The sequence below is a fragment of the Myotis yumanensis genome, unplaced genomic scaffold (genome assembly GCF_028538775.1).
Source record: "Myotis yumanensis isolate MYYU_CA2020_CCGP unplaced genomic scaffold, mMyoYum1.0.hap1 SCAF_15, whole genome shotgun sequence".
NCBI classification, from domain to species: Eukaryota; Metazoa; Chordata; class Mammalia; order Chiroptera; family Vespertilionidae; genus Myotis; species Myotis yumanensis.
In genome coordinates, this window is record NW_027223766.1 from 12,431,097 (window position 1) to 12,503,185 (window position 72,089).

At 42.1% G+C, this 72,089-nt stretch overlaps 1 protein-coding gene across 2 annotated transcripts; it reads left to right on the plus strand.

The window, feature by feature from the left end:
• The first annotated feature begins 32,042 nt into the window (after nt 1-32,042).
• Nucleotides 32,043-47,477, plus strand: PEX2 (peroxisomal biogenesis factor 2). 2 transcript variants are annotated; one of them, XM_070392223.1, is made up of 3 exons: nt 32,045-32,304; nt 44,480-44,580; nt 46,200-47,477. In XM_070392223.1, exon 3 carries the CDS (start codon nt 46,217-46,219, stop codon nt 47,132-47,134), a length of 918 nt encoding a protein of 305 aa, XP_070248324.1. In that variant the 5' UTR covers nt 32,045-32,304; nt 44,480-44,580; nt 46,200-46,216; the 3' UTR covers nt 47,135-47,477. The 2 variants fall into 2 exon arrangements, with proteins under 2 accessions (XP_070248325.1, XP_070248324.1); XM_070392224.1 differs by lacking the exon at nt 44,480-44,580 and having other exon boundaries at nt 32,043-32,304.
• The last annotated feature ends 24,612 nt before the right edge of the window (nt 47,478-72,089 follow it).

Sequence of the window (72,089 nt, forward strand, 5' to 3'; positions counted from 1 at the left end):
CGCACGGGACCATGCTCATGTTAGCCTAATTTATGATGGCTATAAATTTTAAACAACTTAATGTTAACTGATAATTAAATAAATTGTACTGAATTAAATAAATTATACTATATAGTAAAGCCGGCAGCCATTAAAATTAATGATGTAAAACTATTCTTATTTACACCAAATGATGAGAATGCCCATGATCAAATGCACATCAATAGGCATAAACCAAAGACACACGTTTGGACTCACGGTTAAATATGGGTGCTGATGTTTATGCTTTTCCTTACACATTGGTAATTGTGTTAAAAGGGCATGTTATTTTGAATAAATAATTATTAAATTAACTTTATGAACTATTTTAAAATTACACGACAATTTGTCTTATGGGAAGAAGATCTAGGAAGATAGAGTAAAGGGAAAAGCTTTCTTTGAGGCAGTAAAAGCTCAGCACACAAGACCAACATACAGAAATCAATTCCATTCATAACAGCACAGGTGCACAAGGCAGACCAGGTAGTCCCTGCCCTCAGGGAGTTTCTGCACAGGTGGTTGACATCTTTCAAATAGTCTAGATAGTGTTGCAATGCACTTCTTTTGCATGCAATGCCGTATACTTAAGCAAGCATTCTGTTAGATGGTTTTCCAGAAGTGACGTCTTACAGGGCTTCAAGTTTTAAAATTGCCACCAATACAGCTAACTTCCCTGTGAAAATATTTTGCCAGAAACACTCCTGCTCACAGCCTGAGAGCATTCATATTTTTAACAATAGAAAACCTAGCATACCGCTCCACTTAAATCTAATGATTCTTACACAGTTCACATTTTGGAGTAAAATTGGTATCAACTGGGACGATATGTCTTCTTAATTAAAAGAGGCAAATTAAAAAGTAAAACTCAACTACAACTCTTGTTCAAAGAAGATAGTCCAAGAAGTAAAGATCTTTCTTGTTGAAAGCTAGAAATAATTGTATTTGCTTCTGAATTTTCCAGTAACCATTCCATATGTATAAAATGAGAAGGGTTGAGTCATATTTCTTTTCAAAACTGAATCAAGTTTAAAAAAAGTAAATCAGATCTTTAAAAGAAAACCGCCCACCAAAAAGGAAATTGCCTTCCCTCCCTTGAAAATACAGCAGTATGTTACCTCATTAAAATGCCAATATGTAAGGTATATGTGCTCGGTAAAGAAGAAATAAAAGCTCTTGTCAACCCTGAGGTTAGCGGGCTTTGTAAAGTGACGTAGTCTAAGGGTAGAGGAATATTTAGTGCCCTGAAAGGTAAAAAGAAGGCCATCAAAAATAAAACCTCCCTGTTAAGCATGAATCAAATTCCCAATTTAACATACACATTTACAATCACGCAAGCTTCAGAATGTGCAAGGGAAAAAATCAAAGTCGACTACAGAAAAATCTGTAAACACTTACTGAAACATCGAGTATACGACACATAATATTACTTAAGTCCCCCAAGATTTGGTTTAATATATTTTTCTATATTAGTGCTTGTAAATATAGGGGAAAGTAATGCGTTTTTATATTGCCTTTGGAATTATTCCCAATTACTGCACAGCGATTTTTTGTGTTCTGCAAACTATCCTAAATAAAAGTACCCTGCAATTATGATTCTCACAAGATCTTTTTGAGATATGAAAAAAAAAGTTGAAAAAATTTTGTGTAGATTGTCCACATTGTAACAAACCAAAAAGCAGACTTGTCCCCCACCATCCAGTCCCTCTAAGATAAGGCCCAGGGAGACAGGGTCAAGGGGAAATGACTTCCTAGCCCAGGCTTATGTGGCTCCTTGGAACTGTCATCAATATACTTTGAGATTCATAGACTTTTCATTCTCTCTCTCTCTCTCTCTCTCTCTCTCTCTCTCTCTCTCAATGTTTAGTGGGTTTTTCAGAGATTATTACCCCATTAGATAGCTCCAGTGCAATTTCCATGAAGCAAACAATAACTCTCCTCCTTCCAGCAACTTAAACTTTAAATCTTAGTCCCTGGGACTTCTGGTGGTCTCTTCTCCACCTGCTGACTTCACCCCCATGGATGGTCTTTGTAGACAAAATCCTTTTCAAGGTCTCCCTTGAATATCACTCTCCCATACGTCTACTTGTGTGTGTGTTATGTGCTATTGAATCAGCTCAGACTCCTGGCGCCTCTATGAATGAGTGACAGCCACAATGTCCTGTCCCCAGCGGCCCTGTTCAGCTCCTGTAGACTCAGCCTATGGCTTCTTTATGGGCTCAATCCATCTTAGATTTAGACTTCCTCTTTTCCTGCTGCCTTCTCTTTTCTCAACATTGTTGTCTTTTCCAAAGAATCCAACCTTCTCATGATGTGCCTGAAGTAGGACAGCTTCAGTTTTGTTGTTTTTCCCTTCAGGATGATTTCAGGCTTAATTTGCTCTAGGACTCACCCATTCATCTCCTTGGAGGTTCAGGGTATCTGTAGAGCTCTCCTCCAACACTGCATTCAAATAAATCAAATGTTTTTCTATCTTCACTGTCCAACTTCCACATCAGTGTATAGTAATTGGGAAGATAGGGTGTGGATGGTCTTAGACTTGGTCTCTACTGGCACATCTTTGCTCTTGGTGATCTTTCCTAATTCTTCCATAGCTGCCCTTCTGAGCCTCAGACTTCTCATGAGTTCTTGGTTGCAGTCTCCATTTGAATGCTGAGAGAACCAAGCTAAACACAATCTTTAACAATTTCAGTGTCTTCACTATCTATGGTAAGGTTTTGTATTTCTTGTGTAGTCATGATGTCATGATTTTTATCTTCTTGATGTTCAAATGCAGTCCTGCTTTGGCACTTTCTTCTTTCACTTGCATCAAAAGTTGATCTGAATCACTGCTAGTTTCTGCCCATAAGATGGAGTCATCTGCGTCTCTTAAGTTATTGATATTTCTTCCACCAATTTCCATCCTCCTTCCTCTGGGTATAGTAATCTGTGTGCAGAATATATCATATGGAAACTTGGGTCTACTTGACTCAAGGGAAAAACATACACATAGTTTCTCCAACTATGAAAGTACAGTTTGCTTACAAGGCTATGTTTCTTCCCTTTGTCTTTGCTGCAAAGTAGGTGTTCTACCTACAGTCTCCTGCCTTTAGAATTCTCCTGTCAGGGACCAGACACTAGTTCCTTAAACCTCAGAGATGCAAGTAAACACTGAACTCTACTCACTGGATACAGGCTACGATATATGGCATTTCATCAATGTTAAAAGGAAATGATGTTATTCGAGGACCTGCCATACTATGTGGTCAAAGTGCAAAAGCCATCATCAAGGAGGCCGACTGTGGAGGTGAGATGCAATCAGATGGTCTTGAGGCTTGGTTGTAGGCATTTCCACTGAGAAGCAAGAGTGGATTTTTAATGTTTCCAGGCAGCAATGTGGTGCCATAGACTCCAGAAGAGATGAATGTCCAAGAAAGAGAGGGTGTTTAACAGTGCTAAAGATGTAAGGCAATTAAGGAATAGCCTATTGATGATATTTCTAAGCAAAATCATTACATATAGAAAGATGCTTCCAAATTTTTTCAAGTTTGTTCCATTAATTACCTTAATGTTTATATCATGGTGCAATTTTTGCTATTTACAAAACTTTGTGATCCTCATCCAAGTTCTGTTCAAACAATCAAAAATGTAGGATTAGTGAAGTGGAAATTAATGATAACTGGCTCAAGTAGAAGCATAGCATAACTTCATGGAGTCTTAATGAACAATTTCAATATTTAGACAGTTACTAAAACTGGTATTTTAAAGGTAGAAATGCATCTGTTAACATAATAACTTTCAATTTTTTGGAAATTTTAATATATATCTTAATAAATAGTTGTCAGAATATATCAACTATGGGATTAAATCTGCTATCAAGTACCATCAACATAAAATTGAATGACATGTTTCCTAATTGTTTTTATAATTCCATAAACTGTCAAATATTACAGAATAGATGAAGGAAAATATTGCTTTTCACTTCTCTCTGCCCAGGGACAGTAAATAATATTAAGGAGTAGGACAGTGTGGACAGATGATCTGATTAATTCACAGTTGTGATATGTATGAATGGCCACAGAAAATCCTTGCTATTATATTATTTCTTACAATTTTCATATTATTTTTTTTGTATTCAATATAAATTCATTTGAGTTACTTGACCTCTTTACTTTAGAATATTTGTATGTAAAAAGGTGATTCTTTATGCATGGTTGTCATCTAAGAATAACTACTTTATAATGTTTAGAAGAATATGGCTTTAAGTAGTAATATAGCCCAAGACTTAAGAGAAAGCTAGTTAAAATTAGGTGAACTTTTATCAAATACCATTAAATAATATCATCATAAGGAGAATTCTAAATATAATAAAATAATAACCACCCCTGACCAAGTTAATAGACCAGTTACTTAAACAATTAATTATCATAAAAGAGGAAAATTCAGACAATGCTCTCTGTGTTATATGTGAGGGGAGATTAACCGTGTAGAGAATTAATTTTAGATATATGACAAACTAAATGTTCATGTATACAGGAGAATGTATATTTATTGAGAATGAGTGAATAATGTCGGAGAACATATTCACATCTTAAAAACAGATATTGAAATCAGTAATAAAATGTATTTCACTTAGTGCCCAGAGTTATGAGGAGCCCAGGTATTAGGTTAAACATTATTGTGAGTGTGTTTGTGGGGTGTTCCTAGATTAGATTAACATTAGAAACAGTAGACTGCATTAAACAGATTGCTCTCCCCAACATGGGTGGGCCCCATCCAATCCATCAAAGGCCTGAATAGAATAAAAGGCTGAGCAAGAAAGAAGTTGTTCTCCTGCCTAAGAGTCTTCCAGGTTGGTCTTCTGCCTTCAGACTCAGACTTGGGCTGAAACTTACACCACTCACTACTCCTCCTGGTTCTCAGGGCCCTCACACTCAAACTGGAATTATGCTATCAGCTCCCCTGGGTTTTCAGCCTGCTGATGGTAGATCCTGGGGCTTCTTGGCTTTCATAAGCAGATGAGCCAACTCCTTATAAAAATCTAGATAGATAGATGATAGATAGATAGATAGATAGATAGATAGATAGAACTAGATATGCATTTCCTATTGGTTCTGTTTCTCGGGAGAGCCCAAACTAGGAAACGAAGTAATACTATTTTTCCTTCATATTTTTAAAGTAATTCTTTTAAAGAAATTTTAGGGGAAAATCTTTTTGATTAGCATATAGTTGAAGCAAATATTGCAGACGTTGTCTCAATTCCTGAAGTCATTTCATTAAGATGGAAACTAACGTGCAACTGAGAATGACATCGTGCTAATATCATATAACTTGGAGTCAAAATTCTGCTGACCTGAATTCCAGTCCTGACTGCTTCATTATTAACTTCCTGAGCTTCGATTCCTGCTTCTGTAAATTAATGAGTTGGACCAAGTGGATGTTTTTCAAGTCTCTCTTAGCAACACAACTCATTCTTCAAATGAAAATTCATGTGGGAAAGCAATATATTTTACATGCCCACAAACAAATAAAACAGAGAGAGTGTCCATCCAATAATCAAACACCATAGGAGGCAAATTGAAAGGCACTGAACCAGCTGGTGCCACCTCATCCTACCGTCGGGGAATCCTTACACTGGTAATTTTTTATTAATCATAATAGCAACATTTATTGACATTTGGGCTGCACACTTTATATACCTTATTTCATTTCTTCATCCAACGCTTGATGGAAAATGAGGTCAAGTTCATTAATTTGCCCAGTGGCCATACAATTAGTAAACGATAGAGCCAGAATTCAACCAGGACAATTGGATGCCAAAGTCCATACTGATTTTCAGCAGTGTTTCCATTTGTTAAATGGCTACTAGGAATGAGGCACTGTGCTTAATTAATACTCACAATTATCCTGTAAGTTGAATATTATTATCCTCCTTTTGCAGATGTGGAAACTAAGACTTAAATAAGTTAGATAACCTATGCATGGTCACACTTTCTAAAGTTATTTATGTCTCCCTTTTCTTTGACACCAAGAAGCTATTCCCCAGCAATTTTTAATTTTTCAAGCTCACCTGCATTCTGTCATTGTTAGTAATAAACACGTGCTATCCCCAGAGGTTGGATGTGCATTGTGAAAATTCAGTCATGCATGTGTGTGAGCACGTGTGTGGGTGCGCACATGTGACTATGCTTCATTACTTTGTAACAGCATTTATACATTGCTCAAGAATTTCAAGAGAACCACTACCATTACTCTGAGCCTATAAATTAATTCCACTAAGAACACAAAACGATCACCTAACAAATAGAAACATTTAATATGAATTTTCATTTTTTACAATTAATAGATGTTTAACCTTTACTCCGCATTTTCTATAAATATTGCAAGAATAATCCCCATCTTCAATATTCTAAACATTGACTATTAACATTCTAAATCCATGTGCAATGAATAGCCTGAATAAATATATTCAAACATCTAAGAGTAAACAAGCATGTCAGACTATCAAAGAAATTACTTTTAGGATTTATAAATCAAAGAACACTTTGCTTCGGATTTTTCCTAACTTAGAAGGCTCTGGGTTCTCACGAATACAGCATAAAGGGAAAGTGATTTTAAAAAGATATTGGGCCTCGTGTATTAAAAAGAAAGTGCTGGATTTCATCCAGAAGCAAACTGGTAATTGTGTTAAAATGTGCATGCTGAAATCTCTCCCCGAGCTGCCTCTTGAAGTTGACCAGGTCATGCTCGCGTCTGCCAAAATTCCAAAATTGGCACTTCTTCTTAAGTCAGTGTTTAGGGATTGGCCAGCTGGAAAACTGCCTGAGGAGTTCCAATAATTTGAAAATCATCAACATAAATTTCTCCCTAAAAAGAATGCTTCTTCTGGGGAAACTGAACCACTATTCTAGAAGGCTGTTGACACATAGATACTTTACCGACAGCACATCCAGGAACTGGACTGCATTTATGCTTACAGGCCCAAAACTGACACCCACTTGGAAAGAATGAAAATGAGCACAGCCCCATCTCCTAGCAAATAAGGAGTCTTAGTTAAAAAAAAAAAATTCATAACGATGTTTGATACAGGGCTTATTTTGGCATAAGTGTACCCTATCTGTGCTAGAATCTTTTACCAATGGTTCTTAAAGTAGCTTTGGATAGAAAATCACATCGATTTCTGGTAGGATTGAGAGTAGAATGGAGAAATGCACTAGTTTTGCCTAACGAAGTTGTCATTAACTCAGACAAAGACTTTTACCAAAAATAACCTGACCAAAGTACACTGTACAGGAAATTAAACACTAAACCGGTAACATCTTTACAAAACCCACTGAGGGTAGCCAAAATTCTTACCACTAAACTAGTGGAGCATCCTATCTCTAAAATCAAATTATGTATGCTATTTATGAGACAAAATTTGGGTGGACCCTTTGATCAGCTTAATTCCTCCTATCAGAGAATTCTTTTTTATTGATTGATTTTAGAGAGAGAAAATAAGGAGAGAGAAAAAAACACATTGATTTGTTATCCAACTTATTTATGCATTCAATGGTTGATTCTCTTTTTATTAAATTTATTGAGGTGACGTTGGTTAACAAAATTATACAGGTTTCAGGTGCATCACTAGACAACACATCATCCGCATACCATGTTGTGTGTTCACCAAGACAAGTCAAGTCTCCGTCTCTCACCACTGGTTGATTGTCTGTGCCCTGACCTGGGATCAAACCCACAACCTTGACATATGGGGACAACGCTCTAACAAGCTGAGCTACCTGGCCAGAGCCCTAGCAGAGAAATCTTAACACAAAGACAGGCTCTTTTTAAATTTTTTGTTCTGTGATCTTTCAACCCCCAGGAATTCATATTTCTGAAGAGGATGATAATCATCAAAATTTTCTAAAACACTTCCGTGGAAGACACAGTGAGCCAAAGTGATGACATCAACTGAGGAGACAAAACTCTTCTGAGAATTACCATTCCTATTCACTCACACACTACATCTTAAGAAATACTAAGAAATGGATTTTCACTTAATGCTTTGGTATGCCTTGCTTGTCATCCACCCCAACCAGAAGTGCCATTTTTTTTCAATGAAGGAAACAGTGAGGAATGTCAACAGCACACCCATTTAATAAATTACAGCACAAGTGTATGAAAAGTTTTTACAAACCTAGAAAAATAATAAAATAGTGCTTTCTGATGGCATCATATTTTCACATAAATCACGACAATTATTCTTATATCAGTTCTGAGTGACTAGGAAGGAATTGTTAGTCCAAATTTATAAAGGAGGAAATAGGAAGCATTGTTTAAATGTTATTATGGAGGGGTGAGCTACGTGGATGAAGTCACCAAGAATGATGACAATGACAGTGTTGGAAAGGAAGAAAGCAGGGCAGGTACTGAAGCCATCAGTGACTTGGGGACAGTGGCCAGAACGAGCGGCCACACATTAAGATCTGTGGCTAATTTTGAGAACTACATTTATACTAAAGGTCTACCTCGTGTTAAAATGTCTATTTCTGTTAAAAAGCTGACAGACTGAGCTGTCATTCGGCCTGATGGCCAAACATATAACTTGATTTAGAGCACAAAAATCCTTTGTATATGAATTTGGACTTATTTCAGCTGTTGAAAACATTTTGCTTTTGACTTCATGGTGCAAAATGCATTTCAAAATGAACCAAAAAAATAAGTAAACACGCTCATCAGGCAAACATTTATTGGGTGTTCTTTAACTTCCTCTCATCATACTGGAATCATCCAAGGTGTTGCCTTCTCAAGGATACCCTGATGCCTAGCTAGAGTCACACCTGCCCCCTTCCATCTCTAGCTCATCAGCCTGTTTAATGTCATTCACAGCTATCTGAAATCATCTTATCTACTTGTTTATATGTTTACTAGAGGCCTGGTGCATGGAGTTCATGCACTGGTGGGGGTGTGGCCTGTGGGGATCTGCCCACTGTGGGAGTACCGCTCATCCCGGTCAGCCAAACAGCTATGGACTCGCCCTCTGAGCTGCTGCTCCCCGCTGTGGGAGTGCCCCTCATCCTGGTCAGCCGAGCGATGCTCCCACTGTGGGAGCGCACTGACCAACAGGAGGCAGCTCCTGTGTTGAGTGTATGCCCCCTGGTGGTCAGTGTGTGTCATTGCGACTGGTTGACTGGTCATTCTGGTCATTCCACTGTTCAGTTGCTGGGCTTTTATTATATAGGATTTTCTATGCCTTGCTTGTCATCCACCCCAACCAGAAACTCTTGGAAAGCAGGGAGTGTGCCATTTTTATCAATGCCACCATCCCCAGTGCCTTGAACAGTATATGAGTGCAGTAAGGGCTCAATTTATATTTGAGGAGAGAAGAAAGATCTCCCAACTTTTGCATAATATGTTGTAATTTTGCATATGTCATTGCAACTGATTCTCAGAAAAAAATAGTATGAAGTGACTGTGCTTAGAATATATTTTTAGGAAACATCCTCCTATATCCCCAAGCTGCAAGTTTAGACAACATAACATCAGTGTTCACAGACTGGAACAATTGTTGAAAGACACCCACCCGTGTTCTCAAGATGTCTTCAATGCCAGACACTCACCAGATTGAGCTCCATCTGCTGTGTTCACTCGACGTTCCAGATGTAGGAGCAAGCACCGAGCCCAGATAGCTCTCAGTGAAGTTTTGTTTCCTAAACAGTAGGAAGCACTGCGAACTACTAGAAATCCACCCTCTGAACTCCTCTGGTTAGCCCAGCTGGGATCAGAGCTCAGGCTTGTTTCTATACACCCTCAAGCTAAAAGCAATCCATTTCTCTCTGCAAGATAGTATTAGTCAGTCTACAAGGGGAAAATCTATACTTGAAAAAGCATTGATTTTTTAACCCCTTAGTTAATTTGTATTATTAGTTTTTATTTAAGACAGATACAGTGATACACATTATATACAGGGTGTGCCCAAAACTGTACACACACTTTAACAGCTGATAGCTCAATTTTGAAAATGAAATGTATTTTAATAAACACTGCCTTTATAATTATTCCAAGTGTGTGTATACATTTTTGGGGGACACCCTATACTTTTGAATGTGCTGCTTTTTTTGTTTTGTTTTGTTTTTGTCTATAAGTGTTACCAGATTGCTCTCTTTTATCAAAGTATATTTCTTTTTCTTCCAGTGTGCACAGCTAGATTTTATTTTTTAGCTCCACAAACAGGTGAGACTATATCTTTGAGATCTGCCCTGGGGTGATGCATGTTTATGGGCAAATAAAAGTCAGGAGCCTGATCCATGAATGGCCACAAAGGGGCACATCCAACAAGCCCTCCCCCTGACTGCAATGTAAATAACATATAAATTTATATCATATTAAGCCAGTGAAATCTTAGGCATATTCTGTTACTCAGTTAACATTATTTTCCATCATATTATTAAAGGTGGAAATTTGAAGAATACAAAACTATATTGCCTATTCCCACATTTATTATTCTAGGTGAACTTCAGAATTATTTTGTTGGACTGAAATTGGAATTACAATGAATATATAAGTTAAATAGAATAATTTATCATAGTTATAATACTCTGTGTGTTATCCAGAATAAGGTATATGTACCCATTTATTCCAATCTCATTTTTTAATTTAGGAACTATATATTTCTTGCTACCTTTATTCTGAGATATTTGATTTATTATTAGTTTGTTTTATTATATGCAATTATATTTGGAATAGTTTTACCAAACCATTTTTTTGCTTATAGTTTTATCAAAGCCATTTTACATATTTTGTGACCAGTCATATTATTAGATATTTCTATTCTTTCTAAAAGTACTTTTTCCTATTGATTGTCTTGGATTTAAAATATATTATCATATCATCTGTAAATAGTAATAAAATTGCCGCTTTTTCCCCAATGTTTATCATTATTATTCAATCCTTTGTGTAATTTAATTACATACAACATTTCCAGAAAACTATTAAATGGTAATGGGACAACAAGGCATACCTGCCTTATTCCTGATTTCAGTGGGGATGCCTGGAGTATTTCATTACCAAGAATAATGCTAACAGCCCTACCTGGTTTGGCTCAGTGGATAGAGCGTCAGCCTGCGGACTAAACGCTCAGTGGATAGAGCATCAGCTTGTGGACTAAAGGGTCCTGGGTTGGATTCTGGTCAAGGGCATGTACCTTGGTTACAGGCTTGATCCCCAGTAGGGGGCATGCAGGAGGCCACTGATAGATGTTTCTCTCTCATTGATGTTTCTAACTCTTTATCCCTCTCCCTTCTTCTCTGTAAAAATCAAAATATATTTTTAAAAAAGAATAATGCTAACTGGTTTGAGAAATGTATGTAATTTCATTGAAAGAAGTATTCTCTTCCTATTTTATAAAGAACTTCTCTTGCTTGACCTGTAGTCAATTGAACCAGGAGACTTCATATTGTTAAACATTCTCACATTCCTGAAATAAACCCACTTGGTCGTGACATTCTTTGAATGTCATGCTGGATTTTATTTTCTGGATTTTATTTACTGTTTTGCATTAATATTCATCAGTGAGATGACTTATTATTTTCTTTTTTGTGGTGTCTTTGTCAGAAGGGGTTTTTATAAAGAATTGAAATTCTTTCTTTATTTCCTGTGCGTGAGACAATTAAATTGAGTTGGAATTACCTGTTCTTTGAAGGTTTAAAAACATTTATCCATGAAATTATTTGGTGCTTTTACGGGCAAGGCTCTCACTTAACATAATAAATTCCTTCCATGATCGTTGTTTTATTTAGTATAGCTATACCTTTTGAGTCAATTTTGGTTACTTTCTGTTTCTTAGAATATTTACATTGAATTTTTAAGTTTCCTATGTAGTGAATAATATTGGTCTGAAAAAGTAGAAATTCGGGGTGTTGTTTTTTTCAAGCAAATCTTAAAGGGGATATTCCCAAAAGTATGCTTTGTGGATGTGAAAAGGATAAAATAAACATTTATCAGACTGTAGGACTTCTGTGAGTGGTGTGGTATGTGTTTTCCTAGTTATTCTTTTTCTATATGATCATGAATTTGTATATCTCCATGTTTTTCTCTACAATTTTCACAGAACTTAAGTTCTAGTGGTTAGCTAAGTTCTATTTATGTATTTGGGCTAAAAGCTTGACTATATATTTTCAGGAGGGGGTCATAGGTAATGTTTGTGTCAAGAATATTATTTAAAGTTTATAAAATTACATGTTAAATTTATTCAAGATATTCACATCTCTGTGCACTGATTTTAAACATAAATTTCAGAAAGTGGAAAATTTATTCTCTTGGTGCTGGGATATTCTTTTCTTTGTATGACAATTTTCTTTCATATAAAATGGTAATCTCGTTTTTTACAGCAAGCTGAAAAAATTGATCATCTGGAGCATTTATAAAGCACCAAAACAGTGCCAATAGAGATATTGTTATTTTCTTAAATAGTATTTGTTGAAAATACCTATTTACCCATCTCTTTCTATTCACACACACACACACACAAACACACACACAAACTTATTTTTGAAAATGAATTCAAATACACCAATAGTGAGGGTTAAGACCACTAATAACTTTGTTCTCACACTTGACGGTACTTCTGAGCAGCCAGATGAAGAGGCAGGGGAAGCAGATGACAGTTGCATATGCCTTACTTTTCGGAAAATAAAAATGTCAATTTCATCCAATAAATATTTATTGACAGCCTATGACACGTTAGGCACTGTACCAATGCTAAGCACAATAAGTAGCCATGGAAGGGAGCCTGATATAAAAACCAAATAAGGGGGAACGGTATGGTGTGTGCCCAGCTGTAACGGACACGGAACACTGTGGGACACCCAGTGAGTGAATAACATGTAATCTAGGGGGTAATCGTGAACGTTTTTATAGAGACTTTCCCAGAAAAACTTTAAAAGTCAATATATCTTTGTACGACAGGTACTTCAAGTAGAAAGAGACACCAGCAAAGGAACGAAAACTGGTAACAGCAGGGCACGTTCAGGGAACATCCAGTACTTCCCGTGCTGGTGGAGTGTCTAGTTTGGGTAGATGGATAGATAGTGAAGGTCACGGCCCCCAGAGAGTCACAGATAATAGAACAGAATTGGTTTATTGACAGTGTCTCCTGGGAAAGAAAATACACCGAAATCATAGGCAGCAGGGAAAGGAGGCTAATAGGTAAAAGAGATTTCCAGACCTGGAGTTCTCAATGAGTGAGTTAGGGAACTAAGAGACAGCAGTGAAAATGAGATATCATAACATAGTCTCTCAGAGGTAGAAGAATTCAAAATGCTTCCCAACATAAAGAATTCCTATGGTGTGGTGATGACCATGATAAAAGAGAAAGGAAGGTAGCCGTAAATGAGGAGCTCAAGGAATTGACAGTCTATGATCTGGTAGGGAACCCCCAATGGGTAAAAGCCATAACTTACTGATGCTTCTTTTAATTTTTAAAATACTGCAAATTTTTTTACTAGTAAAATTCTTTAACTTTTTCTCAAAAGCTTTTGAGTGAAATTGGTGCTAGAGGACAGTGTGCCTTATTTATCTTAGGGGTGTGTGTGTGTGTGTGTGTGTGAGAGTGTGTGTGAGTGTGTGTGTGTATGTGTGAGTGTGTGTGTGTATGTGTGAGAATGTGTGTGTGTGTGTGTGAGTGTGTGTGTGTATGTGTGAGTGTGTGTGTGTATGTGTGAGAATGTGTGTGTGTGAGAGTGTGTGTGAGTGTGTGTATGTGTGAGTATGTGTGTGTGCGCGAGTGTGTGCATATGTGTGAAAATGTGAGTGTGTGTGTGACTGTGAGAGTGTGTGAGTGTGTTTGTGTGAGTGTGAGAGTATGTCTGTGTGTATTTGTGTATGTGTGTGTGAGTGTGAGTGTGTGTATATGTGTATGTATTAGCAATTCTCAGTGTGCTCAAGCCTGAAATATATGAGGTATGAATGGAAGGAAGCAGCTTGGTCTCTGCAATCAGACAACTGCAAGAGTTTTTTACTCACCAGACATGTGTTTAGATCCTAGGTTTAATAAATCAGTAAGAAGCAGAGCTGGGACTAAAACCCATACTATCTGACAAAGCCTCCACTTTTATATTATACTAGAGGCCCAGTGAATGAAATTCATACACTGCGGGGGTGTCCCTCAGCCCAGCCTGCACCCTCCCCAATCTGGGACCCCTTGGGGAATGTCCAACTGCCTGACAGTTGGACATCCTTCTCACAATCCGGAATGCTGGCTCCCAACTGCTCGCCTGCCTACCTGCCTGATTGCCCCTAACCACTTCTGCCTGCCAGCCTGATCTATGCCTAACTGCTCCCCTGCCTGCCTGATCATTCCCAACTTCCCTCCCCTGCAGGCCCAATCCCCCGCAACTGCCCTCCCCTGCAGGCCCGGTCCCCCACAACTGCCCTCCCCTGACAGCCCGGTCACCCCAACTGTCCTCCCCTGCAGGCCTGGTCCCCCCTAACTGCCCTCCCCTGCTGGTCTGGTCACCCACAACTGCCCTCCCCTGATGGCCATCGTGTGCCCACATGGGGGCAGCCATCTTATACGAGGGTGTGACAGTAAATTTGCATATTACCTCTTTATTATATAGGACTAGGGATCCAGTGCACAAATTTGTGCACCTTGCAAGAAACTGTGGGCTGCGAGGCTGCGGTGGGCACAGAGGTGGGTCTCAGGCCATCCTCTGCGGCCCTGCCCGGCCCCTCCCACCACCACCACTCCCACACGCTGATGGTGCCAGCCCCACTCGCACCTGCTGACAGCATGGAGTGATTGGGACCAGCACCAGCAGCAGGTGCAAGCAGGGCCAGCGCTGTCAGCGCTGTCCGCTGATGGCATCGAGCGATCGGGACTGGTGCTGGGCACCGTTAGCAGGTGTGAGTGGGGCCGGCGCTGGGAGCAGGTGCGACCACCAGGCAGGATCGTGGTGCATGGGAGCAAAGAATTGTCAGTAACCACCAGAGGCTTGTCTGATGACAGCAACTGATGCCCCGCCTTGGTCTGGCGCCCCCGCTCACCTGCTCCACCATCCTGCCATGGCCGATGCCCACCATGTTCTGTGTTCTGCTGCCTGCTGCCCATGCCTACCATGTTCTATGCATGCCCCCTGGTGGTCTGCATGCATAACGACCAGTTGTTTGGTTTGGTTGTTCCGCCATTCGGTCTATTTGCATATTAGCCTTTTATTATATAGGATGGGGCTAATTACTTAATCTTTTAAATAATATCTACCTCAGGGAAGTAGAATGAAATATGAACAGTAAAGACTAGAAGTGGCTGAGTGTTAACTCGGGTCAGAGGTCTGTTTGTTTATGATGTGTGTATGCACTTACGTACATCTGTAGTCATGTATTTGCTAACTCATTCTAAAAAGAACTTCATGAGTATGTAGTGCAGTGCATTGAACTACAAGGACTATTTTTGATAATGCATAGGCACAAAAATAATTACATGCAAAAGGATAACCATTCAAAAACTTTTAGTTTTGTTTACTCAAGAGAATGTAGCACTTTCTATGGACGTAGCAATGGTCTAAGCAAGTTACCCATTACTTCACTAATCATTAATATTTGTTGTAATATAATAAACATTAACTTTATCAAATAATTGAATGACTATGAACAAAAGGGGCTCCTGAACTTTTTTTATTAGAATTTTTCTGCTGTTTGCCTGGAGTTGTACAGTGACAACAGGGATGAAGAGACAATGTATAAAGTTGGATTTGATCATTTTTAGTGGGTATGTCTGCATCATGTGGGGGGAGGTTTATGGACAAGGGAGTATGCTCTGCTGATTAAAAACTATTCAATGTTTGTAATAGATCTAATATAGCAAACAATATCCTAGTTAATATCTTTAACCTTTTACCCCATTCCAAAAGTGTAAAATCAGGTTATATCTATATCAGTTTTGAGAGAGAAAACTAAAACCATTGGTATCCTCATATCAAGCCTTGCTTCTCAATGGCATGACAACAAATTTTCTCTTTCTTATCCAGTTTAAATCAAAGACTAGTTTCTTAATTCCAGCTAGTTGGGCAACCTTTGAAAAATCATGTCTCTCTGAATTGGAGCCTTCTTACATATAAAATGATTTGAAATGAACTTGATCCGTAGGTCATTGTCTGTTCTAATGTTCCATGACTCTATGACCTATGATATAATTAAATTAAAATGACTATGTCACACCATATTCTAGTTTTGCTCAAATATTACCCCTTCTGTAAGCATTTCCCTGATTCTAACCTTGTGTTAGAACAAAGACACAGAGTCCAGAAGGCAGACATAACCAGGGGCATTCTTCAGAGGCTAGTTCTTGATGTGGCACTCTTCTTATGAGAAGATGAACTGTAGATACGTTACCTAAATAAAAGTCATTCATTCCCTATGGAAACAACCCAAGTATGCGTCTTTATGTTAATTACTAAATAGTTTATGGTAGAATTTGTAATCTAGACTTTAAACCATAACAAAGTCTACACCAATTATATTTGATTCAGAAAAGTTTATTAAACACTTATCCCAATGAAAAAAGTAATTTGCATATCATCAAAAACCGGGTCTCTTTGGGTCTCCTGCTTAGCACTTTGCTCTGCACATTAAACACTCCATAAATGTTTGTTAAATTAAACTAAATTAAAGGAGTTGCTTTTACTGCTGCTCACATGCCCTTCCATGATTAATGAATCATCACTAAGTGAGAAATTACTGAGTGTGCTTTGCTCATCAGGAAAAAAAAAAGTATTGCTCTATTTTAAAGAGGAACAGAAGTTTACAGCAGGGGAAGAAGAAAGGTCAATTCAGGGGTTAGCAAGAGAGAAGCTTGCAATCGAGCTCCTACCATGTGGATAAAGTCAGAACAATGGCCACAGTCACTACCTGGGAGCCGGGAGACACCCGAGCTTTGCACTAATCAAGACTCCGCTGGTCCCTTCTCCACACACTAGGAAGGAACCGAGGAATGGCGTCTGCCCGGGACAGGTCCAGAGCAGAGACAACCCCAAACTTCAGGGTTTCACTCTGCCTGTTTCTCAACCCTCTGCCCATATTTTTCTCCTTTCCCATAATCAAAACACCGGACCTCACAGGGAAGGCTGGACAGTCAAACTAGGCCAGTGATGGCGAACCTATGACACGCGTGTCAGGGGTGACACACAAACTCATTTTTTTGGTTGATTTTTCTTTGTTAAATGGCATTTAAATATATAAAATAAATATCAAAAATATAAGTCTTTGTTTTACTATGGTTGCAAATATCAAAAAATTTCTATATGTGACACGGCACCAGAGTTTTTCAAAATGCTGACACGCCGAGCTCAAAAGGTTTGCCATCACTGAACTAGGCTGACCTGAATGGAAAGAGGAGGCCACTAGGATTGAGTCCCAAAGTAGGGAAAAGGGTAATTCTGAATCCACATGTGGCATGTAAGGGAATTGTGGCAAAGAGAGAAGTTGAAGCAGTCAGAGGGTGGATGGCAGGAAGACCCCAGCCTGCCCAGCAGGCGTGGCTCAGCGGTTGAGCTTTGACCTATGAACCAGGAGGCTGTGGTTCAATTCTCAGTCAGGGCACAAGCTAGGGGTTGCAGGCTCGACCCCCAGTAGGGGTCGTGCAGGAGGCAGTTAATCAATGATTCTCTCACATCATTGATGTTTCTATCTCTCTCTCCCTCTCCTTCCTCTCTGAAATAAATAATACATATATATTAAAGTAAGATGCCAGCCTGGACAGTGTCTGCTGCAGGTGGAATATAATTCTAATTGGGAAGCAGCTACAGGCAATAAGAAGTCCGAGTAAGCAAACAGGAAAGGAGGCAAACACATCCAGGAGTCTGGAATTAGGTCAAATTGGGTAAGATTCAGGGGAAAGAAGACATGGAAAATTTAAGCAGGAGAAAGGGAAAGGTCGCAGTTTGTATCAAAGGCTTGATGGCACCACTTACTGCGACTGGGGCACCAGCAAGGGTCCTCACACATGAATGACGCGGTGCTGAGTCAGCACCTGACGTCCATATTTCTCAAGTCTGAACACAACTGGGCTTGGGCCTGGACCTGTAGGAAAATGCCAGACATAATGTAAGAGAGAGGAACATTCAACCAGCGCCATTCCCTCTTTATGTTCTTCAGTTCTTTTATTGGGGCCAAGAGGGGAAGAAGAGAAACACGCGCGCACACACGCCTGAAGCACCCACTATACCTTCTGCAATGCATAGCCAGTCCCATCAACATCTGACCGCTTGGACTTTTAGAGAGCATTTCTAGTACTTGTTTTGCTGTTACCAATAGCACTGTGCTCTTATGAAATATGATGTGCTGTGAGTAGATAATAAATACAGAATTAGTGGCATTGGGAAATAAAGAGGAGAGTTAATGAAAGAGAGAAAGAAGCAAGAGAACCTGGATTTCCAAATCCTGGCAAAGCGGCTCTGGGGCCTCTCGGAACCCTGACGAAGCGCCACGGGTTGGACGAAGTCCACTGATCCTTCTCATGAGCCCAGCGATGGTGCTGGGTGTATTGACTGGAGACGAGGAGCTTTGGTCTTCATTCTGAATAACCTGATGTCCAAGATGCAAAGAAAGTAAAAGAGCTGGGCGGAAATTTATGGCAATGTTTCTTTTATCACTTTATTCCAAAATTACTCTCTCACTAATATCCTCCTAGCCTTCTTCCTTTGGGGATCTGATAAGATGCAGGCCTCAATCATTTCCTCCAGAGGATTGTCCTTACCTGGAATCAGGGACCAACGAACATGAGTGGTGGCACATTCTGGTCAAGGGATGGATGGGGGTGGGATATAGTTTTCCGATTTGACGCTAACTAACAAGGGCATTACAATATAATGGCATTTAAGTATATTTCCAAAAAAGAAACAGCAAGAATAATGATTTACTGAAACAAATTCCTCCTACCCTTGTCAATTAAGTATAGTCTCACAAGTTTCTCCTTTGGTACAAAGTTATATTCACCCACAGCAACCTTCACGTAGTCACGGACTTCTATTGGAAAGATAAAAAATCCATGTGAACTAATTTTCTTCAATTATACTGGGGTTGACTTATTCTTTAGAGTAAGATACAGTCATCATAACAATTCTAAGGGTTATAATCTTCATTCTTGGCTGATTAGGATATGACATTGTCACAAGGACTTGGTTTGGTTAAAATTATTATGACGTATATTAATTTTATGACTTAACTCTAAAAATGATGCAGATATCTTAAATCCACAATTCAAAAAAAATACAGACTTAATATGGGATGAAAGAAAACTTGTTAAATTTTACATCAAAATTACTGCTAAAAAGAAACGATGAACACATTTAATGTAGGACACTGTAACAATTAGTGTTTAATCCTGCCAACAGGTTGTTCTCTCCATTTATGATTTTGGCTTTTACAATGTAATCATTAAGCCAGTCATAGCTAATCAGGGCATAAAATAAAGTCAAAATGTTTTACCAGCCTTATAAACAATTGGTGCTGCTTGATTTTCCCCTAGTTGAAAGCAGTAAGACAGCCTGTTAGGTGGCTGAATAGAGAATACGCTAGAATTGCACCATATGCTGTTTCAAAGAAACATCTGACTTAGCTAAGAACATGCTTTTGATTTATTAGTTGACTTCTGTGCAGACATATGTGATTTCTTGATTCTTTTATTCGTGTCACACTTTTGATGCAATCAACCCTCATGTTCTCTTCTCCTTTCTTCAATTCCTGGGAGAAAATACAATCAATCACTGAGGAAAGGCAGTAGGGGAACAACCCTTTTTCTAACACAATTTTCCTTTTTTATCCTGCTGTTTTAGAAAATATGTGTTTGAAAGAGAAGATAAATGAGGTGACTCAGTGGCGCTCTTCCTCGGTGCACATTTTCAAATTGGCGTGGCCTTGATTTGTCAATTTTGATATTGGAAACTCATAGAAAATGACACGATTCCTCTTACTTTTATACTAATTTGTTCCTTAAACAATAGTTATAGTCTGTCATATCTTCCAGTAACTAGAATTCTAAAATAAAAGTGGGGTCTGAAAGGCAATCGGTATATGCTTCGATGCAACTGGCAAGCCCTATCCGAAAGCTAATGAAAACACATGCATTTTATCCTGAATTAAAACTTATTGAATACATACTACATCGGTGGTTCTCAAACTTGGCTGCTCATTAGAATCACCTGGGAATCTTTTTAAAATCCTGATTTCTGGGCCTCATCCTCCGGAAATTCTGTTTCTTTGTTATGGGGATGAGGCCCAGAAATCAGGATTTTAAAAAGATTCCCAGGTGATCCTAATGTGCAGCCAAGGTTGAGAACCACTGTATTACAGGCTGAGGAATGCTACCCATCTTACCAGTTATCACAGGTCATGTCCCCAACAAGACCGAACTCAAATATTGGCCTTAGCCTCCTCGTGCAATTAAAATAACTGAGTCTCGGGACCTGCCTCACTGTCCTCGGTCACACAGCTGGTAAGTTACAGAGCCGTGATTCAGACAAGGGCCGCCTGACTCTATGGCTGGAGACTGTTCTCTCTCTCATCAACCAGCTCTGGCCCATCCTCTCAGCCTCTGGCAGGGCACAATCTCAGGGTGGGTTTCCTGCCCTTACATAACACAGCCACTCCAACATGCCCACTCGTCTCAAGTGTTTTTTTCCTTCACTACCACCTGCCAGGCCCACTCGGGCTTTCCCACTTCTGCGGGGCGGCCGCTGTTCCTCTGGGCTACCTAGGAGCCACCACGGTGGCACCGTGCCCTACGTCTCAGGTCTTGACCAGGGTGGTGATCTTCATTTCCGAAGAAAGTGCCCCCAAGTTCATCAATTCTTGCTCATTCAGACTGACATCCTGACGCCTGACCCACCGCTCTTAAAAAGCCAGTCCCTAGCCCTAGCTGGTTTGGCTCAGTGGATAGAGTGTTGATCTGTGAACTGAAGGGTCCTGAGTTCGATTCGGGCACATGCCCGGGTTGAGGGCTCCGTCCCCAGTAGGGAGCATACAGGAGGCAGCCAATCAATGATTCTCTCTCAACATTGATGTTTCTATCTCTCTCTCCCTCTCCCTTCCTCTCTGAAACCAATAATATGTATATTGTATATATATGTATGAAGCCAGTCCCTAGATCCTGGCCTGGCAGCCAGGAGAGGCGATGAGGGCGGAATCTGAACAGGGGTCCCAGCTGCTTCTGCAGCATCTTCCAGCGCAGCCGAAGCTGCTGGCCCCTTCTCCGGAAGGGAGGGTGGCCCCCTCTGCATGTCTGGAGGATCCAGAGGGGCTGTAGGGTCCGCATCCTCAGGGACATCCAGGGAGCCCTGTCCCACTTCTCCAGGTCCCTGGTTGTCCCAACTAGGACTCCAACCTTCTCGCAGCATCTGCCTCGGCAGCAGCTCTCAGAGACAGTGAGCTCTTCTCTCTGCCATTTGCCTCCGCCTGCCCTTTGAATGCGCCACCCCAGCTCTCTGGCTCCACGCTTGGCATTAAGCACTTGTGAGTGGCAGGCAATGGTTCACCACCCTCCGCAGGGCTTCCTCTCAACGCCGCGGCAGCCAGTCAGCTGCAGTCTTGTAGGTGTGCCCTGCGGTCATCCCCTGTGACCACACCAGCCTCGCAGGCCAATCCCTTGTATCTGTAGTGCAATGCTTTAGATCAGCGGTTCTCAACCTGTGGGTCGCAACCCCTTTGGGGGTCGAACGACCCTTTCACGGGGGTCGCCTAAGACCATCGGAAAACACATATATAATTACATATTGTTTTTGTGATTAATCACTATGCTTTAATATGTTCAATTTGTAACAATGAAAATACATCCTGCATATCAGATGTTTACATGACGATTCATAACAGTAGCAAAATTACAGTTATGAAGTAGCAACGAAAATAATTTTATGGTTGGGGGTCACCACAACGTGAGGAACTGTATAAAAGGGTCGCGGCATGAGGAAGGTTGAGAACCACTGCTTTAGATGTTTGGGGTTGACTGAAAAAAACAATTCCCAGCCAGTCCAGTTTCCATCTCATCTAATGGCCCAAAGCAGGGCCTGCTTCACCGACACGTAACCTGTGCAGGGCCTTGCATTCAAAAGGGCTCTGCTATGGCCATGATAAAATCCTCTGTGACTTCAAAATTGAACTTGGAAGTGAAATCACAAGGGTCAGAGGAGATACAAGCAAAATGCATGCCACCCTGCTCTGTTCTCTACCCCTCAGTTCACATTCAGTATCTGTGATGTCCACAAGCGCAGGGGACCCACAATGCGTGAAAATTTAGAGAACCTCCAAGGCATGGTCAGGGTGTCGCATCTATAACGGAGTAAACAAAGACACCCAGAGCCCTAAGAGCTGTGCTTTCAGCCTGAACTCACATAAGTGAACTACTCTACATTGAAAATGATGACATAGAAGAAAGAAACAGGACAAGCTACCTTCCCTTTTCATTTCAGTTCTTCCTTACTTGCTAGCAAGCCAGAGCTAGAGGTGTTGGTAGAATACGTGTGTGTCAAGGAGTGAAATAAATACAGTTGAGTTCGTTTTGTGCAGCGTTCTCCATTGCTCTGGAAGAATATTTCTGTTTAGGTACAAGCTACCAAAAAAGTATCATGCAATTTGAGTGATTACACATACAGGCTAAACGCCCTCATATTTGCATTTTAAAATACATTGCACAAAACAAAGATGAATGGTAAAACTCATGCCAATAATTTAAACTTTTAATGTTTCTTTACTTAGAGCATTAAATGACAAGTTAAAAACACCATGACAAAAGAGACTGTGAAGAAAAGGAATCAACTTTACGGTTCAGTACCTTTCATATTTTTATATATATATATATATATATATATATATTTTAACAAGAAGCCCAACATCTTCATTTTGGACTGAGCTCTGCAAGTTATGTGACCAACTCAGGCCTGAAGCTAGTTATGTGACTTCTTCCCACCTCACTCACTTATTGTTGAGTGATTGAGGGAAAACAGGTTTGGGTTCCAGGCCTCAAAGGGAGGGGAGCTGAGGTGTAGGAGGAAGTATATTATGGGAACTCAGAGTGCAGGTACCGCAGCCAGGGTGGCTGAGTGCAAATTCTGACCTCTGTGGTCTGGGGCAGTTTACTTAATTTCTCTGGACCTCGTTTCCTTCATCTGTGAAATGGGAGTGGAGTTGTTGTGAACATTCAGTGAGCTACTATCTGTAAAGCACTGAGACTTGTGTCTGGCATGTAGTTGGTACCATATACATATTAGCCATCACTACTTGTTGACAAAAGAGAGGGAAATAGTCTAGCCTTAATCAGAAATATGGGCCACCTATACTTTATAAATTAGCACTATTTTAAAAAATTCTATGTGACAACACTTAGAAATACTAGCCTTAAATAAACACTCCATAACATACATGGATATGGTTTAAGATTCTGATGTATGAGTAGGACTCCATCATGATTACCCCCAAAATGAGCATTTTCTGGTCGTGTGAAGCCTCTCGTTAACGTGCCAAAACCTGTTTCAGGTAACCAGTCCGCAGAGAGCCGGACTTCAAGATCATTACAGTGTGTTTGAACTACAATTGCTTGGGAAGAAGGAGAAATTTATAAAATTTTATTTCCTAAATCATATGCTTTGGTAGTTCACTAAGCACGTAGAAAACGGTAACTCAGAACAAAACCAGCTAAAACAATCTTGCCTCAGTGTGTCCTAGTGACTCACCCACGTTTTGACATTCAGCACACACAGGTCTACATCCTATTGATGTAACACAACTTGGAAGCTTCAATACTACAGAGACGATTGCCTGAACTTAGAGCTGGGAAGTAACCTTTGGAACTAGAAAGGCCTACGTTCTCATTTCTCTAAACAGCCATGAAACACTTCCATGTCCCAGATCCCTTTGGAAGTTCGTGAATATAAGAAGGTAATTAAAAATACCCCTGACATGTTTGTCTTTAAAGAGAGCTTTGCACACCGGGAAAAGAAAGATTTCAACCTTCTACATGAAATAACCTTTCATTTAACCAAGTACTCACAAGATTATATTATTAGCAAACCAAAGCGTATGCTTTCCATTTTAGGTTAATTCCCTTCACCTGCAAAATGTGCCGGGCATTTTGACTCTGTCCCCGCTGTTCTATGTTTATTTCTGTGGGCTCCGCTCCTCTCCTAGCACACCAGCTGGTAAAGGCAGAGCGCTTTCTCATGAGGTTTAAATCCTTCCAAAGGGACAATATAGGGTGAGGGGAGCAGTAAAAACTCCTCGCCTCGATTGTCATCGGATTCCTGTGTTCTTCTAACAAGGATCGTTTTTAAATGCTAGCATTTGAAAGGAGTAAACATAGAAATCAGCGATTTTATCATGTCTTTCTGTAATAGTGACTAAAAGGAACACTTGGAAGTGATAAAATCTCTAACACAATCTCTAATATCATAAAACAAAGCACTTAGAGATGGGATACAATAGCAAACCTAACCTTTCTCGGGGCTGTTTTTGTTCCTGGGAAGTTTTGGACGCGGGGGGACTACACCCGTGCCCTCTCAGTCTGGGCAGTGTCTGAGCCTCGCTCAGCAGCATTCCCCTCGGGCATTTCTTCCCTTGCTGTCTGGGCCTAACCCAAAGGACCGCATGTGGCAGCTTACTCTCAGGACTGTGTCACTTTAGAAAGAGAACATACTCCACGTACATGGAGCCCGGCCGCTCCGTTTTCACATGAGGTGCTGAGGTCCGCGGGCGTTTTCACTCGCCCAAAGGGCCCTCAGTGTATATGGTGGACACAAGCAACCGTGTCTCCTTCACTCAGAGCCCAGATCTTGTAACTCCACAGCATCGCCTCTATCCAACTGTCAGGGGATTTCTATGACCCAGAGAAAATCAGGAGATATGTGTACCTGTGAGAACCCTCTAAAACGAGTCACAGGAGGGACAATGCACTAACTCAGAAACTCGAGAAGAATCAGAGCTCACGGATGCTTTCCAGACTGTTTAGTAATCACGTGAAAGCCGGGTGCACTTACATGAATCTTTACTCCTCTTCCCACATTCTAAGGGATACATCAACATTACTGCAGACCAGTCCGGACTCTGATGCATTGAGTGAACAGCTCTTGTCTGCAACACCTTCTCATGGTTCCCAAGTTCCAAAGGCTTCTGTCTGAAGAGAGCTCCTCCCTCTGAGAACCACTGCAGGCCTCCAGGGCTGGGCGTTGTGGGCTGGGGAGGAAGGGAGGCCCTGGATGCTGAGGTTGCTAAGGTTAACGGTGTCAGGTTAAATTATTGCCGCATATTGCTCCTCTTTTCCTCATTGACTTCCTGTTATGGAAGTAACATGTACAACAACTTAAATCCACGCAGAAAAGGGAGGTATTTTATAAAAAAGTGACTTGGAGCTTATTCCTCCGGGGCTGTCACGGAATCTGGCTGCCCGAGAGGTGCAGGGAGTGTCCTGTCCTCAGTTATGAGATCAAAAACAGCAAGAAGAGGAGTCAAGTTGGGACTAGACTAAGAATTTAGGACTTAGCACCCTAGCCTGTTTGGCTTGGTGAATAGAGTATCGGCCCATGGAATGAAGAGTCCTGAGTTCAATTCCGGTCAAGGGCACGTACCTCAGTTGCAGGCTTGATCCCAGGCCCTGGTTCGGGCATGTGCAGGAGGCAATCGATTGATGTGTCTTTCTCACATGGATCTCTCTCTCTCTCTCTCTCTCTCTCTCCTTCCCTTCCACTCTCTTTAAAAATCAATGGATGGATGAGGGTTAACAACATCAACAACAAAAAGAATTTAGGACTTAGCTTCTCTTACAGATATAATGATGTTATTGCAGAAAACTTGCTCACATAGAAAGAGGGATTCATAAAATACTTGGAGACAGCATTTAAGTAGAACTGGATTAAAACTGATCTTTAAAAAATTGGCCTTTAGAATCCCAACCCGCTAAACAAAAAGGGATCTTAGAAGAATGTCAAACAGATGAGCGATTAAGAAACTGAGGCTAAGAGACCTTCCAAAGCATACCCACCCTCAGCGACAAAGCAGTCAGGCCTCTGCGTGTAGGTCATGGTTGCCATCGCTTGCTTGATTCAGTTGAGAAACAGAGGTTCAGTCCCTACATTTAAGCATCAAAAGGTAAACTCTTTGGCTCTGTGGACTTAGGGAGGGGGGATGGAGACATGTCGAGGACAGGGAGGGACCATGGGAAAAGAGGTTAGGGACTCTCCTTTGTCATTATTCAGTGAGCTCGCCATTCCTCCATGGCCACTGCTTCTGGCCAGGCGTGAGCTGTGGAAAGAAACATTTTTCCTGGATTCATCTTTTCCCTGGGAAGGAAACCTGATCTGGCTTAAAAGAAAAAGTTCTTTTCCAAGTCATGATGCATTGTCTAAATTGAAAGCTCACGCCATAAACAAATTTGAATGGTGCAGACGTCTTACAAAATTAAATTTTCATCTAGTGATTTTGAATGATGGTTTGAGAAAAAGAATAATATTTTAAGCCCTGCTTCATAGGACTCCTTTCCATAGTGTTTTGAAGGCCCATTCCCAGGGAACAAAAAACACCATCCTAATGATTTTTTCTTTATTTCTACAGGCTCTGTTTTTAGTGAAATACTGACTGTGCTTTGAATGTAATCACTACTAGTGTTGTTTTTAGAAGGAAATAGAAAGGCCTGCAAATTTTGATATTCATGTACTTTTACTGAATATAAACTGAACACTTTTTTTTTAAATTTTTATTGTGGAAAGCATTATCTATGACCCCATTTTTCCCCCATTGACCTCTTCTAGCCTACCCCCACCCCCACCCCAGGCCTTCACCACCCTATTGTCTGTGTCCATGAGTTATGCATACAAGTTTTGGGGAGATTTCTTCCCACCCATCCACCCACCCCCAGCTTCCCACTGAGATGTGACAGTCTTGAACACATTTTGAATGTGTTAAGAAACTAAGCCATGCCCTCCCTGGTTTGGCTCAGTGGATAGAGTGTTGGCCTACGGACTGAAGGGTCCCAGGTTTGATTCCAGTCAAGGGCACATGCCCAGGTTGCTGGCTCAATCCCCAGTGTGGGGCATGCAGGAGGCAGCCAATCAATGGTTCTCTCTCATCATTATGTTTCTATCTCTCTCTCTCCCTTCCTCTCTGAAATCAATAAAAATATCTTTTTTTAAAAGAAGTAACTGAACCACACAAAGTGTTCTGTGAGCCTATTTTTCTTTTGAACTTCACTGGAACTAAATTTCTGATTTTCATACAATCCATACAATCAGACCCCATGTTTCAAGTTCACCAGGATATTATCTCTATAATAGTTCCATTGTAGAGTTTAAACTAAGATGTAGTTGATTTAAATGATTAGTCAAAAAAAACTCAAGAATCAATTTTTTACTAAAAAAAATATTCCTGATTTTTTTTTACATCCTATAAACCAGGCTCCAAACTACTTTTCCAGTGTTATCTTCCACGATTCCTCATCCCGCCCCAGCTCCAGCCCCTGCGAGGAGGCGTCTCCTCACCTGGCTCATGCTTCCCCACCCTTTTTGCTCAGCTGGCATAGTTGTCCTCTAATAGCCAAATATCTAATCCTGCCCAGCATTCAGCAGTCAGATTGGACGCCTTCCGGGCACCCTCCTGGCACGCCTTCCCCGTACCTCTAATCAGGGTCAATCTCACCTGCTGTGAACTCTTAGAATCCTTCCCCTTTTTCCTGATGCACTCATTGATTTAACAACTATGTAATATGCTGCCCAGCCGGTGTGGCTCAGTGGTTGAGTGTCAACCTATGAACCAGGAGGTTAAGGTTTGATTCCTGGTCACGGCACATGCCCAGGGTTGCAGGCTCAATCCCCAGTGTGGGGTGTGCAGGAGGCAGCCAATCAATGATTCTCTCTCATAATTGATGTTTCTATCTCTCTCTCCCTCTCCCTTCCTCTCTGAAGTCAATAAAAATATATATTTTTTAAAAAAAGAACTATCTGCCAAAACCGGTTTGGCTCAGTGGATAGAGTGTCGGCCTGTGGACTGAAGGGTTCCAGGTTCAATTCCGGTCAAGGGCATGTACCTGGGTTGCGGGCACTTCCCCAGTAGGAGATGTGCAAGAGGCAGCTGATCGGTGTTTCTCTCCCATCGATGTTTCTAGCTCTGTATCTCTCTCCTTACCTCTCTGTAAAAAATCAATAAAATATATTAAAAATAAATAAATAAATAAAATAAAAAAAGAACTATGTAATATGCTAAAATAACTTCTTAAAGTCAGCAATTTTAAATGATGTTAGGGGCATAAATCAATGTCTCCTTTACAGATCTATTATTAAATTCCTAAGAGCCTAAAAGTCGCTGAAGGGCTATTATAAGTAAGATGCTATTATAATTTTTTCATCTTTTTCACAAAGGTACAGAAATATTCCAATTTAAAGATTTTATTCTTTAGGTTTTCATAATTAATGCATGCATTAAATAGACTTTGATTTTTTTACTAATGTTTTTTAAGCCCAGAGCCAAATCCTAATGACTCTTTCTTAACATGTCGGCAGGAATATATAAATTCTAGGTTTAAAACAATTAACGTGTTGAATTTACAGGGGCACAGCACTTAATCAAAGGGAAAATATACTATGCCTTGGCCATTATCTACTTTTTCACTGTCTCCGAGTTGATACTCATTAGCTCTGAGCAAGGGCCATCCATGTCTGTATAGTTCACCTTTATTTCAACACTGTTTAGCAATACTCCTGGCCCCTTGCTGCTTTTGTTAAATAAATCAGTGAAAATAAATATAAAGCAAGTACAAAAAGACAGGAAACAAATCTTCCCTGAAACCTTGCCTTACTGGGTCATTGGAAATCTAAAATGATATAATGTATTTAGAGATTAAATGATAAAAAACAGAATTTATTTTAAACATTTTCAACAAAAATTGTAATGTTCTACATGTTTCTTTTATTATTATTATTATTATTGACTAGAGATTCGGTGCACGAATTCAAGCACAAGTGGGGTCCCTTGGCCTGGCCAGCGATTGGGGCCGATTGGGGGGGCTGGCCAGCCGGGGTGACAGGCCATGGCAGGTTGGCCAGCCAGATGGGAGGAGGGACTGTGGGAGGTTGGCCGGTCAGCTGTGGGAGGTTGGCTGTTGGAGTGAACTGACCACCAGGGGGCAGCTCCTGTGTTGAGTGTCTGCCCCTGGTGGTCAGTACGTGTCATAGCCACCGGTCGACTGGTCGTTCGGTCGCTCAGGCTTTTATCTCTCTCTATAAAACCCGAGTATACAAATAGACCGAACGGCGGAATAACCAAACAACCGGTGCTATGATGTGTGCTGACCACCAGGGGCACACGTGGAACATGGCGGGCATTGGCAGCAGACGGCAGAGCGTGGAACATGGTGGGCGTCGGCCACGGCAGGATGATGGAGTAGGTGAGTGGGGGCGCCAGACCAAGGCGGGGCGCCAGTCGCTGTCATCAGGGCGAGCCTCTGGTGGTTACTGAAAATTCTTTGCTCCTGCGCACCGCGGTCCCGCCCAGTACTCACACCTACTGCCAGTCCCAATTGCTTGGTGCCGTCAGATGGTGCGAGTGGCGGCTGCTGGCCCTGATCACCCCTGAGGGCTTTTCCACCGCCCCAGGCTCCTAAGGGGCGATCAGGGCAGCAGCCATCGCTCACACCCACCGCTGGTGCTGGTCCCAATCGCTCCACACCATCAGCAGGTGCGAGTGGGGCCGGCACTGTCAGCTGGCTTGGTATCTTTACTTTTATCAATAGGTATTGTCATGTTCATGTGACATGTATAAGGCTCCATGAACTAGAACTTGCTTTCTGAAAATCACCGTCTTTTGGAGGCCTTTTCCCCCCTTTCATAAAAATTAAGTGAAGCCCAGTACACCTATAGGCCCACCAGAGAAGTGTGAACGGGCTGCCTTCCTTCATGACTGTTAAGTGAGACTGGTCTTCTTACCCTAGAACAGTGATGGCGAACCTATGACACGCGTGTCAGAGGTGACACGCAAACTCATTTTTTTGGTTGATTTTTCTTTGTTACATGGCATTTAAATATATAAAATAAATATCAAAAATATAATTTGCTATGGTTGCAAATATCAAAAAATTCCTATATGTGATACGGCACCAGAGTTAAGTTAGGGTTTTTCAAAATGCTGACACGCCGAGCTCAAAAGGTTCGCCATCACTGCCCTAGAAGGTGAGAGATTAGTCAGGAGCTGCATAAGGATGTCCTGGTCAATGACAGACCAAATATAAGACAGTGGTCCCATAAGATTATGAGCTAAACTTCCCTTTGGCCTAGTGATGGGGTAGTGCAACACATTACCCCGTGTTTGTGGTGCTGCTGCTGGAAAAAACCTACGGTGCTGCCAGTGGTATAAAAACACAGCACACACAATTATGTACAGTACACAGGGCTAGATAATGATCAACAACTCTGATACTGGTTTATGTATTTACTATACTTTCTACCATTATTTCAGAGTGGGCTCTTTCTACTTATCAGAAACTGCTGAAAAGCTGTAGCCGTTTTATGTTGGCAGCAGCCCCATGCATGTGTGCTTTTTAAAAGTTGATGCACTGATTGATTTGTGCCTGTGAGAGAGAGACATCAATTTGTTGCTCCGCCTGCATTGCATCCTTGCCTCTTGGGGCTGATTTAATTTGTGTGGTTTTGTACAGTCACCTGCTGTACAGGCTTGTAGCCTGGGATCCACAGGCTACACCATGGAGCCTGGGTGTGCAGTAGGCTGTTCCACCCAGGTTTGCGTACATGCGCTCTATGGTGGTCACACAATGATGAAATCGTCGAACAGTGCATTTCTCAGAATGTGTCCCCATATGTAAGGCGTGCGGGACCGTACTAGAAGGCAACCCAGAAGCTCTGAGAGTAGATCTCCCTCCCCTGTGGAGCAGCCCTAGCCGACAGAAACGTACTGTGATTTTAAACTTTCCATAGCATTCTCGTTTCAGCGTGCAATCAATATAAAATGAAATCGTGAACGCTCTTTCCTGTTCATACTACGTCTTAGAAACCCAGTGCACATTTTGCTCTTAGATCAGACCTGGACCTGGACCTGGACTGGCCACATTTCCGGCGGCCACTGGCTACTACCAGGGCCAACGCCAGAGAAAAGCCCGCCCTGCGCCTCAGTGACCTGCACAACTGTCCACCTGCCCCTTACCGACCTGGTTTGTACCCGCGGTTCACCTGGTGGGAAGGCCTTTCACTAATTCAAGAAACCGTCCTCCTGCTGCAGGCCCAGTTCTCCCAAGATCTCCTTACTGTGCGGAAGACAAAATCGCAGGCATGAGTGACCTTAAAGTGTACACCGTAAAGAGAGACCTCGGACAGTATTAGAGCTCAGTAACACACGTTCGTCCATCATGCATCTGGCCCACGTTTCATATCGAGTAACGACTCGGTTCCACGATTGAAAAAAACAAAAAACAAAAGCATTTATTGTGACACGGGTTGTTCAGTATAAGCTCTCTAACCTTCCCTGGGGCCCTGCCTGTTTCCCAGGGGAGGGCTGATCGCGTTTCCAGGAGCTCAGGGGTGATGGAGACCCACCCTGCAGGCTGTCTCAGAGCCCAGCTGGCGTGAGCGCCCCCGGCCCACCCGCGGGGCATCAGCCACGCGCTGCCTGAGCCCCAGGGGTCAGCCAGCCCCGCCCCCCTCCCGCCTAAGCACTGCGCACCCCGCCCGCAGGCGTCCGTCCCTCCCCGAGCCCCTCCCCACCAGGCTATCCCGCAGGGGCCCTTCACCCAGGGCGAGCCAGCGAGGAGCCCGGGGGTGCACAGGCGCCCCGCCGCCACCCCGCGGCGCTTGTCCAGTGGCCGCCGGGGAGAAACCCTGTCCGCCTCCGCCCCGTGACCCCGGGACCTCTCGACGCGCGGTCCCGACCCCGGGCTGACCCGTTCGCGACTCTCCTGCCAATCAAATACGGTTTTCCTCCGAACGGCCAGCCGACCAATCACCGCGCGCGGTGCACTCTTCGGTTCCTCCGCCCTTCGGCTTTTCGGCCCTTCGGCTCTTTAGCTCTTCAGCTCTTCGGCTCTTCGGCTCTTCGGCCCTTCGCCTCTTCGCCCCTTCGGCTCGTCGGAGTTCGTCGTTGCTGGGCCTTCCCTGGCCTTCCGCCTGCGCCAAAGCGTAGTTCTCGTTGGTTTAAGTTCCCTTTTTTTTTCCCCCCCAGACACTTCCGGGTCCTACGTCGCCCCGGAAGCCCGCGAGTTCCGGAAGCCTGGGTACCCAGGTTCGGCTAGGAAAAGCCAAGCTTCCTAGAGAACGTTTCAGAGAGAGTCCCGCGGAGCGGGGCGTGTCGCCGACTCCCAAGGTCAGTGTCCGCCGAGGGGCCGCAGTGCAGCCCGAGGTCAGCGGGCAGCCGAGGGCGTCAGCTTCCCCGCCTTGTCCCGGCCGCCCTTGGCCGGAGTCCCCAGGTCACTGGCTTCCCGGAGGAGGCAAATCAGAGAGTGATTTGGGGAAAGGCAAGAAGCAAACCTAAATCCGAGAATGAGGGTGAGGATCGCACCCTTAGGAGGGAAAGGACCGCCAGCCCGAGCTCGGCGCGTCCCGCAGGGACTTCGGACGAACTTCCGAGTCTCTGCCCGCGCTCGGCGGCGCTGCGCGGTCCTGCGTCTGAGCCGGGCGGGTTGTGGGTCAGGCAGCGCCCACGCCGCACTTCTTAGCTCGACGGTTCGTGCAAAGTGTTGCATTGGGTCCCGATAAAGAAAAAAAAAGAGTGTGCTGAAGTTTCCAACCTTTGTGAAAGCCGATGCACTTAAAAGCAGTTTTAATTTTCTTGTGGAGGAAGAGTTCCTGGGAATGTTCCAATAGAATTACTTGCGATGAGTTTGTTCTACTTAATATTTATTTCTGATAAGAAGTAATGAGCATCGTTAGCATTTTTCCATCTGGGGCCTGAAGTTAAAAGTTATTGTTTGTTCATTTCTTTAGGTTCCATTTTCCAAAAATACAACATTTTGTGAATGAAAGTGTTTTTTGTTTGTTGGTTGTTGTTTTTTTGCAGAATAAACTAATTGTTGAACGTTCAGGTCTAACGTGCCCTAGTTAGTATTCCATGATGGCCTTTTTTACCTTATGTTTTTTTACCTTAATTTAAATCCAGCTCGGCCAGCATGGCTCAGTGGTTGAGCATCGACCTGTGGACCAGGCCATCGGGGTTCGATTCCTGGTCAGGGCACATGGCCGGGGTTACGGCCTCCATCCCCAATGTGGGGCATGCAGGAGGCAGCTGATCGATAATTCTCTCTCATCATTGATGTCTCTGTCTCTCTCTTGCCCTCTCTTTTTCTCTCTGAAATCAAAAATATTCTTTAAACAATAAATAAAAATAAAAGCAATTATGGGGAGACTGAGGCTCCATCCACACCACCGTTTGTAGTCTAGACACCTTCCCCTAATGTGTTTACCTTTAGTTAAACGTGAACAGAATAAACGTGGGATGGCCGACTTTGCATTTTTCTCTTTCACTTTATATTCTCTCTGATTTCACCCATATTATCAATTACTGTATCTAGAAAAATTAGAGTTGTATGTGCTTGAGACAGAAGCAGATTTGAAAGAAGAGTCAAAAGAAATAATTTCTCCTGTTTATTTTTCTTTAAAAAAAGGGTGTGTGTGTGTGTGTAGAAGTAACAAGAGATAGTAAAGAGAATGCTACACTAAGTCAAGAAAATTGAGTTCCAGACCTGACTGCTTTTCTTATGACCTGCTCTACCTCTTGGCCTTCTTCTCCCCATTTTTAGGAATTAGGGGTAGCACTGCACCTGTGGTTTTATAACTTTCATAGAAGAACTGTAGAAATTGCTTGGAGCTTTCGGGGGAGAGACAAAGCAAGCAGACCCTCCGCAGCTATTTTATATATTTTGCTCGAAAAACAGGGTTTCTGTTAAGAAAATTAAATTCGTATCTTAGACTAGATGACCTGTATTCCCTTCTAGCATTTAAATTCTGTTTCTTAGGATAGTATTCATTTGTATTCCATGTGCATTTATGTATTAGTTTTTTTGATAAGAGATACATGCTCACAGTTAATTCATTACTAGAAGCCATAAACGTGTCCATATTCAATCTCATTTGTTTAATAAATACAGATTTCAAGTTTAATTCTTTATTATCAGAATCACAATTCTTTATTTTTTCTTTCTTCCCCCTACTCTTTTATGCTAGCCATAAAATTTTCACTTATATTCGAAGCTTGTAATCATCTTTGCAGTAGGAAAGCCGGTACTTTGCATTTGACGCGTTTGGTGGCTGAACCTTACAGATGTTAGCTGTCTCACGCAGCATACAGATGTTAGCTGTCTCACCCAGCCTCACCGTGTGCAGGGTCCTGCAGCACAGGGACATGTATGCCATATGCACAATCTTTGTTTCTGGACAAAAGTTCTCTGAATCACTGGCTCCCCTTTGATTACCTGGGTTGGGCAGCCTAGAAGCACATTGGCTGTTCCCTTTATCTCTTTCCTGTGAAACGACAGCAGCTTCTAAACACCCCATGTTCCTCTTCAGTTCCTTCAGGCTGTGGAAGAAACCTCAGGAGTGGAGCCCTGACTGCTCCTCCTGCCCCAGGGCCTGTAATCTTGGTGCTGCAAATGCCAGAGCTGTGATTCCTATACGAGCTAGAGAGCTAGAGGCGGGGAGAGGAGCATACGGCCTCCTCTGTCCTTCCCATTGTGGCCTGTTGACCACTTCTTCCAACCCTTCCCATCCAAACAACCAACTGCCCGTTCCTATGTTTTTTGTTCTATTTAGTAGGTGTTCTTTTTATCAGAGCGCCCTTCTTACCTGCCTGTCAGTAAGGTGAGATACATTTCATCCATGTGTCTTTCTTTTTCTTCTTACTGTTAAAACATAAAAACCAAGAGCTCTAGCGTCATTCTGTTTTGATTACGCATAACCATTCCCTCCCAGTGTTAGGTGAGTTGGCCGAGCCTCTGCTTTGGCTAGAGTGTGTGTTCACAATCACTAAATGAATGTTCACGCCTCGTTTCTGTGCAGATGTACAGTGAGTCCCTTTGAACGGTTCTTGGACCACATGTGTAGGAGTAGAGAGAGGGGATGTGGATGGCACGCATCCCAGGCAACTGGGGTAACTCGACCATGTTCTGTCTCTCTCCCCATCCACAGTCCTGGGAGTGACTGGCAGTCGGGCCTTGAGAGGAGAAACTGTGCTTTGAGTTCTGCGGTATTGAATTTGATCCAAGCTTACCCAATACCCACGAACTTACCACTACCTTCCTTTTGTGTGTTCCATACTTTCTCTAGTGTTTACCAGAAATTAACTAATTGCCAGCTTGGCCTGACACAGGTGACTTCATCTCCTCAAGGCTTAATTTTGGTCTTTGTGAAATGGACACGATGATCTTTACTTTTATGAAAATTCAGTGAGGTAAAGCATGCCAAGAAAACCCTCTGCGGCCTCTGGTACTTGCTCCTGTTACATTGCAAACACCTCTATTCCCGTGTGAATAGTCCACATTCTCTCCGGTGCCGTGAAATGTGTAATGGAATGAGTATTCCAAAAATTTTACGTCATTTCGAATTCTCTTCTTAGGCAATTAGATCCTCAAGCCCTTTTCCACATGCATAGAGTTCTGGTTGCTTCATGCTCCATGAGGCACATTTGCTCATCCTTGCGTTGGCATGTTCCCTGTAGTTAGTGCCTGTGCTCTTCATCTCGGAGTCCTCAGGCTCTTAAAACAGCCCCATCTGCCTGCCCAACGGCGCCATCCTCAAGTGCCCATGTTCACCTTTTTGGCTGTCACTGTTTTTCAAGCCCATCACCACTTGTCAGTGTAGCACATTGGTTCAGAATGTGGCTGAGTTATTTCTAGCTGTGTGATTTCTCACTGGTCAGCTAATCTCTCTGTGCCTCCGTTTCCTTGTTTAAAACAGAAAAAATGAAAGAAGTGCCGGAAGTCGGTCCATCCTTGCCGCTTGACACAGTTGCTGCAGGAAAGAAACATCTGCACAGCATATGTTTCAAGGGACCTGACATATATAGCATATTGTTCTTTTTTTTTTATTATTAAATCTTTATTGTTCAGATTACATTTGTTCCTCTTTTTTTCCCCCCATAACTCCCCTCCTCCCAGTTCCCCCCCCCCCACCCTCCGCCCTCACTCCTCACCCACTGTCCTCATCCATAGGTGCACGATTTTTGTCCAGTCTCTTCCCGCATCTCCCTCTCCCCTTCCCCCCCAAGAATAGTCAGTCCATTCCCTTTCTATGTCCCTGATTCATTGTAATCACCAGTTCATTCTGTACATCAGATTATTTATTCACTTGATTCTTAGATTCACTTGTTGATAGATGCATGTTTGTTGTTCACAATTTGTATCTTTACCTTTTTCTTCTTCCTCTTCTTAAAGGATACCATTCAGCATTTCATATAATACTGGTTTAGTGGTGATGAACTCCTTTAGCTTTTCCTTATCTGTGAAGCTCTTTATCTGATCTTCAATTCTGAATGATAGCTTTGCTGGATAAAGTAATCTTGGTTGTAGGTTCTTGGCATTCATCACTTTGAATATTTCTTGCCATTCCCTTCTGGCCTGCAAAGTTTCTGTTGAGAAATCAGCTGACAGTCGTATGGGGGTATTCCCTTGTAGGTAATTGAGTCTCTTTCTCTTGCTGCTTTTAAGATTCTCTGTCTTTTGCTCTTGGCATTTTAATTATGATGTGTCTTGGTGTGGTCCTCTTTGGATTCCTTTTGTTTGGGGTTCTCTGCGCTTTTTGGACCTGTAAGTCCATTTATTTCACCAGGTGGGGGAAGTTTTCTGCCATTATTTCTTCAAATAGGTTTTCAATATCTTGCTGTCTCTCATCTTCTGGCACCCCTATAATTCTGATATTGGTGCGCTTGAAGCTGTCCCAGAGGCTCCTTACACTATCTTCGTATTTTTGGATTCTTTTTTCATTTTGCTCTTCCGGTTGGGTATTTTTTGCTTCTTGGCATTTCAAATCTTTGGCTTGATTCTTGCGCTCCTCTGGTCTGCTATTGGGTATAATATTCTTTATTTCAGTCTGTGTATGCTTAATTTCTAGTTGGTTCTTTATCATAGCATCGAGGGTCTCATTAGTTTTTGTGAGGATCTCCTCAAGTTTATTGCAAGCCCTCAAAATTGCATTTTTTAGCTCTGTATCCTCCATTTCTGTCATGTTTTTTTGTCTCCGCATTTTTTATGCTTTCTTGGTGCACCCCCTTGTGGTCTTTGTGTGCAGTCTTGTTCTAGTTAAGCCTTGATTGTTGTAGTTAATACTAGAGGGATTTGACCACCAGGCCAACTGGCTGTGAGAATCACCTGTATATGCAGTGGGAAACTTCTGTCCTCTGGAGAGTGCTAATCTAGCCTTTGCCTGAGGCTATCCGGCAAATGGCTCTGCGCAGGGCTTGGGCAGGGCGGGTCGCACAGGATCAACAGGGCGGGCGGAGGGAGCAGTTATGGCTGCTCTCAGTCCTGTTCCCAGAGGCTCTGCTTCTCAGAACCCCAGCAACCACTGCAAACCTCGGAGAGAAAGCTGCCCTCACGTTTCAACTGATGCCAGACAACCCACTTCTCCCATTTGAGTCTGAGTCCCTAGAGACTCGCCCGGATCTGGAGCTCAGAGTCTGAGACTCCCTCTTGATTGAAAACGACAACCGCTCCCTCAGCCACCAGCCCGCTTTGCCCGTGCACCTCGGTACCTTTATATTTTCCACACTGCGCCTCCTCTGAGCTTCGGTATGCTGTTCTCTTTCCTTCTAGTTGAAGAGTCTCTCCTCAGCCAGCTTTCCTGTGGTTCTGGGTGATGTCCGTTCCGTCTTTTAGTTGTATTTTTGAAGTGGTTGTTTGCGGCAGCAATCTCAGGTGTTTACCTATGCCGCCATCTTGGTCTCCTCTTAGCATATTGTTCTTAATATGTTTGCTCTCCTTAGCGCCATGTGTTTTAACCAAGGTCACCTCTCCAAGAAAGGTTGTTTCCCCAGGTGGGGATTTTTCCCTGAGGTTAGGGAGGGGATACAACCCCTTAACTAAGTGCCAGTCGGGTAGTTAATCACTTTAACTACAAACAATCATGCTTAAGCTACATAATCTTTACTCCCTGGAATGGAGATAAGAAACGCCCTAACCTTTGCAATAGAAATTGACAGGATTAAAATCGACTGGTATAAATACAGATGTAACAAGACAATAAACATCAGATCCTAAACAGATCTTGGCTGGAGATCCTGGCTAGAGGTCCTGACTAGGCTGCTGATCAACTGAAGGCTGTCTCCGTGTCATTCCTTCTTCGCCGACTCCGTCCACACCTTTGGGGACCCCTGGATCTGCTGGGGTTGAACCCCAGCAAGAAGCTCTTTCATCGTAGTGTAAGGATTAAATGACTTGCTACTTGATTTTGCAAAGGGCACTTCGCTACCGTAGTCACTATCCGCCTTCAGTCCTGGTAAGTGGTGCGTGTTTGCTGCAGCTGTAAGCTCATGAGCCGGTGGAATTTTGTTGTGTCTTGTTTTGCTGTTTCCTCTACGAGGATTGTTTCTTTTCTGTTTTAGAGTTCTTTATTGTTTTGGGTTTAAAACATGAAAATATATAAGGACTCGTGTTTGTTTGTAATTTTAATCCCCCTACCTGTTGGGGTCTAGCCCCAGCAGGTCCAGGGGTCCCCAAAGGTGTGGAGGGAGTCGGCGAAGAATGAAGGACACGGAAGCTGCGTTCAGTTGATCAGCATAGCGAGGTTCTCCCGCCAGGTTCTGTAGCCAGGATCTCCAGCCAAGTTCTGTCCAGGATCTCCAGCCAAGTTCTGGCTCCAGGTTCTCCAGCCAGGTTCTGTCCGAGGATTGTTTCTCTGTCTCGAGTCTTCTGTTCTGATTTCTCCACTCGCGCTAGCCTTTTCCAGACTTGTGTTCAGCATTACCATTTCTGCAGTTGGGAAGGACTTCTTTTATTCTTTCTCTTCCTCTTCCAAGGTTTACTAGTAGTTCCTATAAGGATCCTAGGTAGGTGAAATTTCTATAGTTGCTGACTTTAACTGCTGAAAAGTGTCGTGTGGTATAATGACTTGTCCAGGGTCACACAGCCTGAGGGTGGACCTGGGCTGGACCGTAGAAATGGTTAGAATCCCCCATATTCACTCAAACATCTGTTCTCTGTTTCCATACTGTGCTTTCTCTCTTCAAGACTCAGAAGCATCAACTTTCTGAAGAAAAGATTATGAGTGCCATGCTCTCCTCTTAAAAAACGTCTTTGTGCAGCTGGCCTCAAGGTATTGGGAATTCTCTTTTAAGGTTTTAAAAAAGTATTTTGTGTTGGTTTTAGATACTTGAATAAATATACCGTAAATGAAATAGGTAAGGTGCTCAGCTCTGTAACACTGATTATCATCTTGAAGACTGTAGTATTTGGGTTGAGTTCCTTCTCTCCAAATAAAGAAGAAAAAAAAAAGAAATATATATATATATATATATATATATATATATATCTCCTCTGCTAGGACAAAGTACTTATCACTTGTTGGAGAGACTTGTAATATTTTGTTCTTAAGTATGATTCCTTCAAATGTACAGTGGGGCCTTGACTTACGAGTGTCCCGACTAAAGAGTTTTTTGAGATACGAGCTGTCTCTCAGCTGATTTTTTGCTTTGAGTTGCGAGCTAAAATTCGGGTTACGAGCCAGCTTCAGATACCCCACCGCTAGTTGGCGCAGCGAACGTCACAGTGAAGGCCACAACATCAGCCCAGTATCACGTGTCTCACTCGTTCACTTTAATGATTTGACATATGAGTAATTTGAGTTACGAGCTCTGTCACGGAACGAATTAAACTCGTAAGTCAAGGCCCCACTGTATTTAGAAACATTTTGTTGTGTACCCATTACCACCCCCCCCAAATTTTTTTTATTTGGATTTTGTTGACGATTGCCTTTAAATTAAAAGTAACTTAGAGGACTGGTGTCCATAACAGAATGTTTTAAATCCTTCATGTCTTGTCTGTATTCAAAGCAGCGCAGTTGGGATATCTATAAACCCCTGAAATGGGACTTATACCTGATGAAAGAGAGCAACGAAAGAGTAGTGACAGTCACTTAGCAAGTCTGTGGCCGAAGTGGGATTTGAACTTTCTGACGGTGACTTCTCAGCCTGTTCACAGTGTGTGTGGGGGGGGGAGGGGGGGGTCATGGTGTTCTAATGGCCTCGGCCACAGCTTTTTCTCTCCTGCTCCTGTTTGAAATGTGTTCTGGGAATCGGTGTCCTGTTGAATCCCTCTTCGATGCACATCCCATTTATTAGTATTGATTTCAATACAATGTACAGTAAATCTGCCTGACCACACAAAGGAAATACTAGGGAGGAAGTTCAAAGCTTAAAATCCCCATTTTAAGAACTTTATTCACGTAAGCTCATAATGCAAAATGTTAGTTTAAAATTTTTTTAAACCCTAAAAGGGAAAAAAAAAAAAGAAGAATCGCACTCATCGATTTTGATTGCTAGAACCCTTAGGAGAGTGTGGCAGCAACATTATCATACCGAACATTAGTTGACTATTGTGGACCCAGAAAAGGTTGGGGTGGGGGGGGCGGGGCGATGGATGGGTTTTGATACCTGAGAGATTACTTGGGAGGGAGTCATGTGTTTCTGCTGACAGAGTTTACAGGACTGTAAATTTCAGTGTAGTTTTGTAGGCAGCATGCATTGACAAATATGCCTAATGGTAATACATCTAGCACTGAGTCTTGGAGCAGGTCAATAATAGTGTGTGTGTATTGATAGCAGCAATGTAGGAGATGTTACTAGGTATTATAGCTAAAAATCCATGTCATCCCCTTAATCATAATTACATTAATATTGACAGGCCCTTGACAATACCCACATTATTATTGATAGATTTCTGTCAATAACATGGTTTTAAATAAAATATATTCATTCATAATTTGTCCTCGACTCAATAAAAGCTCTGAAATACATCCTGAAACACGCTTCCCTCTTTAGTGAGATAGAATCGTTGGTGTTGGTTTTAGAATGCGATATAGATGGCAGAGTTTTATTTTAGGGAATGAAAAGCATAAAAGGGAAGCCTGAGTTATGTAAGGGATAAGGTTATGTATCGCTGCTCTTAGTAAACAAATTTCAGGGTTTTTTTCTGTGAAAGAAAATCAGTGTGCGTGTCTGGTGATAAAATGTCAGCAGGAGACCTTCTTGGTAGTTTTTAGCGCTGGATTATTTTGTCTTAAGCATATTTATGTGACAAGTTAATAACGCCTAACCCTGGTAGTTGCTGTACTTTTTACCTTTCCTTGATTTTGCCTTAAACATCGTTTTCACATACCCTATCCTTCACTAAACACTAATATTACTTAGTGCCAATTATATTTTTAATTATTTTTATAAGTCTCTTTGCTTGGTCGTAAATGTTTTCCCTTGCATTAGCCTTTTATATTCTTAAATTTAGTATAGTTTGGGGAGTGGGAAGGAGGTGATAGGATTATGCATTAAAGGAATGAGATTCCATGGCAAAATAAGGAAAAACATTGCCTGTTTGGGGGAATTCTGGAAAAATAAATTTGAATGGAATCTGATGGTGTTTGTTTCCATTCAAAATGATCCCAACTTTGAAAATAAAAATGAGCTTGTATTTTTTTTTAACTACTCAAGTTTGAGCCTACACTAGATAGTAACCTGCAGGAACCAATAATCTGGGTATTGTTAGTGCTTACTTAAATTCTTGAACATAAATAGACCTGGACAGGCCAGTAGCCATCAATGGAACAGAGACAGGAAAGTATGGTTTACCAGAAACGTTGGGGACTTTTGACTCGAAAATGTGAAGAGCAGTTTAATACTAGTCTGCTGGTCCATGACAAGTCGGATGGAGCGAGGAGATTGGGCCCAGCTGTTCTTAATCTGCACTGGGGCCAGGCTTGGGGAGAAAAAGGGAAAACAATGTTAAACTGTAACAGGAGGGATAAGAAAGAAGTTTTTGATAATAACTGTTAAATGTTGGCTTGGTTGGGTAGTGTGATAAGTCTCCTTTTCTGGCAGCTGTCAAGTTTTTCTGTTTTTACGAAATGTTCTTAAGTATGATTCCTTCAGAAGAAGGGGTTTGAAATAAAGGGCTCTTGAGAAGCCACTCCCTCTGTCCAGTTTCTCACTAAACACAAGTAAGGAACCCGAGGAAAAGATTGCTTCCCTCCCCTCCAGTTCACTCCTTCCACTTCGCATTCGTTCAGCACGTTTATTGAGCAGCTACTATGAGCCCATCTTTGTGTTAAATTCTGTAAGATAGTAAGATAGTCAGCCACAATCCGAAACTGATTGTGATTCCAGTATTTAAAAATGCATAAATGGGCACAGCTGGCCTCCAACGCTAGCGACATATTTCGTCTGATACTCATCTGGGGGGGGAAGCAATCCTTCCAGTTAAAAGTGGGGGTGGGATAAAGGGAGGGAACTGGTAGTGTTGGACTTAATGTTGACGTGCAATAAGGTCAGCCTTCCAAGAGCACTTTGACAATCAGAGAGCTTCCCTTATCTTGCTGACCACAGGATGTGAAATCTGTATTGTAGACACTGTGTTACACATACCATACCCCACATATCACCAGTGATTGCAGAATTTTACATGACAGAGGGGAGCTAAGTATCAAGTCACTGTGTAAGTGGTAGGAGCTTTGGGAAATAAGTATAAGATAAGGCTCTTCCTCAATCTGAGGCGTCGATCTCAGCGAACGTACCCCCACTTCTTCTAACGCCACTTCTTCAAAATAGACTCGCCCAGGCCGAAAACCGGCCTGGGCCAAACTTCTGCGCATGGGCCACGAAGTTTCAATCGCACTGTACGTGCACGCCCGCATGTGGTATTTAGTGGAAGAGCCACACTCAAGGGGCCAAATGCCACATGTGGCTCTCGAGTCACGGTTTGCCGACCACTGGATTAATCCAATGAGAATGTCCTCATGCTCAGTGTCCCCGCCCAGGTTCTTTCTCCCAGTCCACATGACTGCCTCCTGGCCTTTTCCACTTGCTGTCTCACAGTGGCCTCAGATCTCCAAGACCACATGTGTGTAGTATTATCTTTCCCTTCAAACCAACACCTCTGCGAGTGTTTCCCATTTCAGAGAACTGGTCTGATCCACTCAGTTACTCAAGTCAGTGATTCCTGGCTTATTTCTCACAAAATTTTGTCTATTCTACCACTTCCGAGCTTTCAGAGGCACCTATCTCTCTCCATCCCCATTGACACCTTTCCAATTTAGACCATTAGTTTCTCACCAGATCGTTTTAGCAGTCAACTGGTCTTTCGGCCCCAAACCCATTCTCAGTGTAGCCAGAACAAGCTGTCTAAACTCGAATTTTATTCTTTTCTTACAACCATTCCGTGGCTCCCCATTACCATCTCGATAAACTAGGGCCTTAAGGATGAGTCTCGTGCTTTTCTTCCCAACCTTATTTTTTGTCCTTGGACCTTCAGTCCTTGTCACCGGCTCTTCTCTGGGCCTGGACTAGTGTAGTGTGCTTACCTTCCTTTACCAGCCTGGCATCGCTCACCCTTCAGGTGCAGAGGTGTTGCCCCTCCGTGAAACCTTTCTGCTCGTAAGCATAATTCCCACCGCACATCACTTATCATGTCTTCTTGTAATTGTCTGTTTGACATTTTACATAGCACACTCTTACCCCCCATCACCCCGCTACATTATACTCTTCACAGGAGTTGAGTCTGTCTGCCATTCTTCCACTAGCTCCCACACATAACTGCTAAGTAGAAGGTGCACAACAAACGCATGTTGAAATAAGTAACCAGCAACAATCTGGATATGGGCGTTTGAAACAGTTTTAAGGGATGGAAATTTGTATTTTCTACCCTTCACCATCCCAGGCATTTTTCTGTCCGTCGACCCATTTACCTAGTTCTATAGGATGCATCCTGCGTGCCAGGCACTGAACTAGTTGCTAAGATTCAACTGTGACAAGACTCAGATATTCTTTGCAATGGGCCTTGTCTTCTAGTGGAGGAAATCAACCTTCAGAAGTAGTGAATGTCCAGTACAGAAGGGTCTAGATAGAGGAAGAACAGCGAGAGGGGCCAGCTAACCCAAGCTGGGCCAGTCGGGAGGAAGTGATGCCTCACTCAGAACTTGAGAACTTAGGGTAAGTTAAAGAATGGGAACGCACTGATCCCAGTGAAGGGAACAGGTAATAGAACATCCTCTAGTGAGCGAGAGGGGGCATTTATACTAGAGGTCAAAGCATTAGGAAGGCAAGAAGCTGGAGGAGGCTTGTGTGAAGGATCACAGTGTGGGCAATGACCCGAAGGAGTCAGAAGGTAGATACCCGCATTGGGTGTAATCCCGGGGAGACAAGAGCAGCGTAAGTTAGGGAGAGGCTGTGGGATAGAGTAAGGGATGGGTTTGAAAAATGTTTTGGACAAAGAACAGGCCTTGGGGATTAATTAGATTGGTATAGGGAGCAAAGAGAACCCTGTCCTAACCCCCTCCTTTCTCTCCTGCAGTTCCTGGCCAGTATGAGGCAAGGATTTCACAGAACTTGCAGCCCAAATCCCCACTGCTCTCGGCTTGGAAGTCTTAACGGAGCTCCAGGAAGGGGGAACTGGTGAGGTCACCGGAATGTGAGAAGCATTCCTGTCATATATCTGGGTTCAGAGGGAAAGAGCACTAAACAACCTGTTATTTAGTAGCCACGTTTGTTTCCTGTATTTGGACTTGCTGCCCCTCAGTTGTCTTCCTCCTGAAAAAATTCTCTGATTTTAAAGATAGTCCAATTTTAAGACATACAACTTTATTGTAGGATGTATTTTGCAGTTCTTTTGACTTCTGACAAATTATATTTAACATCTTTTAGTAAAAGACATAAAGTGATAGAATTTGTGAACTGATCTTAGAATACCTTTTTGATAATAGTTCTCTTTTCTCCAAAAGTGTATGATGCATCTTAATAATGACATTTCTGCATTCATGGTGCTTTGTGCTAGTATTTATTTTCTGCAATCATGTGATAGAATAATGAACACTTACTATAAATCAACAAATGTCAAGTGCTGGCAAGGATGTGGAGAAAAGGGAACCTAGTATGCTGCTGGTGGGATTGCAAACTGGTGCAGCCATTATGGAAACAGGATGGAGTTTCCTCAAAAAATTAAATATGAAACTGCCATTTGACCCAGTGATCCCACTTCTAGGAATATATATCCTAAGAAACCCAAAACACCAAATCAGAAAGAATGTATGCACCCCTATGTTCATAGCAGCACAATTTGCAATAGCTAAGATCTGGAAACAGCCCCAGTGCCCATCAGTAATTGAGTGGATTAAAAAGCTTCGGTACATTTACACCACGGAATACTATGCAGCAGTAAAAAAGAAGGATCTCTTACCCTTTGAGACAGCATGGAGGGACCTGGAGAGTATTGTGCTAAGTGAAATAAGCCAGTCAGAGATACTTGTTGACAAGTATCACATGATCTTACTCATATGTGGAATCTAATGAACAAAATAAACTGTTGAACAAAATAGATCCAGAGACATAGAAGCATGGAACAGACTTTGAAACCTCAGAAGGAAGGGATGGGGAGGGTGTGGGGGAGATGAACCAAAGAACTTGTATGCATATATGCATAACCTATGGACACAGACAATAGGGTGGCAAAGGGTGGGGGCAGGTTAGATGGGGTCAGTGAAGGGGGGAAAAGGGACGTATGTAATACTTTCTAGAATAAAGATTTTTTAAAAAATAAAAATAAACCTTTATTATTTTTTTCTCCTACTTTCCTTTATAAATATATAGGAGATTAACTGACTTATTGAAAAGTATGCCTTTGGAGTCAGTAGACGTGCTGGGCGTTAAACTGAGGCCTTGACTTACCATTCATTGCAGTGTTCCACATAATTCATTGTATTTATTAAGTGTATATATGTCTCCATTAGCCATGCTATTATTCACCCTTTTACTTAGCTATTATTGCTAAAACCTGTTATTCCCTTGATGAGGAGGGCCAAAAGCGAAAAGCAAAAAACAGGAAAGAAAGGAGGGAGGAGGACATGCGAGGAGAAAGAGAAAGAGTTCCCAGTAAGAGGTGACTGCTCCGTGTGCTGTTTGGACACGATGCAAAGGTGTGCCCTGTCTTGTGTATCCCAGTTTCCTGGGCATTGGTTGCGGAGACGGTACAAGGTTGTCTGTGTCTGATGATGTTTCCTAATCGTACTTCCTCCTAGAGCTCTTTGGAGAAGGCATGGCTTCCAGAGAAGAGAAAGCACAGAGCACACACAGGGTGCTGAGAATCAGTCAGCTGGATGCACTGGAACTGAACAAGGCCCTGGAGCAGCTGGTTTGGTCCCAGGTCACTCAGTGCTTCCATGGGTTCCAGCCAGGGCTGCTGGCCCGCTTTGAACCTGAGCTGAAAGCCCTCCTGTGGCTCTTCTTGTGGCGATTCACCGTTTACTCCAAAAACGCCACGGTGGGCCAGTCGGTTTTAAATATTCAGTACCAAAACGACTTCTCCACGACCCTGAGATACCAGCCCCCGAGTAAGAACCAGAAGCTCTGGTACGCTGCCTGCACGATCGGCGGGAAGTGGTTGGAAGAACGCTGCTACGACCTTTTTCGAAACCATCACTTAGCCTCGTTTGGGAAAGCCAAACAGTGTCTGAACTTCGTGGTGGGCCTGGTGCAGTTAGGGAGCCTGATTAACTTCTTGATTTTCCTCCAAAAGGGCAAGTTTGCCACTTTGACGGAACGCCTGCTCGGCATCCGCTCTGTGTTCTGCAAGCCCCAGCACGTGCGTGAGGTTGGCTTCGAGTACATGAACAGGGAGCTTCTCTGGCACGGCTTCGCGGAGTTTCTCATTTTCCTCTTACCGCTCATCAACACCCAGAAGTTGAAGGCCAAGTTATCTTCGTGGTGCATCCCTCTGGCCGGTGCTCCGAACGGCGACAGCTCCTTGGCCAGCAGCGGCAAGCAGTGTTCCCTGTGCGGGGAGTGGCCCACCATGCCCCACACGATCGGCTGCGAGCACATCTTCTGTTACTACTGCGTGAAGAGCAGCTTCCTGTTCGACATGTTCTTCACCTGCCCTAAGTGTGGCGCAGAGGTACACAGTGTGCAGCCACTGAAGTCAGGCATCGAGGTGTCGGAAGTGAATGCTCTTTAGAAACTAAAAATGGTTTTCTCTGCAGAAAACTGTCTTGTGTTGAAAACCTTAGGATTAGTCACCCTGAGCACACCGTTTAGATGTCTTTTATGAGAACATGTGCTTCTCAGCCGCTGTGTTCTGTTCCTTGCCAGACCTGACTAAAATCTAATCACTGGGATCCATGGGTTTCTGAGTATATTCTGTGAATGGTAATGTGTTATTTTCTTTAATGATTGCATTCAGTGTTTAATGTCAGGAGTAACGGGCAGCTTTTGTCAGATGCCTACGAACAATGCTCCTTCACTTTGTACTTCCTGGAACAAGGTTAGACTCTGAAAATAAAAAGTTTTGGAGACTGGGATGAGCGTGCCTTTATTTGCAGAGATGGTGTTATAACATAATCTGACAGTGATAAGACCATGGTGTCTTGGGGTTTTTTTTGTTTGTTTGTTTTTAATATATTTTTATTGAATTCAGAGAGGAAGGGAGAGGGAGAGAGAGAGATAGAAATATCAATGATGAGAGAGAATCACTGATCGACTGCCTCCTACATGTCCCCAACTGAAGATTCAGCCCGGGTATGTGCCCTGACCAGGAATTGAACCATGGCCTCCTGGTTCATAGGGTGACGTTCAACCACCTGAGGCATGCCCGCCGGCCAGACCCTGTTGTTTTAAACCTTCTGATCTGGTGGCCCACTCGTAATTGTAAGCTTTTCTCTGAAGCCAGTTTTCAAGGGGTTCAGTGGGCTCTGTTCTCAGGCAGAATGGTGGCCCCAGAAGCTGAAGACTTATGTCCTGTGAGCTCCCTGCCCCACCCTGGAATTAAGAGCTCCTTGCCTGGCCACTCAGCAAAGCAGGGGGATCACTGGACCAGGATGGAAAATCATTCCCGTTTCTCAATGTGGGTGACATCCCTCACCTAAACCACATGATCCTGAAGTAGGAGGGGAGGTAGGTCGCCACAGGGTCTGAGGTGCTGGTTCAAGGAATGGTGGGTAATGGGCAGGTAGACATAATAAATCGCTCCTGTACTTCCCAAATCTTCTACAATAAGCATGTCAGACTTTTTAATTACATCAAAACAAATTTTTTCTTTAAAATCTGATGGCCAGTGTTATTTCAGTTAACTCCAAAGAGAAAACATCTGCATAGCTAGGAAACCGTCTTTTACAAATGTGAATTTAGGACATAGTAGGCCCTATAAACCCTAGGGTTCCTATTTGTGTGTTATAATAAATAGAGCCTGTCTTTATGGCCACCCACAGCTATTGAAAAAGTCTGAATTATTTCATACATTTTAAGTTAGATACTAAGTCTGACTCCATGTAGCATGGAACTTTTTTTAACCACTTAGAAGTATTTAGGCAACAAAAAGGTAGAAAGTCCCCACTCCCTCTTCCAGAAGTACTTGTATATATAAGTAAATGTACAGTATTTATAAATGTGGTTTGATTACCTAGAACTGGTACACCAGAGCAAAACAATCGACATGAATACGTTATATTATCAATTTGCCTAAGCCTATAAGATGACAATATTTCCTCAACTAAGAGTCAAGACACAGGGCCTGACCCAGGATTTTATATGCCTTCCAGATGTGGACACAGAAATGCTGACATTTCTGAGTATTTTTATGGTTCAGTTGCCAATAAGACATAATGCAAACTTGAACTTCAGCTGAGGCTTTATCTAAATAGCCATAAATCTGCATTAGTGGAGCCGGAGGCTGTACTGTTCTGAGAGGTGTCCAGGAGGGGTTCCTGCTAAACACAGCTCACTTCACGTTCAGAAATGTTGGGCATCCTCTCCTGAAAGCCTCTATTCTTTTAAATCCACACCCATCGCCGAAACCGGTTTGGCTCAGTGGATAGAGCGTCGGCCTGCAGACTGAAAGGTCCCAGGTTCGATTCCGGTCAAGGGCATGTACCTGGGTTGCCGGCACATCCCCAGTGGGAGATGTGCAAGAGGCAGCTGATCGATGTTTCTAACTCTCTATCCCTCTCCCTTCCTCTCTGTAAAAAATCAATAACATTTAAAAAAAAATTAAAAAAATAAATCCACACCCATCTGTAAGAATTCCCTTTTAGTCAGCAAAAATTATAAAATAATACACTATGCTTAACTGCTTTAAAAAGGCTTAGTTCCAGACCAAATGCAAAGGGCAAGTAAATTCTTTTAGAGCAAAACCCCTATCCAGTATTGCATGCATTATTTCTTAATGCCACTTCTCAAACCTACTAGATAGAATATGCCTTAGTTTCAACTAGATGACTGTCTTTCAAAATAGACTGATGCTTGTGTGTGTGTGTGTGTGTGTGTGCGTCCCTAAAGCCAAAAGCAATGACTACCACAATGTTTGAAGAAGACAAGAGGGCCCTGCCAGTGTGGCTCAGTGGTTGAGTGTCGACCCATGTACCAAGAGGTCACCAGTTGGATTCCTGGTCAGGGTACATGCCTGGGTTGTGGGCTGGGTCCCCAGTAGGGGGCATGCAGGAGGCAGCTGATCAATGTTGATGTTACTTTCTCCTCAATGTTTTTATTTCCATTTTTAAAAAATATATTTTTTTTATTGATTTCAGAGAGGAAGTGAGAGGGAAAGAGAGATAGAAACATCATTGATGAGAGAGAATCACTGATTGGCTGCCTTTTGCACACCCCCTACTGGGAATCGAGCCCACAACCCAGGCATGTGCCCTGACTGGGAATCGAACCATGACCTGGTTTCATAGGTTGATGCTCAACCACTGAGCTACGCCGGCTGGGTCTAGCTCCATTTTTTTTTTTTAAAGAAAGGTGAATACCTTTAAAAAAAAAAAAAAGACAAGAGGGTTTGGGGTTTGATTAGGAAGGCCTCCCAAATAAATGAGCAGAGCAGCTGATAGAATTGTGGGGACACTTCCCCATGCATTTCTGTAACAGTGCAGCGAGGCCAGCAGTCCCAGTTTGCAGTGTATCTTAGAGTGCCGTTTTTAATTTAAAATGTTCTATGGCGTTCTTGCTTTGAGGGAAAACACAGTTGGAATTCAGGAGCACAATAAGAGAATTAATAACTTTTCTTTGAAAATACATGCAATTTTGGAGCTGTCAATTTCAGCTATGTCTCTTTAAATACTTTTTCCTCTCGAATCCAACTGGGTAGATGAGATTTTTTTTTTTTTTTAATTCCATTATAGAAGTAATAGCCCTGTTTTGGTGTTTTGTAAGCAGATAATATTCTGCTGGTGACTGTCTTTGCAGTAATGCATGGCTCTGAATTCTGAATTCTATTATTTTACATCTCCAGCAGCTTAAAGTGTATTTTTTATAAACAGCAAACTTCACCTCATAAAAATTCATTACATAGGGTATAAACAAGTGCTTTTCTTTCTAGTCATTGGTGGTAAGTGATTCATCAGTTTTCCACAGAAAACCAATTTCATTGTAGATGTTCTATAATTTCCAATCTCCCTGAATTGTGGAACCATAACACACAATCCCAAAGCAAGGAAGGGAAGGAATTTTTTTCTTTTCTTTTTAAGGTCTGTGCTTAGTCTTCTTAATAGGATTGAATATCATTTGCCGTCTCATCAATTTTATTTTTAAAAATTAAGTGATCAATCTCTTTTTCTTACCTGTATATGTTGTTTCCACATGTGGATGGATAGCTGGTAGAAAACTCCAAACCCCATGCTACCTGATGTCTAAAAACGATAACATTCACTCCTTTCTCCCAGTCAAACTAGAAATATTAAGAAAAGCAAAAATTTTCCCCATGGCGAAATCCTTCCTTTTTACTGTTTACTTTCAATCTTTTCATCCCCACGGTGAAGGAGGAGTGTAGGGGGCTGTGGAAATCAGGAAATGTTCACCTTCTCTCACCAGGGACCTCCTGGGAGTGATCCCTGGGAAAATTACCCCCACCAACACTCGAACTTAGTTTTGTCCAGTGTTTCAAAGTTGACTGATGGAAAATGAGCATTCCAGTATAAAATAGGGAGTTAAATCTGGCTGGTGTTGCTCAGTGGTTGGGCATCAACCTATGAACCAGGAGGTCAGGGTTGGATTCCTGATCAGGACACATGCCCAGGTTTCACTCCTAGGGGGAGTGCAGAAGGCAGCCAATCAAAGATTCTCATTGATGTCTCTGTCCTTCTCTCTGTCTCCCCTTCTCTCTCTGCAATCAATAAAAACATTTAAAAATAAAAATACAGAGTTAAGCCCTGGCTGGTTTGGCCCAGTGGATAGAGCACCGTCCTGCGGACTGAAGGGTCCCAGGTTAGATTCCAGTCAAGGGCACATGCCTGGGTTGTGGGCTTGATCCCCAGTGGTAGGCATGCAGGAGGCAGCCAATCAATGATTTGCCCTCATCATTGATGTTTCTATCTCCCTCTCCCTCTCGCTTCCTCTCTGAAATCAATAAAAAATATATTTTAAAAAATACGGAGAGGGAAGAAATGCCTGCAGATACAGTGGCAGTCTAAGGCCATCTACAATAAATGAAAATTTCTCAGAAATGCCGACAAGGAAAAGGTTAAAAATCTAAAAGCCTTAGGAAGTTAAAGTCCAGTCTTTTTCAAAACACCTCAGTCTTTGGATTGAGAGGTTGAATCAAAAGTATGGTAATTGAATTTACTAACAAAGTTATGAGGTATTGCAAGGGTGAAGTGACAGATTCTCAAGATAATTTGAACGTGAAGGTGGTCCTTATTCACCCCTCCGCCGGCCACTACTCTGGTTACCCACATATTTCCTCTAATGAGTTACATAAGGAGGGTCTGTGGCCTTGTCTCTGCAGAACCATTCTTATGCAGAGGCCCCGAGGGTGTTTTGAGAAATATTCATATCTGCCCCTGCTTCTGCCATGGTGCCTGGAATTCCATCCTCGTGGAGAATAGTATGTCCCTAAGGGCACAGCATTATCTCTACTCCGAGAAATCGCATGGGATGCGGGGTCGGTCACCTCTGGTGGGTTTCCTGCTGGCCACAGGCAGAGACTGGCAGCAGCCAAAGAAAGGGGAGAGTTGGCCCCTGGAGATCCACCCCTGACCTATGGAACCGCCAATTAAAACCTATTCCATGCCCCCGTCCTCTGCACTCCCCAGTTACTGCACATTGCCTTGTATTCACTTTCCTTCAAGTACATTTTAAACTGGCTTCTTTATGCAAACCGGAATGGAAAGTCCTAGGAATGAGTCAACACAGCCTCCCTGTCCATTCATTTCAGACAGCTATTGAACACTTTCTTCAGAATGTGGATCCCTAGGAATCCAAAGATAAATAAGAGATCAGACTCTACCAAAGGAGGAGGTGGTGAGAGCAAATCGATGAGCAGTGTATTCCATCGGGGATCTGTGGAAACCCTGCCTGGGAAGGTGGCGTTTGAGCTCAGCCTTGATAGCTCTGTAGGAAATCCTCAGGTGAAACGAAAGGACATTAAAATGAGGGGGGGAAATACCCTTAAGATGTCACACACCCAACACCCTCAACACCCAAGTGCAGGCGAATAGTCATTCAACAGATGATCATTAAGGATTTATAGAGTGTCAGACGCTGTGCTGGGCAAGCACCGAGTGTGAAAAAGCATAAGCCAGAGGATGTGTTTTCTGCCCATGCAGAGCTCACAGTTTTCCTGAAAACTAGTTGTCACTATGGAAAACGGGGTCCAGTCAGAACAACGGTTTGTGCATAAGCAGGGCAGAGACGGGTGAGAACATAAGGCGCATTTAGAGAAGGAAGTGTGGGTTGGTCATCGCTAGTGGAGATCCACACTTTCCAGAGCCAACAGGGAGGGGCTCCTGGCAAGAAATGGGGCAGCAAAACCAGCAATAAGACTGGTGAAAGGTGACAGACGGAGTAATAGTATGGCTGAAACAAACCCCAAATCCTTAGCTCTACTCAGAGGCTAGTACTCGTCTGGAATATTTTATTCAGTGAGAGAAAAAAATTATATAAACCATCCTGCATAAAAAAGTCAACTGAGTAATCTGCCTAAGGTTACATTGCAAGTGTAAGAACTAAGATCTTTCTGGCTCAAAATTCACCTTTTTACAATATCAAAAAACCTTTCAATTCTATTTCACAGTTTCTCCCAGAGGCTCATTGTTCGTCTGGCTTGCCCATACCCTCTGCATTGATCTCAACAAAAATCAGAAGGTATCAGGAAAAGAAATTACTCAGATGGAAATGTCAGGTAGAGTATTAGCCATAATAGAGCAGACACTGGTTAGAATGTCCTATTTGAGTAACTGTATGTACAGCAATTAAGAAATAGGGGAGGTACAATGTATTCTGCAGATACTTGGATGCTTGAGAGAAAAAGTCTATGTCAGTAATTTCTTTTGACCCAAGAAATGGAGATGATTTCTCAGAACTGAACATCGTGCCTGGTCCATGGTGGTACTCAGTAATTATTAGTTGAATGAATGGAAGATTGAACGTCAAGGAAAAGGTAAAACATCAGAGATGCTATTTTAACCTACATGTTGTCAAAGTTATCTTCTGCTGGTGCTGTTTTTAATAATCATACCAAGTATTATTGGGAGTACAAGAAAATGAGCACCTTCTGATATGACAGTAGGAATATAAACTGTTTTGGAGAACAAATTTGTTATATGTATCAGAAGCTTTAAAATACTACTTAAGTTTTTCCCTGCTTTCCCCTTCCTCCTATCTCTGCCTCCTTCCATACAAATACCCTAAAAATTACTTATTTTTTACAAGAAAGTATAATTCTGTAATTTAATACTACTGATGTGTGGAGATATTTATTTACCAGGATACTCATCCATATTTACTATAGTAAAAATTGGCAATGTAAATATTCATTATTGATGAGGCTCAATAACAATATATTTCAGTAAAGAATTTGCCAGTGTTAGTGAAGAGCCTTAAATAACTTACAGCCTTGACCCAAGAATTTCACTTCTCCGACTCTATCCTAGAAAGCAGTCCAAAATGGGGACAATGACTTTTGTGCGAGTATGTGCATCACAAGGTTATATGTAGTCCCAGGATTCGCATATGTATATATTAGAGGAATTTACGGAATCAACTTTAGAGATGTGTATGTTGGCTCACCTGAGGTGTTTCGACTGAGGCCAGAAGAGGAGGGAGAGGATTATGCCCTGGAGCCAAGACAGGGGTGATGGAGAGAATGGCATAGTGTCCTGTCCTGTGTCTCCTGGAGACCCAGGAGAGCTGATGCTGCCATTCCAATGTGAGGGCCAGCAGGCTGCAGAATTCCCTCGTGCTCGGGGCAGCCTGCTCTTTTTGTCCTATTCAGGCCTTCAACTGATCAGTTGAGAACCACTGCTACTCAAAGTCCACTGATTTAAACATTAATGTCATCAAAAACACTCTCACAGAAGCACCAGAATAATATATGACCAAATATCTGGTCACCCCATGATGCCAGTCAAGTTGATGCATAAAATTAACCAACACACCCTATGATGGAGGGGCTGCCAGAATAAGACAAAGGAAATGGTCTCAGAAGATCCCTGTTAGACATTGGCATATGCAGCATTGTTCCGGGACCTGGCCAGGGCGGAGGAAGAGGCTTTCTTCTCATCTTTAAGGGAAACATAGCCATGGTTGTTGCATGAGTACTTAAGGAGTCAGCACCAGTTTGATGCCTCAAGCATTTGCAGCTCTGGGAACTGGTAAGTAAGACCCCATCTTCAAGTGGCAATTTGTGATGCAGCAATAGGTAACTCATACAACAATACCTTATGAGAGTGAACCTGGTTTTAGCCTATACACATGCCAAATGACAATTAACAATGAAAGATTGCCACTTAAGACAGAGGAAATACTATTTTGATTTTTCTTCTGCATGTTGACCTAAGGTACTTTTAATGAAGTATAGTATCCTAAATTAATAAATAGTTAGTATACCAGAAAACTGCCCATTTCTGGTCACTTAGTAAAGCTACTTGAATTGAAATATGGTTTTAATTAGTTAGTAGCAGCAAGCCAACAATGACTGATGGGAAAATAGGCATTGGGTGGTTGTAACTGCCACTCCTGTTTTCATTTTAAGTGCCTGCCCCACAGTAGGCCTATGAATGGATCTCCCATAAGTTAAATGAGAATCCATTTGTTTTTACTGATAAGGTCTAAGTTTCGCTGAGTTCATGGGTTTACTGCACTACTGATCTTCCAAATGTTTATTTTCCTCTGTTTCTTATAATTCTGATGCCAAGGCTCTCATTAGAAATGGGTTTTGCTATAGGAGAAGGCTTGAGCCAATGTTCTACCTTGCTAAGGACATTAATTCTTAGACACTCCGATCTGTTAGAACCTGTTTCTAATCTCTAGGGAGGGTCATGAATTGGAAGGTAGAATGTGTTCCAAGATGTTCAGCAGCCTTCTGAACCAGGAAACTAGATTTTATCTTCCTGGCCTTCTGTTTATTCTTTGAAGAGACAGAAGCAAGGTTGCCTGTGTGACTAACCTGCTGGCTCAGGTTCCTCTTTGTCCTTCTGTAAGCTGTTTGCTTTTTGCATTTTCGTTCTACATTCTCCCTAACTAAAGAATTTGAAAACAAACTTGAATTTTAATCAACTTACTTTTTTTCATAAAAAGTTTATTTTTCTTAAATTAGTTGGCCAATAAATTTAACATTAAATGAAAATAAGATCTTTGATATTTATCCTTAAATATCAGTTAAATATATATAACCAAACCTGTACAGGTATTTATAGTCAGGTCATACTGAAGACCTTCGTTTTGAAATAAAATTGACATCCTAGTACTAAAGTATACTAAATCAAAGCCATTGAATTCAGAAACAAACACTAGCTATCCAATTACATCTGTTAGAAAAGCTGGGGAATGCAGACTCATAATTTAGCTAAAGACAAATCAGGATTTTATCCCCAACTCCTGTTAGAATAATCCATCAACTCAAGTACAACTTCTAAGCTAAAGCTGGTCTGGTACCTCCAATAAAATCATAGTCAACTGTAGCAAATGTTATGCAGCTATGTAATGAAAAGTTAAAAGTATTTTGAGGGGTTGTTTTATTTTCCCCAAATCTTGGTATTTGAGGAAAAATTGCTCTTACAATTACCAGATCAGATTCTGCTTCCTCCATTCTAGCCACCGTCAGCTCTCCTCTGGTCATAGATTTACTGGCCATACCACTCATTGGGCAAGTAACCATCAAATCACAGGCTTGAAAGAATCATCCTTATCAATTAGAGGTCCAGACTGCATTTTATTACTTCCAATGGCTGAATTCACTGTCTCCCAAGAAAGTCAGTCATGCTTTTGAGCAGTTTTATTTACTTAAAACATTTACCTGCCATTTCGAAATGGTTGACTGCTGCTCATAATCCTGCCCTATAAACCCCTTAGAAAAAGTCTGAGCTTCCTTCCTCAAGAGAGTCCTTTAACTACTGAAAGTGATAACAAACAAGGCTTTCTTCCTTTTCTCTTATCTACTCAGAGGTCTCCAGGCCTGTTTACACTCCCTGGGGCATCCACACTGCAGATGGAGGCAGGGTCAGAGGGTGAATGGGAGCAGGACTAGCCACAGGCCCTGGGCTAGGACAGCCATTCATAGGAGATGTCCTGTAATGGTCACGAAGGCACTGCCCATTAGGTTCACTCACCAAGCTTCCCACCTGCAGGACTTAGATTATCTGGAAAAGTTACCTTCTTTCTCTCTCTCTATATATATTATGGGTTTTGAGATCTGTGTTCTTCATACAACAAGATGTGAAATCTCCCCTCTCTGGTCCTTTCCTGAATTTTTCTATTGCTCTCACCATGCTTACATCACTAGCTCCTCACAGATGGATTTTTCTTAAATCTATTTTTTCTTCTTAAAAGTTATACATGAACATACCATGAATTATACTTTAACACCATCTTTATGACTCCAATTTAGCTCTTTAAAGCTCTTGTCTAATTACTGCATCAAAGTTGAACTCTTCACCAGGTTTTCAAAGACCATCATAAATTGGGTCTAAAATTGAACATTTAACTCAACAGATTTAAAACTGAACTGATTATCATTTTGCCCAGCCCACTTCTTCACTTGGTTCCTGCAGTCACCATGACACAGCAACTTGGGATCACTTCTTGCTTCCCGCTTCTCCCTCTCTCACATCCAGCTGGTCGACCCCGACCCCTGGGGCCTGCATGGGCTTCGTGTCACATCCGTTCTACCCACTGCTCTCCATTTCCCCTTTCCTGCCCGAGCTGAGACTGCCATCTCTGACTTCCTTGCCCCCAGACCAGCATCCAATCCATCCTTTACAATGAAGATTGCCATCTAAACTTTAAATCCAGTGGGCTTCTCCAGTGCCGGAAAGCCTCTATAAGGGTTTCTATTTATGTGTCAGAGGAAAAACATCTCATTCATTGGCACAGCCCATGGACCGCCATGGTTGTGCACGTCAAATGACTTGCCCACGCCTTTCTAACTCTCGTGATTCCTACTTCTTCCCAAATTTCAGCAGCCACCGTGGCTATGGTAAACTAATTATCATTTGTCTAGATCATGGCGTTACCAGTGGTGTTCCACAGTAATCACATTTCACAATCAAGGTGGGAACTCAGAATCCTGGACAATTTGGTTCAGGGGTTAGAGTGTTGGCCCCCAGACTGAAGGGTCTTGGGTTCAATTCCCTGTCAAGAGCAGGTACCTGGGCTGCAGGTTTGATCCCCAGGCCCAGTCAGGGTACTTGTGGATGTCCGTCTCGCATCCATGTTTCTATATATATCTCTCTCTTCCCCTCCCTTCCTTCCACTCTCTCTAAAATCAATAGGAAAAATATCCTTGACTGAGAATTAGCAAAAAAAAAAAAAAAAAAAAAAAAGCCGGGGGGGAGGGGGTACTAGGAGTAGGAATGACACTTGAAATTTTACCATGGTTTCTGTGTTTTTCTTTAAATGTCTGGTATCACTCCCCTCTCCAAAAACCCTGCCTTGTAAATGACACCATCACAGTTGAGCCTTGATTTTCTGTTCCTCTTCCTGTTCTCTAGCACTTTGTGCTGTTTACATGTTTCCTTACTGCATGAACCTTTCTCTCCCTGGGCTGCAAGTCCACAGAATGTGGATCCTTCACACAACAGCTTTTAACTCTGTTCGCAAAAACATCTACGAATCATTCCCCCCCCCCCCCCCCGCCCCCGAACTAAGAAACATCAGAGGGTTTTCACCTGTGAAGAAGTTATGTCTGAATCTGTTTTACATTTGCTCCTAATATGTTATGAAATATGACAATGGTTTAATGAAAAAAATCTAACAAGAAGAGTTCTTATCAGCGGAAAGCTTACGTGACTCCCTGTCCTCACACCTCCTGACAGTTCAAGTAGAGATGGGAAAACAAAAAAACCTCCCTCAGGTTTAAAACAATGTGAAACCCATTGAGCGGAGGGTGTGCTCAGTGGATCTAAGCCTAGAAAGCATGAGGGTACCCCGACTTCCTAGTTTTCAGAAGTGATGGAGGAGATGTGCTGCCCCTAAGCCCAGTACCTTCGTTTGACCAACATCTTACTTAAATAAAATCAAAGAATCGCAAACAATCAAAAGGGGTTGGGGAACAATATTCTTCTATTTGAGAAGTTTCCAAGTTTTAGGAAACAGTTGTTGGAAACAGTTCCATGGTTGGGGGTATCAGGAACTCAGGGAGGAAAGGTTTTTTTTGTTTTGTTTTTTAATATAATTTTATTGATTGCAGAGAGGAGTGGAGAGGGAGGGAGAGATAGATGCATCAATGATGAGGGAGAATCATGGATGGGCTGCCTCCTGCACGCCCCACACTAGGGATAGAGCCCGCAGGGAGGAAAGGTTTTGCTACAGGGTGATACATACCTAGGGAGGGAACAACCATTCTTAGAGCTTAAGTATTTGAGTTCATTAAAAAGTCAACCTAACTGGCTTCACATTTCAGCATCATTGAAACCTCATGGAGGAGGAGCAGAGGGCAGGGCATAGCTCCTGGGTCTGTGACTCAGCCAGGCGGCTCCAGGAACCATGGATGTGAGGTGACAGTTGGGATTGAAAAGACGGTGCAAGAAAATGAAACCCAATAAGGTAGTCTGAGCCACTCCACTCCAAGAAGGAAAGAAACAATCATTTCAAAATTGGTCTATCTCATTGCTTTTGTCCTTTCTATGGAGTGAGACATTAATATTTATGTTGTTTTAATAGGCTTTGTCTCATTTTGAAAAAGACAAGTCTCTAGAGTTGGCTCCCGCAGTTCCGGTCGATGGGAAGGTTGGGATAGGATTGTCGCCACCTAGGAAGACAATGGGATCATCTGACTGTGATCAGTTTGCACCATAGCTTGTCTACGAATGTGGTTTAATCCACGTTTTAATGGCAAGCATCCCGTTACCTTATCCAGTCTCTCCTGGGGTTTGAAAGGGTTTTTCCAAGTAACAGATCACAGCCCTTTGGGGATCATTAAATCCGTTCAATAGGTTAGGACTAGCTTTTAGAAAACTAAAATAAAATAGATTTAAGAAGAATAGAAATCAAATTTCCTCTCCCATGGAAAGGTGTCAGAGTGAGCTTTCCTATTCTTGTTTTCTAAGTGGCTTTAACACGATAGACAAAAATTCCTTCACACACACACAAAGCCCATTCAGGTTGGGTGAGCATCTTCTATCTTACTTCAGAAAGTGCAACGTGTGGACTCCAAGTCGGGGTGCCACCGCAGCAGGGCAGAGAGAGTTTGAGGTCCCCTCAAGGCATATTTAAGGGCCTGGCTTATATCCCCTCTGCCACATCCCCTGAGCAGCCTGTGATCAGGGGGCCCCAGTCTAGGGAAGGGAGGTCCCCTTGTGCACACAGAGGAAGTGGCCATGAAATGCACAGCACAGTCCTCTGTTCGTTCTCACACTTCGCTGGGCTCAACAGGCGCGACCTCTGTAGAATATGTCATTTAGATATTTCAACAAATACCTCGCCTTTCCTGGAATCTTAGCAGCAATGTTCTCTTCTTTTTTATTTGAAAAGAAGGTACTTTCTGTCACCATTGGACCAAAAGCACCAGCTTGTTTTCCTGGATGTGACATGTACTGAACATCCCCTAAGGCCATGGTCGGCAAACTGCGGCTTTCGAGCCACATGCGGCTCTTTGGCCCCTTCAGTGTGGCTCTTCCACAAAATACCGACTTCTGTGCATGGGCCACGAAGTTTCAATCGCACTGTACGTGAGCGCCTGCACGTGGCACTAGGGTATTGGACGCCGTGGAAGAGGCAGAGTTGAGGGCGATAGCAGTTCTCTCCATGTCACTGTTGTCTGTTTCCATTCAGCATCATTTCTTCAGCTGCTGAGCTACATCCTTTCTTCTCCCACTGAGCCCCATCACAAGGCCTCAGGTAGGCACACTTAGAGACTGTCTTTACCCCAAAAAAGTGGAAGTATGCAACATTTCCTAGTCTGAGAAAAATTGTTACCATATTGTAAAGAATTTCAATTCTCTGAGGATTTGGTGGACTAGACTACTTGTCTGAGCTTCTGGCTCCTTGTGCGCAGTCTTCTCTATGGATTCTGTCCTCATTGCCCCTTAGGCTTATCATCTCGGCACCTGCCTAACTAGATGCTGATGTAACTATATGTGTCAATCCCCTGAATTCACATGTTGAAGCCCTCCTTTCCCCACCTCCCCAAAGTGACTGCACTAGGAGATAGGGAGTTTAGGAAGCAATTAAGGTTAAAGGCGGTCTTATGGGTGGGGTCCTAATCTGATAGGACTGGTGGCCTTATAAAAGGAGGAAAAGAGACACCAGAGTTCTCTCTCAGCGCCGCAGCTGTCTGCAAGCCAGGCGAGAGCTCTCACCAGAACCTGACCATTGCTGGCACCCTGATCTCCAACTTCTGGCCTCCAGAACTGTAAGGAAATAAATACGTTGTCTGAGCCACCTAGTCTATGACATTTGCTATTGCAGCACAAGCGGAGTAAGACAGGTGCCTACCTCGGATAATCAAAAACGGCACATGCTAGTAGGTGTTGAGTGACCCCTTCTCTGCACAGGCCCCCCTCTCCTCCCCAAACTGAGTTCATTACTCCCATTTTTCTGTCACGAGAGGACCTTGTATACACACTGCATATATCACACCCGATTGTCACTATTTGTGCACAGATTCTCGCATCTACTAAAGTGTAAGCTCCTGGGAGATGCCCAATGGCGGATACACCTGCAGCGTCCCTGAGAGGCAGGCATTGTCTCCATTCTGCAAACGAGAAAACTGGCTCTTTTATGACCCCAAGCAGCGATTGCCAAACGGTGTGCCACAAGGATTTGTAAAACATGCAGTACCTGACTATTTAGTCAGGGCACTGACCTCTTTCCCCTTAGATTGTCAAATAAAAAAAACGACAGCAGCCAACACAACAATTGCTGTCCAGTGTGAATGAACCAAAATTATATTTGTTTTTTGTCAGATCATTAAAAATTTTTTTAGTGTGCCACGGAATTTTAGTAATTAGTTTATGTGGACAGGAGATGAAAAGGTTGAAAATCCCTGCCGTTAAGGTCATGCTGTAAGAAATGAGCCGAACTAAGATTTGAACCCATGTCCGTAGATCACCAAGGAGCATTTCTTTCAAGTTATAAACTTCCTCTCTTCCCCCCTTTCTTGCCAACCATTTGGACTTGATTCCACAACACTAGCTCAGCCTCCGCCACCGAATCATCTCGTCATACTTACTTCTCTGCTTTTCCACCACCTCTGCCCTGTCAATCCCTTCAGCTCCCTTTGTCCCAGATCCTTAACCCTCATCTCCATTATTGGAGCTGACAGCTTGATTAAAACAATGCAATATTGTGATATTGAGTGCCTCTACATTTAATTATTTAACAATACTTTTCTTAGTGTGCTAGTTACAACACAGCTAATGGATAGATTGAATTAGTTATAAATAAGCGTGTTGTGTTTTCTTTTGAAAAGCTGTGATCTGATTCTCTTCATCATATGTATTGTTACAAAATAACAAGCGAAGTTCTTTGTTAAATCACTTAAATCCATTGGGTTTCTGCTATCAAGCACATAAATGTTTGCCATCACAAGTCTTTAATTACCTTTTCGATTCTTAGTAGGCAGTCACACATCATATGTGATATGAATTTCTTAAACTATGGCAAAACAAAAAAGAGCAAAGCAGTAGGCTTCATAAAAGCTTGATCATCATCATATTTTTTGATTCAGACAATGAAATGCAATATAAATAGATTAATAAAATTAAGAGCAATTCATATGTATTCCCTGGTGTAATTGGCCGAAAGAAACGCTTGTAGCTAAAGGCTTAAATGTGCCATTTTAAAACAAGTGCTTTATTTAAATTTGATTGACTGTCCTCAAAGCATGCGGCCTTAAAATATTTATGAGTCATTTTGGTTAAATGCAACCCACAGCAAGCCATATTGGCTGTAAAAATTACATTAAAACTAATACTGGTAATAACATATAATATTATTTTCATGATAAGTCTTTTCCAGATCACTGGTAACATTGTTTGTCTTACTCTTTGTGTTACCTTCTTTATTTATTAAAAGATCTCCATCTTTTAGCTTAAAGATCTTCTCACTACAGGGTTCCAAATAAGTTAATAGCCTGTTATAAGAACCATCAGAATTAGACGGCATAAACTGAAACCACCATTCCAATCAATCTTTGCTCAATTCTAGCTTTTAGTTTTTTCCAGACTCTGGAGTCAGAGGTTTCACATAGAAAAAAAATCAAAGCCTTAAAATTGCCAAACTGGCCTACCAACTATACACACCGTATTTGGACACGCCAAAAGAAGAGTTTCGTGATGTGAGATAAGCTCCCAATGGCAATATAATATTAAATGATGACAGCTTAGATCCATTAATTCCAGTGTAAAACAAAAATGAATGAATGTAAAGAGACTAGCATTGTTACAGACTTCAATTTATTTTGATAAGCATTGTTAATCCCAGGCCAGTTGCCCCTTAATTGCTCAGCAAGGTTTTGGGTGGCTTTCTGCTCAACCTGAGTATTCCCAAGGAATGCAATCTAATTGTAAATATTGGCTCTTCATAACTCATGTAAATCTCGTTCCATGGAAAGTCACATATAAACTCCCTCCCCCCAACCCCGCCCCAGTAAGAATACATTCATTGTATGACGTTATTCTGGATTATTCACATTACTGTCCTTGTTCAGTCATTCAATGTATATCTTTCGTGGATCTACCAGATGGCTGCTGTGTTTAGCATGGGCACACAAAGTGAGAAGATAAAGTTCCTACCCTCAAAAGGCACACAGGTTGGCAAACCATTGTTCAATGTGTCCGGAATTATTGTGTTTTATTATTTTCAATTACACCATCCCCGTGTATAGATAGGGAGAACGGTCAAAATAAGCCTGAGTCTCAGGAAGGTTAAGTATTGAGTTCAGGGTCCGAAAGCGAATAAGTTACAGAAGTTGTATTTATATCAAAGGTAGTTCCATCGAGTCCCCAAGCCTATGCTCCTTTTACTATTGTCTTCTGCTTTCCTTTATCGGGTTAAATGTACAAATATTTACTGAATGTATTTTGTTTGTGTTTTCATCAAACCATTATGTTTTTTAATTTTTATTTATTGATTTTAGAGAAAGAAAGAGAGAGAAACATAGATGTGTTGTTCCACTTATCTATGCATTCATTGGTTTGTTCCTATATGTGCCCTGATAGGGGATTGAACCCACAATCTTGGCGAATCAAGACAACGCTCTAAGGAACCATTCTTTTAGTAAAAGGTGACAAAATGATTGTAAAAAATAGTGGAATATTTTTCAGCTAAGTACTCTACATGCAAAAAAGAGAAGTACTATTAAGCGATATATATATATATATATATATATATATGTATAAATTTACTAGTATTCAACAGTATGCATGTGCAAATCTCTATCATGTGTTTATTTACACCTGAGACAGGCAGATGATGGCCTGCCCACCACCTGCTTTTGAAGATAAAGTTTTATTGGAACACAGCCACACTTCTCAAACCATTCTTTTTTTTTTTTAAATCCTCACTTGACAATACATTTTTATTTATTTTTAGAGAGTGGGAAAGAAGAGAGAGAGAGAGAAACATCAATGTAAGAGAGAAACATGCATGGTTTCCTCCCGTACATGCCCTCATGTAGCTGATGATGCTCTAACCAACTGAGCCACCCAGCCAGGGCTCATACCATTCTTATTCGTTATTCTTAGATATGATATTTTACTACCTAGTATGCTAAAACTTTGATACATTTGATTTCTGTAACAGCAATAACACTTTTAAAACATTTTAGGCACTACAGTCCCATACCAAATCTCGTGCCATAAGTATGTTTTTACTTCCCCAACATACAGAGAGACTAGGGCCGTGGGGACTACCCCAGGGGGAGCCCCATTCTTCAGGCCAGTTGTGGGGTGAAACCGTGTGGAATTGGAAAGTGTGGTCATGAAGAAGCATGGCCTGACATAGAGCCAAAAAGGACTCTTAGTCATCCTAGAATCTGAGGAGTGATTTTTAACACGCCAGGAAGAAGTGAGTCAATAAGGGAGAATGTAAATCAAAAGGGTCCGAGGAAAAGGAAAAACACAGTCACTTTCATGTAAATTGAAAGAGCTGCTTTTGCCAAAAGGAAATTCTGGGAAAGATCTGGCCAGCGTATAAGCAAAACGCAGGCATGTTCCCATTTGTTTTCATCCCTGTCAGGAGCAATTTTCCCAGACCAGTGGGGCATGTAGGACCAGAATGGAAACAGGATGGATTGGAACTCATCTTTGCCATGACATCAAGAAAGATGCAGGGGCAATGTTGTGGGTCTCCCCTCCCCCCCCCCCCCCCCCGCCTTCCCCCTCCCCGCTTCCTTTTTCTTCAATAATTTTTAAGACTATCATCTGAGCTGGACTATAGTCCAGGGTTAAGTCTAAGCAATTTCTAGACCTTTTCTAGACGTAAGGAGTGGAAGCCAACAGGTCAATCATTTTTCATTTGTCAATATCCTGTGACAATGGAAATGAATCCCACTTTAGTGATTCCTCTGATGGATCTGGGCAAAGTCATTTGAAAACCTTCTGGAAAGGATTCACCTTTCTAGATACGATTAAGAACATTCATTATTCATGGGAAGAGGTCAAAATATCAACATTAATAGGAGTTTGGAAGCCTTCGACTCCAACCCTCAGGTCTAACTTTGAGGAAGTAATTGCAGATTAGGAAACAATGAGAGAACTAGAATTATAAGTGGAGCCTGAAGATGGGACTGAATTGCTGCAAACTCGATAAAACTTGAAGGAATGAGGAGTTGCTTCTGATGGGTGAGCAAAGAAAGGGTTTTCTTGAGATGGAATCGATTCCTGATGAAGAAGGTGAGAAAGACTGTTAAAATGACAGTAAAGGCTTTAGAATATTACATGAATTTAGTTGATAAAGCAGTGACAGGGTTTGAGAGGATTGGCTTCTATTCTTAAAGGAGATTCTGCCCTAGCCAGTTAGCTCAGTGGATAGAGCATCACCCCGTGGACTGAAGGGTCCCAGATTTGATTCTAGTCAAGGGCATGTACCTCAGTTGCAAGCTTGATCCCTGGCCCTGGTCGGGGAACAAAGGGGAGGCAACCAATTGAAGTGTCTCTCTCACACGGATATTTCTCTCTCTGTGTCTCTCCCCCTCCCTTCTACTCTCTCTAAAAACAAAAAAGGTTCTACTGTGGTTAAAATGTTACCAACCAGCATCACATGCTACAGAGAAATCCTTTGTAAAAGGAAGAGTCAATAGTGGCAAACTTCACTGTTGTCTTATTTTAAGAAAGTGCCATAGCCACCCCAACCTTCAGCAGCCACTGTCAGCAGCCATCAATGTCAACAAGGCAGGATCCTCCACCAGCAAAATGATTCCTATTTGCCGAAGGCTCAGACGATGGTTAGCATTTTTTAGCAATAAAATATTTTTAATTAAGGTATGTACATTACTTAGGTATAATGCTATTGCACACTTAGTAGGCTACAGTATAGTTTAAACACAACTTTTATATGCACTGGTAAACCAAAAAAATTCATGCAACTCACTTTATTGCGATCTTTGCTTTATTGCTATGATCTGAAACCAAACCTGCAATATCTCTCAGGTATGCCTGTCTAGCACAGAAAAAAATGAGGATTATCAGGTGCAAACTCTCTCCATTTCTATCACTTATTCCCTTCCAGATTTACTTATAATGGAAGTCCCTATGTTTTTGGCAAACTCTGCTACCCTTTTAACCCAATTTATAGACACTGCTACTTCCCAAGTATCCTGCTTCTTTCTTCATCAATTAGTACTCTCTCCTGCATCTTTCATGTTTTCTACACCATTGGCTACAAGTCTGATTGTTTCATAATTCCAATAAATACTTTGCCATTCATTTCTTTTATTTCCATCACCACTACATTTTTCAGAAAAATAGTCATTACTTACAAACTTTACTTTCTTATATCTCATTTTATACTTAATCCCTTAAAATCTTATCACCGCTCATAAAATATCATTGCAACAATTATTTAAAAGGTCATTTAGAATCTATTGGTCATACCTCAGTTCTCATGTAGTTTAACCTTTCTATAAAAAGATACTATTACACCTGGCTGGGTCACTGGGTTGGTTAGAGCATTGTCCTGGTACGCTAAGGTTGCAGGTTCAATCCCAGTCAGGGCACTACAAGAAGTAACCAATGAATGTGTTATTAAGTGGAACAACAAATCAATGTTTCTCATTCTGTCTCTCCCCCTCTCTCTTTAAAATCAATAAGTAAACATTTTTTAAAAAGATACTAGTAATAATTTGGCAGAAAGCAGGATCTAAAATAAATGATCTGAGGATATCTTTGGTGATAAGGAGTGTCCAGATTTTTTCTTTATTCAAAGAGAAATGGAAAACCTCTGATGAGTTTTGAGCAGGCAAAGTGGCACAGTTTTGTAAAGAACTTTCTGATTGTAGCATGGGAAATTATCTGAAGACAACAAAAGTAGATGCAGATGAACCAGTTCTAAGACCATTGCCGTAGTTCCGGTGTGAATTGGTGGATTGGGTTATGGTGGCGTCAGTGGGGACAAAGAGAAGTGTAGAGAATGGAGAAATACTTAGATCCTAAGGTCTACCGGATGTAGTGATGGTTTGATCTGAGGGTGAGAGGAGGAGGTGACAGTGTCCCAGGGCTGAGCATCATGAACGGTGGTGCCGTCCCACCAAGACAGCGAGCCCTGGAAGATCAGGTCTGGGAGAGAAGATCCTTTTGGTTTGGGGAAACTTGTGTTTAAGGTTCACTTAAGATCAAAGAGCAAATCTGTGTATGATGTAAATGGAAGACTCATGCTCGGCCTAAAGAGTTCATAAAAAATATATAGCATAAAAGCCAAGGACCCGTCCTGGAAGGACATCAACAGGGAAAAATCTTTATGGTGTGAGTTTGTGTGGGCAGGGGAGGGGCTGGCATGGAGGGGGGTGCACCAGCAAAGGAGTCTGGGAATTTTTTATTCTTTCATTTAAACATATTTATGTTCTGTGTGTCTCCCCACGTAAAGTTCCTTGCATATAGAGACACATCTTACTTATACTTATAACCCCTTAGTATCTAGGGGACTGTGTTTATGATATGATGCGGGGCTTGAATGTTGGGGACTCTTTGACAGTCATTCTTCCTGTGGAAAAAGGCTTTAAAATTTGGAATCATTTGTATTCATTTAATGTTTTTCAGCTTAATTCAGAACTTCTTGGACTCCTATTTAGAATAATTCCAAAAGAAAAGTTAGGCTTTTTATTCTCTTCATAGGAGCATAAAGATAGGGTCATAGTAATAGCTTTCCCTTTGTTTTGTTCATGAGCAAAAAGCAGTATTCTGTTCCAATTTTTTAAAAACTTTTTTTGCTGCAAAAAGCTTTATTGTTTCCATTTGGTCCAATGCATGGGAGAGGGCTTCAGAGTGGTTAAAAGAATGGCTATGGATTTCGGGGAGAGGCTCAGGCAAAAGCCAGACACCATAGGATTCAGAGGGACCCCTCAAAGGCCTCTGGGCTCCACAGGCTCCTAGTCATGCTTGAGCGTGAACCTTTCGAGGAGCTCCTCGCCCAGCCCAGCCTGGGGGCCCACAGCCTGTGGAGGTGAGGCAGGTGTCGCCCATCTTCTTGATGAGTTTCACCTGCTCACCCCGGAAGTGGCTCTGCAGGAAGTCACAGAGACGAGGGTCTGCGCGAGTAGAACCAGGCCTGCCGCTCCAAAGGGCCTGGGTCAGGTTCCCCTCCAAGGCCACGGCGGCTTTCATAGGGTCCTGAGTTTTGCCCACTCATCTTGGGGAGGCTTCAGCACGTCCTGGAGAGAAGACGCTGGGTGTTCTTGCACTTCTTTTCGGCCAGCTCTCAGAAGAAGTGGCCCACGTCCTACAGGGCCACACGGTCACCGTGGAAATAGAGGTCCAGAAAGAGGTAGGTGTGGGAGGCCCACAAATGCGGGTTGGCCAGGCAGTTGATGGGGCCTCCTCCTCGGTGGAATGACTGAGGAACTTGGGAGCTCATGGTTGTTCAGCAATAACGAGTTAACGTAGAAATACGAACCAGTGCTGGCTGGTTTCAGAGGTGTTTCCGAAAGTGGTGACTGGATAAGACGCTGGAGAGTGGTTGGAGGCTGGCAGAAGGGGCATCCCTGGGTTTGTTCCCTCCAAACAGGACAGGGACTCGCTGTGTGAGTGCTGGAATGTCTTTTGATTATAAGAGACAGATCCGGGACCGCCAAGGGCATTGTCTTCTGTTCCAATTTTTAGTGTGTCTGTTGCCAAAATTTGAAACTATCATAAACTAAAACATAAAGAAAAACTATTAAGATTAATTTTCCAGAAGTCATAAACTTTATTCTAGGTAAATTCCATTCCAAAATAACTCTGAAAGGTAATCATTTTTAACATTTTTAATAATAAAATAGTTTTAAGTTTAAATAAGTCAGTTTATGCACTTCCATTATATCATTTCTTTTCAAATAAGTAGAAATTTTCTAACTATGGGGACTCTACCTGCATGTCAAGCTAAATCTAGGAGAACATATCTTGAAATCAATAATGTCTGATTAAAATATTCTCTGGTCACCTTAGTGTCCTTTTACAATTTTCAAGTGCTAATTTTAATATGTTTTTTTTATTTCTAAATAGAGGCCTGGTGCATGGATTTGTGCACCAGTAAGGTCCCTCAGCATGGTTGGCAGGGATCAGGCAGAAACCAGCAGTCCAACATTCCCCTAGGGATGAAGTGGCAGGTGCCTGGGGAGGAGCCCAAGCCCGAGCCAGGTGCCATGCTGCTCCTGCTCATCCAGGCCCCACTGCGCCTGCCGCCGCTGCTAGGTAGGCTCGCTGCCACTCCACTGCAGTCTCCGAGCACCCATCCTAAGGCAATAGCGGTGCACCCATGACTGAAAAGCAGCCACAGGCTTGCATCCAGTCAGTCCCAATGCCGGTCCCAATCCTGGTCCTGGTCCATATGGGGGAAGGGGGTGTAGGGGGAGGGTCTGGGGGAGAGGCCTGCCCCGCCACAGCTGCACTCACCAGCCATGAGCCCGGCATCTGGCGCCCTTTGGTTAGCTCAGTGGTGCTCTCGCTGTGGGAGCACATTACCACCAGGGGGAAGCTCCTGTGTTGAGCATCTGCCCCCTGGTGGTCAGTGTGCATCATAGCAAATGGTTGAATGGTCAAACGGTCACTTAGGCATATATATATATATATATATATGTTTTATTTTTTTCTGACTCCTTCCTCCAGTAGCAAAGTTATGTGCAAAAGGAGATGATGTTTGAAATCTCTAATGCAGAATGACATGAGTAATACTTTGCAAGATCTTCTGTTGATGCCAAAGATTGAGAGTAACATTATATGTTTTTGGAGTGGGGCTGAAACTTTTCTTCTCCTTGGTAAATCTTGATCAGATTTATGGAGGAATGTAAATTGTGTGTATTCAAGTTTAACAGTTCTCTGTCCCCAAAGCAGATCATTGACAAATGAAGTCAGCCTTAGTACTACATTCCTGGCAGAAATTGATAATCGACTATGTCTAGTGAGTAAGTGCTTATTTGCAAAAACAGCAGGATTTTAAAAATTCAATCTCCGAGAAACTATTCTCTGTGTATTTTGCTTTAGTGATGTACACTTCTTATATGTTCAGGTCCCCAAATGCCTCATGCAATGTACATTATAAATGTTTTGGCCAGGGCCTCACTGTATGTTAGAATATCATTTGATTACAAGAAATTTTTTTTAAAAAGGGAAAAGTCAAGAAATGATCCTAGTTTCATTATCTGTAGCAAATCTACTGAAGAAAATAGACAGAGATTTTAATAGTTCATGAATGTTGACCTTAAATCACTGGCTCACAAATTAGACAATAATTAGAGGTTTCCACTCATATTTTGCTTGCATTTCTTTTTATAAGACTTGAATGGCTCACTGTTTTTTTTCCTACATGAAATAGTAAACATCTTGACAACAAGGTTATTAGTCCAAGCTGTTCTAGGCTAGAAAGGACCAGCCCAGCCTTTCTGAGAATCTCTGACTGTCTCTATCAGTGCAGGCCCTCAGGAGATGAATGCCAATACAGAGATTAAGGAAAACGTGAGCAAATCAAAAAATATTGAGCAAAATATCTCATAAGATAATCATGCATGCTAATAAAACGGTACTTTCTGCCTGGCTGGATGGCTCAATGGTTGAGCTTCAACCTATGAACCAGGTGGTCACCGTTCGATTCCCAGTCAAGGGCATATGCCCAGGTTGTGGGCTTGATCTTAGTATGGGGTGTGTAGGAGGCAGCCGATCATTGATTTTTTTCTCATCATTGATGTTTCTATCTCTCTCTCCCTCTTCCTTCTTCTCTGGAATTAATTTTTAAAAAATTAAAATTAAAAAAACAAACAAACCGACAGTACTTTTTGCTATACTTGTGTACCCGTCACAGGTTGAAAAGTAGTGTCCTGGATGAAAAAAGGGAAGCATTCTGTCTGATAAACATTCTTTTGCTTTCCAGTAGTTTCTTGGTTACTAGTGTTCTTTGTATAAATGGCAACATAGCATTTAGCTTAAGGCCTGGTGCAGAGTATACAATAAAATGTTTGTTGAGTGAAGCTTTCCACTTGCACATTCATATACACAAGCAAATGCATACTTTTAAAAATTAAAAATTGATCCAAGCATTTAAATATCTTTTGGTGCTTGTGCCAACTTTAAAATTTGATTTTTATGTACAATTCACCTAAAACTTTTTTTTTATTATCTTTTTTTTAAAATTAAATCTTTATTGTTCAGATTATTACATTAGTTACTCTTTTTTCCCACCATAAGTGCCCTCCACCCAGTTCCAACCCCACCCTCTGCCCTCACTCCCCACCCACTGTCCTCATCCATAGGTGCATGATTATTGTCTAATCTCTTCACTCACCCCCACACCCTTCCCCTCCCCCCAAGAATAGTCAGTCCATTCCCTTTCTATGTCCCTGATTCTATTACAATCACCAGTTCATACTGTTCATCAGATTATTTATTCACTTGATTTTTAGATTCACTTGTTGATAGATGTGTATTTGTTGTTCATAATTTGTATATTTACCTTTTTCTTCTTCTTCCTCTTCTTAAAGGATACCTTTCAGCATTTCATATAATACTGGTTTGGTGGTGATGAACTCCTTTAGCTTTTTCTTATCTGTGAAGCTCTTTATCTGGCCTTCACTTCTGAATGATAGCTTTGCTGGATAAAGTAATCTTGGTTGTAGGTTCTTGCTATTCATCACTTTGAATATTTCTTGCCACTCCCTTCTGGCCTGCAAAGTTTCTGTTGAGAAATCAGCTGACAGTCGTATGGGTACTCCCTTATAGGTAACTGATTTTCTTTCTCTTGCTGCTTTTAGGATTCTCTTTTTGTCTTTTGCTCTTGGCATTTTAATTATGATGTGTCTTGGTGTGGTCCTCTTTGGATTCCTTTTGTTTGGGGTTCTCTGCGCTTCCTGGACTTGGAAGTCT

Coding starts and splice junctions, on each gene's coding strand:
- PEX2 (XM_070392224.1), top strand. CDS start 46,217: ATGGCTTCCAGAGAAGAGAAAGCACAGAGCACACACAGGGTGCTGAGA.